The sequence below is a fragment of the Coptis chinensis genome, chromosome 8 (assembly GCF_015680905.1).
Source record: "Coptis chinensis isolate HL-2020 chromosome 8, ASM1568090v1, whole genome shotgun sequence".
NCBI classification, from domain to species: domain Eukaryota; kingdom Viridiplantae; phylum Streptophyta; class Magnoliopsida; order Ranunculales; family Ranunculaceae; genus Coptis; species Coptis chinensis.
In genome coordinates this window covers 74,807,604-74,873,909 of record NC_141463.1, presented here as the reverse complement: position 1 = coordinate 74,873,909, position 66,306 = coordinate 74,807,604, and the positions used below count along the sequence as shown (strand labels likewise).

At 36.7% G+C, this 66,306-nt stretch overlaps 5 protein-coding genes, 1 long non-coding RNA gene and 1 pseudogene across 6 annotated transcripts; 2 read left to right on the top strand and 5 right to left on the bottom strand.

Moving 5' to 3' along the window:
• Nucleotides 1–7,049: 7,049 nt before the first annotated feature.
• LOC147483020 (capsanthin/capsorubin synthase, chromoplastic-like) lies at nt 7,050–8,808 on the bottom strand. Its single transcript, XM_086581232.1, has one exon. It carries the CDS (start codon nt 8,686–8,688, stop codon nt 7,210–7,212), a length of 1,479 nt encoding a protein of 492 aa, XP_086437358.1. The 5' UTR covers nt 8,689–8,808; the 3' UTR covers nt 7,050–7,209.
• A 789-nt stretch (nt 8,809–9,597) lies between these two features.
• On the bottom strand, nt 9,598–14,584 carry VAMP714 (vesicle-associated membrane protein 714). Its single transcript, XM_086581233.1, has 4 exons — nt 14,060–14,584; nt 13,148–13,338; nt 11,264–11,427; nt 9,598–10,098 (listed from the first exon to the last, which is right to left on the bottom strand). The coding sequence occupies exons 1-4, from the start codon at nt 14,274–14,276 to the stop codon at nt 10,008–10,010; spliced, it is 663 nt and encodes a 220-aa protein (XP_086437359.1). The 5' UTR covers nt 14,277–14,584; the 3' UTR covers nt 9,598–10,007.
• Nucleotides 14,585–14,605: 21 nt separating this feature from the next.
• LOC147483018 (Glutamyl/glutaminyl-tRNA synthetase, class Ic) lies at nt 14,606–18,029 on the bottom strand. Its single transcript, XM_086581231.1, has 6 exons — nt 17,762–18,029; nt 17,593–17,689; nt 17,351–17,507; nt 15,813–16,933; nt 15,095–15,562; nt 14,606–15,013 (listed from the first exon to the last, which is right to left on the bottom strand). The coding sequence occupies exons 1-6, from the start codon at nt 17,902–17,904 to the stop codon at nt 14,792–14,794; spliced, it is 2,208 nt and encodes a 735-aa protein (XP_086437357.1). The 5' UTR covers nt 17,905–18,029; the 3' UTR covers nt 14,606–14,791.
• Nucleotides 18,030–26,638: 8,609 nt separating this feature from the next.
• On the top strand, nt 26,639–27,247 carry LOC147483017 (uncharacterized). The gene is made up of 2 exons (XR_015207032.1): nt 26,639–26,840; nt 26,916–27,247. It is a non-coding gene; the product is annotated as an uncharacterized LOC147483017 (long non-coding RNA).
• Nucleotides 27,248–31,725: 4,478 nt separating this feature from the next.
• Nucleotides 31,726–38,335, top strand: LOC147483016 (Cyclophilin-like peptidyl-prolyl cis-trans isomerase family protein). Its single transcript, XM_086577984.1, has 6 exons — nt 31,726–31,951; nt 32,045–32,140; nt 32,212–32,273; nt 32,344–32,477; nt 37,433–37,517; nt 38,062–38,335. The coding sequence occupies exons 1-6, from the start codon at nt 31,880–31,882 to the stop codon at nt 38,105–38,107; spliced, it is 495 nt and encodes a 164-aa protein (XP_086434110.1). The 5' UTR covers nt 31,726–31,879; the 3' UTR covers nt 38,108–38,335.
• A 1,001-nt stretch (nt 38,336–39,336) lies between these two features.
• LOC147483015 (GHMP kinase family protein) lies at nt 39,337–47,327 on the bottom strand. Its single transcript, XM_086577326.1, has 10 exons — nt 47,149–47,327; nt 46,913–47,069; nt 46,741–46,838; nt 46,536–46,648; nt 46,406–46,458; nt 45,419–45,802; nt 42,989–43,093; nt 42,614–42,841; nt 41,652–41,774; nt 39,337–39,805 (listed from the first exon to the last, which is right to left on the bottom strand). Exons 1-10 carry the CDS (start codon nt 47,154–47,156, stop codon nt 39,539–39,541), a joined length of 1,536 nt encoding a protein of 511 aa, XP_086433452.1. The 5' UTR covers nt 47,157–47,327; the 3' UTR covers nt 39,337–39,538.
• Nucleotides 47,328–47,565: 238 nt separating this feature from the next.
• LOC147483014 (protein NUCLEAR FUSION DEFECTIVE 4 pseudogene) lies at nt 47,566–55,169 on the bottom strand (annotated as a pseudogene).
• Between the last annotated feature and the right edge of the window lie 11,137 nt (nt 55,170–66,306).

Genomic DNA, 66,306 nt, shown 5'->3' with positions numbered 1-66,306 from the left:
ATTTTTCCGAATTCCGATCTAATATTTTTCCGAATTTGGCAATGATATTTGTGTTCCGATATCTGAAATTCCGATATCCGATTTTTCTGAAAAATAATTGGATCGGAATTGGATATGCTTTCAAAATCCGATCCAATCCGATGTCCAATTAATTTCCAAATTTTTAACATATAGCGATCTATTCATATAGTTACTAAATTAAAACTACATATAATTTACAAACCAAATAAAAATCCTAGAGAAGTAGAACATTGTCTCTCTCACGTACAACTTCAAGAAATCAATATTGTCATTATAGTACATGTCTCAATTTATCTCATATTCCTATTTATTGAATTAATGCATTAACATGAAGAAAAAATTTACTGAATGAACGTATTAAAAGGTCGTCTAAATTGTTTATTGAATTAATACATTTCAAAATAATTGCTAAATGAATGTATTAACTGGATAAAAAATGGTTATTCTAAAAGAGGATCCGATTATATAATTTAAATTTTCGATTTACTTCCATATTTTGTGGATTCTGAAATTTCCAAAAAAAATTCCGATTTTCTGAACTTTCTGAATTCGGAAAAAAAATTGTCATCCGAAAAATAATTGGATCGGATTATGAAAGGATATTGCCATTCGAAAAAAATTGAATTTTTTTTCCGAAAGCCCTTTATCCAATCCGATCCGAAGTCACCCCTATGATAAGTAAATAAATCAAAGATGGATTAGGAGAGTTATTTGTGTGCAAACCCAGTTGGATCACCGATCACTTAGAGCGTGTCATACGCATAATCAAACACCTAGTGTGCAATTCTCCGCTTTCCACAAGATGGAGTCAATATTGTGACTGGTCGTATAGAAAAGCAAGGAGCAGGACCAAAACTAGAAAAGCAATATTCAAGCAATGTTAAAGCATGGAAGATGAGGTGCCACAAAAGCTACTCGATTGTAGAAGGGAGAAAGAAGCCAGAAAGGCTATGCTAGACAAAGTGTTTCCTTTAGAGAAGGGGGGATCTAGTGGTGCTCGATTAAGAGAGAATGCCACTTCCGAACTCTCAAAGAGCATGTGTAGGGTGTGGTGGTGGTGCCAGCCCTCCGTTGAAAAAGAATCTCAAAAAAGCTGGAGCTGTTGGTCGAGAGCCGAGAGAAAAGCCTTTAGTCTATTCATTTCTCACTCTCTGTCTCTCTTGGAATAGTTCTTCCCTCAAAGGGAATTGAGACAAGGTGACCCGTTATCTCCTTATCTCTTTATTCTTATCTCTGAAGCTCTCTCTCGCATGATTAATAAAGCTGAAAATAATCATGCTATACATGGTATTAAAATTAGAAAGTATGCTCCTCCCATTGCTCATTTATTGTACATGCTGATGATTTACTATTTTTCACAAAAGCTTCCTTAAGTGAAGCAGGTGTTCTTAAAGATATTCTGCATAAATACTGTTTGGCCTCTGGCCAAAAGATCAATTTTGATAAATCTAGTATCTATTTTAGTAGGAATGTATGTTCATGCTAAACATAGGAAACTTTTAAGGAAATACTGGAATATGAGAGAATTTTCAAATAAATATAAGTACCTAGGAGTTCCTATTTTACTTACTGACAGTAAGAAAGCTGATTTTGATTACTTTGTGGATATTGTACATAATAAAATAAAAAGTTGGAGAGCCAAGCTGTTATCTCAAGCTAGAAGAACAGTTTTGATTCAAGTTATAGCACAAGTTACACCCCTTTATGCCATGACATCCTATTCCCTCCCTATATATGTATGTGACAATATGGATAAAGTGTGTAGGGAGTTCTGGTGGCATGGACATGATAAATCCAAGAGTATCCATACTATTGAGTGGGATATACTCTGCAAGTCCAAGTCCCTTGGCAGACTAGGATTTAGGAAATTTTATGATATTAACAAAGCTCTGCTGGACAAACAGAGCTGGAGAGCTTTAAAAGATAAGAATTCCATATGGTTTAAAACTTTTCATGCTACTTATGGAAAAAAGGGTATGGGGACATAACAAAAACTACCATCTAATGCCTCTTACTTATGGAGAGGGATTAATAAAAGCTTTGATCTTGTGTATAAAGGGTCTATCTGGGCCATTGGGGATGGTGCTCATACCTCTGTTTTCAATGATCATTGGCTTATGTTCCATGATCATCATATACTGATAAAGGATTTACACCCACCAGTGTAGATCCAGAAATATTGGAAAGTTAAAAACTCATGAACCAGGAAGGATCAACATGGAATGATTAGCTTATTGATGAAGTTTTTGATCCTATAGTAGCAGGGCTTATCAAAGGAACACACATCAAACCACAGGATGGAAGGGAGGATAAGTTAACCTGGTGGCCTGATACTAAAGGAAAATTCTTAGTCAAATTAGCTTTTCATATGCTCAAAGCGAAGGATTGGGAGGACAGTGACTCGACTTTTCAAACAAAAACTATCAGAAGAATTTGGAGAGCTAGGGTGGCAGCTATAGAACAAATGTTCATGTGGAAATTATATATGGACATATTGCCAACTGGAGAAAAGATAAAGAAAAGGATAAAGAACAATGATACAATGTGTTGCTTTTGCTTCAGGAATAAGGAAATTGTGGAACACATCTTTTTTTAATGTGATTGGGCAAAAGCTTTGTGGTTTGCTTCACCTCTTGGTTTAAGAACAGAGGTCAATAGAGGATAGTCCATTAGAAGATGAATGGATGAGATAATGGAATGGTGTGAAAGCAAGGTCCCTGACATAGCAAACTTAGGTGTGTATGCATGCACCTGGCCTAATGCAAACTATGTGGGATAATAGGAATCTGGAAAAGTTTGACGAAGGAGTAACTGATAGGGGGTCTATACTAACAGCTACAATGATTCAATGGGAAAGAAGACTCAAAGCTTTTGACAAGGAGAATCTAAACCCTACTTCTTCTATTCAATTGAACACTACACTTAGGAATGTAAACACTAACCAAAGCACACATGCTTCTACATCAACAAGTAATACGAGTAATATATCCACTATTAACCTCTCTCACATGCCTGATTCTGTAAATGTTAGGTTTGATGGTGCTTTTAAAAAGAGACCTCTTTCAGGAGCCGCTGCTGTTATGGCTTGGAATGAAGAAGGAGTTTTAATTGCTGCTGCAGTGAGGAGATTCACAGCAAGGTCAGTATAGGAGAGTGAATTTCTTGCAGCTGAGGTAGTAGTGCAGCTGGCAAAACACTTAAGAGGAGGAAAATTTCTTTTTGAGGGGGACAACATCAATGTCATCAACAGTTTGAGTTCCCAGGAATCTAGTATTGTTTGGTCTTTACAAAGCATTACTAAAGCAATTATTAGTACTGCTAGTAAATTTAACTTTTCATGTTTCAGATGGTTAAGAAGATATTTTAATGGGGAGGCTCATGATCTAGCTAAATGGGCTTATAGCTCATCTGACATTAGTACTCTACCAAAATGTTGCACAAACTTTCAGTGTATCCCTTTAATTCTATAATATATATATATATATATATATATATATATATATATATATATATATATGTGTGTGTGTGTGTGTGTGTGTGTGTGTGTGTGTGTGTGTGTGTGTGTGTGTGTGTGTGTGTGTGTGTTGTAGCGGAAAAAAAAAATAGTAGACATATACGTGAGACAATTCCTCCTATCTTGACTTTGGAGGTGATCCACTATGTTTTCTAGGCGAAACCACGCTCACTAAATAGGTAAAATAAGCAACCTACTATCAAAAAAAATCACTTCATATACTTTACTATTTTCCTTTTTTTTTTTTTGATAAACTACTTTACTATTTTCCTTTCACCTACTATTAGGTTTTTTTTCACTTTGATATTTTGTCCTAATTTCAGGCAGTTCTGTGCTGACCTATCCATCGAAATTATAACACGTGTTAGTCAGTTGAGTACATAGCAATTCCAACGTTGGAAAATAAACACATAAGCGTTAAAAAAATAACAAACATAAGCATTAAAAAAATAACAAGGGAGAGGAGAAACAAATTATCCCTATTCTTTTTCAGCTTCCTATCAAAGTCTCAACAATAAGAGCGCTTCTACTTAGACTCCCTCTATAACTCTATAACTCCCTTGGGACTCCATTTCCTACGTGAAATCCAAATCCCACTTTCTTTTTCCAAAAATCAAAAACCAAATATAGAAACAAAATAATAACAAATAACATACCTAATTAAATACTAAAACTAAAAATAGTAATAAATAAATCAACAAACTTACTAATATTTCCACAAACAAAAAAAGAAATAAAAAATAAAAAAGTTTAATTGGGTGTGGCAAATAAATTATCCTATTTTACCATCTTCATCTTCAGTTACACCATTTTGATATTAAGACCATTCATTATCTTCCATGTCTAGTTCATATACACATTTGTTTAAGTGAATAGAACCGTATGATTTTTTGCTCTCCATTCAAGAGGGGTACGGTGTGTTTGATTTTTTTATTTGGGGGCGTTGGTTTTTTAGGGGCGTTGGTTTTGACAAAAAAAGCGAGAGGGAGTGAAACTTTTTTTGGCGTTGTTTTTTATTTTCTTTCTTTTTTTTGTTTGATTTCTGCATGCAATACAGGTAAGTTTTTGTTATTTATTTCTTACTATTTTGGGCTTAGTTATTTAATTGGGTAAGTTATTACATATTTATTTGTTTTTATTTTTGTTTTTTTATTTTTGAAAATAGAAATATAATTTAGGTGGCACGTAAAATAGGGAGTCGCTAGGGAGTTATGAAAGGCAAAAGGGAGTCTAAATAGAATTTTTGCAACAATAAGCACTTATTTTAAAAATTGGGAATCTATCTGGAATCCCTAATTCCTCTTTCTCACAAATATTTCCATACAAAATGAAATTTCTAATCAATCATAGCTAATAGCTAATTGATTGAGTAAATCATTCGTTTGCATTATTGCACGTTCTTCAACATTGGGCTCTGCAAATTGATTCGAGTAAAATTTTAAAAAGTCCTAGGTTCCCTCGAGTCTTTCAAATCACTAATGAAGATGGATCTCCAAAGTAGCTAGTAGGGGAAGAGTTGACAGAGTTGTCATATGTTTCTTGTGTGTGTTTTGTCTAGCTTATATGTTTATTTTCCCCCCCAAATGTTACACAAACCTACTAATTTGACCTACTAATGGTAAACATTGATTTATATCGAGATATGTAACACCCGCCCCATCCTACCACATCGATATTATCCCCACTTAGCGAAGTGGGATCACACCATGGCACAACTGTCACCTATACCCAGGCTAGGCCCCTTTCCATCGTACCCCCTCCTCGGGCCTCGCCCAGGGGTATCGCATTCCCACCACCTTAAGATCGAGCCATCCTTGGCTCTGATACCATTTTGTAACACCCGCCCCATCCAACCACGACGATATTATCACCGCTTAGCCACTGCGAACCTCCGACAGTGTGGGGTTTTGTCTAGACGGGACTTCCCAGGAGGTCACCCATCCTGAAAACTACTCCCACCCGAGCATGCTTAATTGTGGAGTTCTTAAGAACCCCACAACCAATTGTATATGAAAAGGCCTCGACGTTAGGATTTGGTGGATCAATTACTCATAGCCAAGATCTTTTGACAGCTACTTAAACGAAGTGGGATCACACCATGGCGTAACTGTCACCCATACCCAGGCTAGGCGCCTTTCCATCATACCCCCTCATCGGGCCTCGCCTAGGGGTATCACAAGATATGTGTCAATGTGTGTATTTCAATGCAAACCAACATTATCCAAATAATGAGTCACAATAATAGGTCTAAAACGTAGGTCCGTATAGCACTACTCCTAAGTTTGTAGTATAGATGCCAAACAATATAATGAGAGTTACAGAATCAGAGCACATTGTAAGGAAAATGGTTCATTCCTACTAAAATTAACATAAAATTAGGCTTTCTCCCCCCCCCCATCCCCAAATAACCTAAAATGGTTTTTCCCCAAATTGACGGTCAACTAATTTTTCTGTCTTTTGACCAGTCAAAACACATGGGAAAAAAAAACAAAAAAACACACACACATGAAATGACATTAATACTCTTTTACTCACCCATATTTTTTTATTTTCTTTTTATTATTCTATGAGCCCCACAAAACAAAAAAAAACCTTCATACTTAGATAATACTTACATCTCACAAATAAAATTAAAAAATTCTAAAAAAAATATGGATCCTACAAACACTAATTCTCCACTTTATTTTTTATTCACTTATTAAAATAAATTTAGGACATTTTTTTATTTGTTTTTTTAGTTTTGTGGAGCCCACAGAATAATAAAAAAAAATATGTCCTCAATTTATTTTAATAAGTGAATAAAAAATATAGTATGGAATTAGTGTTTGTGGGACCCACATTTTTTTAGTTTTTTTTTATTTGTAAGATGTAAGTATTTTCTAAGCATGGTTTTTTTTTTTTGTAGAGCCCACAGAATAATAAAAGAAAAATAAATATGGGAGAGTAAAAAAGTATTAATGTCATTTTATGTGCCTAACTGGTCTCCACTTTATTTTTTATTCACTTATTAAAATAAATTGATGACATATTTTTTGTTTGTTTTTTTTATTTTGTGGGGCCCATAAAATAATAAAAAGAAAAAAAATAAATATTAGAGAGTAAAAGAGTATTAATGTCATTTATTGTGTCTATGTGATGGCAAATTGCTTATTCTGCCTATTTAGGGAAATGCACTAAGAAAAAAGAAAACAGTTTACGGAAAATTCTAAGGTGAACTGTCATGTGGCGGCGTGCTTGTACAAGTAGTTATAGCCTTATAGGAAGTTAGGAACACCACAACCGACTAGATTCATAAGACTAATTAGCAATGTCCTATAAGTAACAGGCAGTTTTAAAGAAATGAGGATGTATATATGCTCCATTTCGTGTTGGATTAAGTGAGATTGATGTGCTTCACAAAAAAAAACATGTTCAACATATTGTCATTTGAGCGTGTTTGGTGTCACATGGGAATAATTCCAATGGCAAAACTTTTTTATTTCGAAACTTCGTTAAATCTGAATATGCATCGGAATTCTTTTGTGTCAAGAACAAATTTGAATGACAACCATTACATAAAGAGTGGGATTTCTACGGAGCATTTTCCCATGTGAAATCCCGTGTGAAATTTATTGCACAGTACATACAAATCCTTGTATTATTTGGGAGAATTAGGAATAGTACGACTTCACGTACTACACAGTTTCTAGTGCAAGTTTGCCTACCATTTTAGCTAAAGGCAAGGGACATTTGGTAAGAATGTCAAGCCTAGAAGGATTAGAAGCACGCCCAAACAAAGAGAGGCTTAGTACAGCAAGCTCTCTAAGAGACAATTTGGAAGAGAGGAACCCTTGCCAGTAGTAAGGATCCAAATCAAAGAAAGCATCAAAGAACCTTCGTGTCCCTTTTAAGTCTAGCTTCAGTAGAGTCTCCATACCAAAAGAATAGTACTCCCTTGTACATTTCCTGTCCAAAGTCCACAACCCATTCCACACTCTATGATGAAGCTGATTACCTCTAATCATTCTAGTAGACCCAAGGCACTCAGCGATCACACTTGCCAGTATGGGAGCTAGGGCCATTGTCCGAGCCACCATGTACCCTGTAGAAGGATGGACCAACCCTGCTGTTCCGCCAATACCCATTACACTCTGAGGGATGCGAGGCAGAGGCCCGCCCATGGGTATCAAACATTTCTCGTCCTCAATGACTCTCTTCACTCTGATTCCCAAGTTCCTCAGCCTGGCTACCATCCTTTGCTTAATTTCTTTGTATGATAATGCTGGCCTGCTCACTAGGGACGTCTCCTCGAGGAAAACCAAGTTTGAATTAAATGGCATGGCATATAAAAACGTTGGGAGCTTCTTGTTACCTTCACGTAGGTATGGCTCATTTCCCAGGTGTGAGTCCCTCCAATCCATAAGAACCATTTTATCCAGATCAAACGGATGCTCCTCAACCTCTGCCAAGATCCCATGTGCAATTTGATATCCATACTTTCTTGGCTTATCGTATTCTATGAAAGTACTGGCAAAACCACTCGCATCCACAATCAAACTTCCCTTAATCTCTGACCCATCGTCACACGAAACCATAGCTTCAAACTCTTTGTGAACTATCTCCCACGCCTTGGCCTTGTGAAACTTGGCTCCATGTGACACACACCCCTCCATCAACTTCTTTTTCAATCTTTCCCTGCTAACACGACCATATGGGCGATCTAGATACCTTGTCTTGTTGTCGTCTATATAGACAGCAGCCATAGGCCAGCTCTTGTCTATACAACTTTCAAGACCCAAGCTCTGAAATTCATCCACCCAGACACCATAGTTATTAGGCCACATTGAGAGAGGTGAAGGGTCAATGCAACAAACACGAATACCATAAATAGAGATACTCTCTGCAAGACGAAGGCCAGCAGGACCAGAACCAATTATAATTACATCATATTTTGAACGATCAGCGGTGTCGTGCAAAGGGAGATCAACATCCAAGAACTCTGACTTCGATTCAGGTTTCAGGTCCAAGAAACTTTCCAACCTGCAATGAATTCTATGCTGGAACTTTCTTCTGGAAGCAGGGGTGCGAGTTTTCCCAAGATAGCTCACTGAAGAAGAGGGTGTTGCAGAGCTTGTTGAAGGTGAAAATACAAGAGGACTGAGAAGAGTCCCCATGAGAGATTTAGACAGAAAGGCTGTTTCAGATGGTTGCAGTTTCTTATTTGAGTTTGAGTTTGGAAGATACAGACAAATAGGAATCAGCAATCAGCACAAACAAAATGATGCCTCCCCAACCTTTTTTAATGCTTTTAATGTCTCTGGCAGATCAAAGTCACTATCAATACCGTTTTAAAGTAGACACCAAAAGAAACGAAGCTTACCATGAAATAGTATATTCAGTAATCTGGTCATACACCACCATAGGTCTACCGTCCAGCATTTTAGCAGTTGGGTGGTCCATAGTCCATACTATCAAATATTTGAAGTGGTATCTTGTTACACTTATAAATACGACAGGACCATCGACAAAGTTATCGCCTAACAATATTCATGTTGAGAAATGCTTCATGTGCCCTCCTGCCGCGGCCCCTACAGAAAGGTCTTCATATTACCTGTAAAATTATATTCTAGTCTAGATATAAAGCACTGATTTTATCCAAATCACATCAATTGGTAGTGGGGGCGGTGGCTGGTTAAGGGGGTTAAGCAAATTTTACTCAGCTTAGTGGCTGACATGTAGACCCACCACCTATGTAGTATTAAGCCCATGAAGGGTGGCCTGAAAATCTTCAATCCATAGCTACTAGTGGTGGACTCTTGTGGTCTTGAGGACAGCATGATCACACCTCCGATTGTCCCCTCGTAGGAAGTCGAATTTGATGAAAGAGGCTATCAATTTGTTTAATTCAAAGACATTTACACCCACTTCAAGAAAGGGTAATTCAGGAGCATATAGCTGCTTTTGCCAGTCAGTAAACAGGTATGCAGTCAGCAGAAGTAGAACAGGCAGCATGCATGCATTAAAAGAAGTAGAACAAGTTTCATCCTCTAAATATTTCCTATCAAAATTAGAACGAAGTCAAAGATCATAACATACTTTTAACATTAACATAACTTATTTTCCTTCCACGTGACACAAAGCTAGCTGAGTATATGCAGTTACAACGAGGTCATAGAGCTACAATATGGATATGGATACTGAGCTTCGAGATTAAATATGAGATATTATACATCAAACCCTGACATTTACAAAAGACTAAGATAATTTGGAACAAGCAAACAACTGCTGCAGGATTTTGGTTGTGCACTGCCTACACATTTGTAAAGCTCCCACACAAAAGATTGTCGTGCTATTTTTGAGGACTTGCAACTACACCGTGAAAAACCAAATCATGAGCCTGTTGGCCCTTCTGCTTACCTGAGAGACACACAACCACTTTAAAACCCACATGCAGCATACCTCCATGCATCTTTGATACTAATAAAGTGGGAACTCAAGATCGGCAAGAAGGCAGAGTGATGCCTCCACAGCACGCTGCAATAATAATGTACAGCAACAGAACTATTAAACATGTCAAGACGGCCCTGCAATGAACAGGAAATAAAACTCAGTTCCTGAGAATACTGACAAAGTGTCTCTTAGTTGTCCAATTCCTTCAAGACAACAGAGAAGAGATTCTAATTGACTTAAGCATGACGCTGCATAAAAAGCTTTTAAAGTAACAGTTTTATAAATAGTGCAAGGTGGCTGTCACTAGACAATAAAGCTTTTGGTGGACGAATGTTATTGGGGACCATTTGGCTTTCTTAAGCGTATACTGCCCCCAAACCATTCTCGTAGAACAGATAACAAAAAAAAAATTGGTAACATTTTTTTATTGTTCATGTCTTTGTTTGGGCATTGAAGCATTCGCTGAGCCAAATTAAGCCACTGGAAAAAATATATGGTCTGCGGTTGAAAAAAACTCCAAGGTCTTATGGTCTGCAGTTCAAAAAGACTCCAAGGTCAGGTTGTGATAAGTCTATCCAATCATTTCTAATGGCTGATAATGGACAATGCTTTTATATTCGTTCTGCTATGGGGAATACAAAATAAGATTGGTTTCCATTACTCGCTTAGGTGTCTCTGAGTTTAGATAAGTTGCTAGCAAGATGTGTGATTCATTAAATGAAGTAATAAACTAACCATTGAAGAAATGGAGATCTTTTCTCCAAATTAAACCAACGATGCAGGGTTGCAGACATAAAGTTTCAACTTAATTAGACGTAAAAGTAACCAAGAAAAGCTACTTTCATATGAGATCTTCACATTAATGCTCACTTAATAAACACTTTGGACAGACCCTAGCCTTTCCCCTTCTTCCTACCTCCCTTTTCCCCTACAGCACCACCACCAGTCCACCACAAAGACATACCTATGGGCATGCATGGTGCACGAGAAATGAAGCATAGATTTTGCATACCGGATGCATTACCGAACATAGACTGCACCAAAAGCTAAGAAAATTGCGTATAAAATATTGTGCTCACAACCACTGTCAACTCTTTAAGGCAATGAATGACAGTCCTGAAGGATAAACTTAATACCGTACATTTGTTAACATTGGAATACTCACAAGAGTTTTGCATAAGCTAAGAAAATTGCGTATTAAAAATTGTGCTCACAACCACTGTCAACTCTTAAGGCAATGAATGACAGTCCTGAAGGATAAACTTAATACCGTACATTTGTTATGGTTGGAATACTCACAAGAGTTTTGCATTTTTCATCCAAAGGGCACGGCGAAGTCGTCTCGACTGTTTCTTGAAATGAAACGCACTGTCTTGCATTGTTGCTGTTTTGTCTACAAGAAGTTCAATCCGGTCACCTCTCTCCAAAATCTTCTCAATGTTCTCGACCATGATTGTACGTATCTGAAGGAATACATGTCTTCAGTATTAAGAGATACACAAGGATTGTAGACATAAGTAAACATCTCAAGGAAAATAAAGAAATGTAATGGACAGACTATTAAGGTACAACTTGTGGGAGTTGAATCTGCTTGAGAGCTAGATCCACTGTCCCACTAAGCAGGCAGATTCAACCAAAGCTCAAGGCTAAGACATGACAGGCTTGCAGCAACCCAATTTACTTGCAGCTAGGGTTTCAAATGTATTTAAACCCAATCACTAAACCCCCCCCCACACCCACCCTCAAAAACAGGAGGGCGGGAGGGGTATCCATAGTGATATTTGTTATTTTAGCATACAATTTGCATTTCTGTATGACCCCCTGATAGGAGCAATTTTAACATATATCATGTGGCAGTCACACAACATTTTTCTAAGTGACCAACAAGTTTGGCCCACCAAGAAGTTTTCGCTCGTAAGAATCAGTTTATATTCTGATAATCAGCAATTGGTCTGTAGAATATTTTGAAAACACCAACATACACAATGTTTCTGTACATTTATTTGTCCTGTTGCATGAACACTTCAAAATGGAAGATATAACGATGAGAGGCACACCATTTCTAACTTATTGAGCTGTGTCTGAGCCCTGTCCATGTAAAATAGCTTTGCATCCCAATGAAAATGTTTCAGACAAGAGCTAATCAAATTGATTCTAAGGGTCGACTGTAGGAGGTAGGATGAAATGTTTTGGGCTCCAATGGCCCAAGAGATGTGTCACAAAGCAAAATACCATCCATGTATTTGTGACCAACGCCCCAGATTTATACTTCAACGAAAATGTAATAGACAATTCATACTTATATATATGGCTAGATCAATAGATCGTCCAATATTTACATTTATAATCGTTTAACTCGTAAGGGCCAGTCAAACAATGGTTCAAAATCTCAAATTGTGCTGTGTCTGAGCCATGTCCATGTAAAATAGCTTTCCATCCCAACGAAAATGTTAAGACCCATGGGCTAAATTCATTTCAATTCTAAGGGTTAACAGTAGGAGGTAGGATGAAAAAAAAAATTGGGTTCCAATGGCCCAAGAGATGTGTCACAAAGCAAAATACCGCGCATGTATTTGTCACCAACGCCCCAGACTTATACTTAACGAAAATGTAAAAGACAACGCATACTTATATATATGGCATTATAAATAGATCGTCCAATAATTTGCATTTATAATTGCCCAACTCATAAGGGACAGTCGAACGATGGTTCAAAATCTCGAATTGGCAGAAACTTCAAAGGGTTGGACCAATTAAGCCCAAAATATTACCGAAATTCTGGAAAACTACAGCACATACTAATAGTAATACTAGTGTCTAATTCTTTGTTGTGTCTCATGTTGGAACCCAGAAATACCAGAATATAGTGGGGATTCTTAATATTTTATTCTGAAAAGAACCAAAATCCACATACTCCTGATTGAATGCTCTAAACTATAGGTCTTTATTTCCTCATACACTTGTAGTGAAAACAGTATACAACTAAGGAAGGGGCACCATATTTATCTTATGAGCGATCAAATAGTATTTCTTTGTGGATCATACAAAAAAGTAGGATCTAATATTTATGGACACCTGAACTGGCGATAAGAAAAATCATCATGGTAATGTCTTTCTTCCAAGCAAGAGCGAAATTCAGAGATATAAAAATACAAGATAATTCAGTGAGAAATAGATACTTGCCTCGCCAACTTCGCCTCTTACACGGTTGAGAGTATCAGCACTGGGGTTACTAGAGTAGAACTCCATCTGCTGATGTAAAACCCTTGAAAATTCATCATTCATTGCATAAGCTGGTGCAGAATGAGCAACTCTTCCATAATTCTTCATGAATCTCATGTGAATATCCTCCAAGTATGAAAAAGGAACTCTCCCTGGATAAAAAAATATTAACGTAAAGATGATGCGGCATATAGTTGTGAAATCCAAGTAAGAGAACAATAAAGGTGACAGTGAATTTTTTAAGACGTAGAAGCACAAAAACAACGAATACATAACAACCTATGTTACATGGACACGCCATATTTCAAAAATAATCTGTGTCGGATACGTATCCACACACGGACACATTCTGTGTGTGATATACCTTAGTTTTTTATCTTTCGCCATGTCAAACACTCCGTATCCATGTCAGATATAGACACATGTCCGTGTCAATGTAACTTAGATAACATTGTGCAACAGTGAATTTCCAAAAAAAACAAATGCTCCAACTTTAGGTGCAGGGGCAGTAAAAAAACAACTTATAACGCAAATCATGAGAGGCCTATTATCACATCTTCTGTGACAAACAGCAATGGTCGATGCTAGTTTGAACTGAGCGAACTCAATGAATATAGAAAATCTTTGTGCGAATACATTCAACACACTATTACCCTATGGTCTCCTATCAAACCAGTGAACTCAAACTCCTACACCTAATACAGCCTTGGATCACTCGAGAAGCTACCACAACTTCAAATTTATTCAAAAATAAAATTACTCAATACTTATCCAAAATTTCCCAAAATTAAAAAAAACTCCACAACATTCAGATCCTCAAAATTAAAAATTAACACCAAATTCCCACAATTAAAATTAAAAAAAGTTACTAACTTCCAAAAGTGTCGTTGGCCATGCAAAGGAAATTGAGTCCATCAGATCGAAGTATATGAAAAATATACCGATCTTGTGAAAAACAAAGCCGCGAATCAGACTCCGTTGGTAATTTCTCCATTATTCTTCGTGCTACTGCACTCGTGTTACCTGAAACTGCACTGAATTCAGATAACACTACTGTCCCTCTCGCTACTACTGCATACACAATTGCCATTTTTTTTCTTTTTCAGGAGACTCAAATAAATAACGACTGATTTTTATATCACCAAATTTTCATTCAAAGAGTTTTGTTGTGTCTTTAGAACATCTAATCTTTTGATGTATGTTCTGTTTGGAGATGGTAGGGTAGTTTTTTAATGTATCAGTTGGGTATACTTTTTGATGTCGCAGTATCTTGTTTGAATCTTTCGATGTTCAGTTCGTAGTCAACGGCCATACATCAATGAGACGAATTTACTAAATGTTGTTCTTGAGACTGTGAAAGGGTAATGCATTTGATTATACAGATATTTCTTTTTAAAACAAGAAGAAAAATCCAAGGAATGGGCAAATACCTAGTTGCTGAAGAATAAAATTGACCATGGGTTAACAAAGTCGAAATAAAAGGACAAATGAACGGTACAATGTTTATAGTTACATGGAAAACAAGATACAATACTTCTCTATTTCTTTGTGGAAAACAAACTTGATAAACTTCTGTAATTGGGGAATCCAGATTCCAGACTCACATCAGTAGTGATGTGATGTCTGTTGTCTACCATCTGGAATTGATAGTAGAACGATAGGCTTAGAGGATCTAAAATATGGCACATCACATATGAAGTAGCCCTTCCTCTCCAGCTGAAGTATCTCCCCGCGCTGCAAATTGCGCATGTTGGAATCTCCAAGGGCATGGGTCTCCTTCTTTGTATTAGGATTCAGCACATCGAGGAAATCCTCTCCTTCTTCAAGCTGCAATATATGCCAGTAAAAGTAGAAAAGTTAGTAAGAATTTTGACAGAACTTTGAATGAAGAAGAGATAGAAACTGCACCTTTTTTTTGGTAATTAAGTAATCGAAGTCAACCAACAAGAGCTTAACCAACTCATCTGTTTCAGGTAGCCATGTGAGCTTCCATTTTGTGGTCTTCACAGAGCCCTCCAGGTTCAAAACTCCTGTCAACTGTGTGACAGTTCCATCATTGTCCTTCCCGATTTCATTGATTACAGCATTTCCCCAATCCATCAATGTAATTTCCTCGCCGACTGAGATAGCAGATGCATCAGCATAATCTAGCCAAATTCTTCTTGTGTACGTTGTTGCTTTTGACCCAGCACCTTCGAATTTCTTGTGTCTTGGAATGATGCGCACAAATGGTTTTTCAGGACCATCGACCAGAGTCAATAACACACGCTTTTGTTCAAGAACCCCAGTATGCCTGGCACAAACTGGATCAATTAGCTTCTTATTTATGGTCCACAGCTTGTCCCACTCCATCAGATTGAGATTCTTTGAAGCTCCCTAGAAAAGATAGAAAAATAAATGGAGGAAGTTAAATTCAATTCAGTAAGATAAATGATGTAAGAATATCCAAGCTAAAGAAAGCAAAAGTTCTGAGGGAACAGTTTTGAAAGGTAAAGAAATTTACATACAGGCATACAACATAGCTGTACAGTACATCATAATCGTATCCAATTGGCTTATGAGAGAGAGAGAGAGAGAGGGGAGGGGGAATTGAATAGGACAAGATTTTAGTTGAAAAGCATCTCACCTGTTCCAGAATGAACTGTACTAAAGCCTCAATCTTCAGACCTCTACGTACTATACCTTGCACAGTTGGAAAACGAGGATCATCCCATCCATCAACTTTTCCGTTCTGTACAAACCAAAGAAGCTTCCGTTTGCTAAGAAGCGTGTACACCATATTCAACCGGCTAAACTCATAAAGTTGGACTTTTCGCAGTCCCATATCCTCGAGAATTCTCTGATACTGTGCATTCCTATCATGATACTCACTCGACCGAAGGGCATGAGTTATACCTTCAATAGCATCAACGAATGGACATGCAAAGTCGTAAGTCGGATAGACTTTATACATTGACCCCGTACGATGGTGAGGATCCGCGTTGTAACGGTAATACACTGGATCTCGAAGTGTCTTATTTTGATCCTGCATGTCCAGCTTACCACGAACACAGCACTGAATACCTCTTTCAGAGCCTGCAATCATTTCTTTCCATAATTTCATATTGTCCTCCGAGCTATTATTCCTACATTTTGACTCGATGCCATCCATTCTTTCTTTCTGCATTTGCTCTTTTGGTGTATCATCAACATAAGCTTTCCCTTGTTGGATCAAATTTTCAGCCATTTCCATCAATTTCTGGAAATAATCTGAAGTATGCGTAACTGCATCCTCCTGGATACCTAACGTCTTAATATCCTTTTGCAGATTGTCCACAAACTTCTTACTTTCTTTTGTGGGATTAGTATCGTCAAAGCGAAGAATCAGCCGGCCTTTGTATCTTTGAGCAAAATATTTGTTCAGGAGAGCAGCTTTGGCATGACCAATGTGAAGATATCCACTGGGTTCTGGGGCGAACCGCAAACATACCTCTCCAACCTTCGCATTAGGGAGATCCACTTCATAGGTGGGGCGACTGCTAGCTCTTCCCTTTTCATTGCTTTCACCATTCTCAACAGAAAAATTACCATTTTGGCCTTTTTCCATTGATTTTGTCACAGTTGGCTTTCCTAACCCTCTCTTCCCAACATATGTTGCTGTGACTTCATTTAATAAGACACTATATTCTCCATCAAGTGAATTGAACCAACGAACTAGATTTGGGTATTTCTTGGACTTCCTCAAACTCTCCCACCTTTGTCCAGTACCTGTAGAGAATAGATAAAAGTAAAGAAAGCAAATGATAAGCACAGCATAGCCGATGAAATAAGTATATGGTGACTTGACAGATATTCTACAGACATCTTAATGACATCCTAACTCCTAAGGCGTAACCAATCTTGGGCATTGTTCAGACAAAGGCCATCCCAATGACAAACATCATCAAAGGCCAAATTGATGATTAATTTATATTCCTACTAAATCGTGCCATCAATTTCGGAGTTCCAGTTTATGACTTCTCTAGAAGGGGAATTAAATTGCTGAAAAGTAGGAGGTTGAAACTACGTAATCACCTTTAAACTATTCAAAATGTGTTTGCTAATACTTAGAGTGGTTTGACTATAACCAAGTAACTAGAACAACTCAGTTTTTCCTTAAACCTACACAGCTTTTAGAAAACTTACCAGCAAGACACGACCAGATTGCTATGTCTGCAACTGACAAGTAATAACCAACAAAGAAAGTCCTTATTGAAAGATATGCATCGACACGCGTGCATGCATTCTCAAACTCAGAACCTACTGAGAAGGAGGTATGCGCATATTCTAGCCACTCGTCAATCTGAAAGAAGGATATCATTATTGCAAGAAAACAAATGAGTGTTGGGAATGCTTATAGAGTCAAAGTAGAATATTCGTCACTATACCTGACCAGCCTCCAATGCGTCCTTCCCGTAGAAATTGGGAAGTTTCGCTACCCGGGCTAGGTACCGCAGAAGCACATCCGTGTTGTGCAGTTTCGAACTACAAACAAAAAATATAATTAGTAAAATAATAACAACAGACGGAAAATTTGAATTAAGCATATACATATACCCAGAAGAAAATTGCAATATAGGTAGAGCCCCAGATGGAAGTGAAGAATCTATTATTAAAGAGTGGCCAATAATTTTTGCAGTCGCAATGACGGACAGAGGGGGACTATCCGCAGCAAAGATTAACGACATATTATTCGACATCTGAAAAACAATTTTAGTATTAAAAAAGAAAAAATTTCATCAGTAAGAAAGTGGGTATCGGCGCTGGTGGTAGAACAAGGGTTTAATGTTTTCTTGTTTGGGCGTCTCACTCGTTTTTATATTTTAGTTTCCTTAAACGATGGGCCGGCGTATAAATACCGCTAACACATATTTGGGCTTGGAATCAAAGCCCAATGAACCATTTGGGTTTATTAAACGGTTTGCCCAACCGTTATATATAAATACGGCTGGAAATAGAGCGGGTTCAGGTTGGATTCTTACTCAAAACTCTTTATCATTAGGATCTTTTTGGATTCGGGTCGGATTTCGGATATTTATATCCATTAAAAAAACTAGAAATTGGGATGTAGACACTTTTTGTAGTGTCCGTTTTCTATAGAGAAACACCAATATTTTCTTTTGATTCTACTCCAATCAAATATCATTAATATTGAGTAGTTGAGAATGCTCCCAGTGACCCACGTGAGCCCCCTTTTTTCTCTCTTTCTATACTCTTTTTTCAATTCTATAAAACACTTCCAACTCTCCAAAAAAAAAAAAATCATCTCTTCAAACCCTCTCTCTTATTCTTATTTTCTTCCAAAATTAAACTACATCCATTTCCCAAATCTCACTCTCACCCTTCCATTGTCACAATGACTAGCAAAGCTTTGGAACTAATTAGAAAATTGCACCTCAAACATGAGGAGGACTCAGGTACAGTTTGCACACAAGGTTTTCACTATCAATCTTAGAGTCCCTAGGGAACGAGAAGACGATCCGGTATACAAGAAAAGTGTTTCAACTTTTTCCGAATGAGACTAGAATGAAAGGGAAATTGGATGAATTGGAAACTGGAATCGTAAGAGATGATAATTTGAATAAAATAGTTATTATTGATCATGAAAGTGCAAGAGCTGTCGAGTCTTGGAGTCAAAGATCGAAGAGAAGTAATTGAGGCAGGAAAGTTTGTGTGCTTACTCAACGAAAAGTTTGGCATGGTTTCAACTCAAGGGCAGAAACCCTCATCTTAAGGAATGCTAGAACAAAGTCCAAAAGATGAATCCGAGTACCCTTTCATCTTTAGCTAGAAAGAAACTTATGGTTCAAAATTACTAGAATGGTTTGAATGTTAATGAAATGAATACATTTTTAAAAGTGTCGATTCAGGATTTAAAGATTCATTTTAGTCCATTATAACATGAATTGGCTGGAGAGGTTATGTCCGAAGAAGCGTTGTTGTTCGCTAAAGATAAAAATAACCTGGAATGGTCATTGTGGAAGTGTTGTCAGTGTGGTGAGAAATTTTCTGATCCTGAATCGCATCTGCAACATGTTTTGACATCTCACTTGCATGAACTTCCAACATAACATATATAGCTGTTCACTCAATTGTCTTAAAGTCGATAGTTACTGGGTTTCAACCATAGTGGACAAACACATGGGAACCATTAGATACTTCTGCTGCAGTGCAGGCACTTGAGAAGCATGTGGGGTGGCTCTTGGAAGCACGTACTCGAGGATATTTTGAGGTTAAGAAAAATAATCATACGACTAATATTGATTTTCATACCAATAGAATACTAGAGTTTTCAACCAATTGGTCTGAAGCACAGTCGTCAAGAAGAATTGACTTTGGTATGAAGACAATGGCAATGAGTCTCTGTCCTGCTATGCCAACAACAAATGATTCTTATCGTTTAACGTGCCTGAAGAACATTTAGAGGTTGCTTCTCGGCTTATTAGTAAATGAATATCTCATGGCTTCAAACATGAATAAGGTTATTGTAATTTCAGGCCATGGGGAGAAATATATAGATGGTAGCATAGGAAAAAAATAGATATGAAAGAGATAATCAACTTGGGGTTGGTGCAATGAAGATGAAGAAAGTGAAGACAAGGAGGAAACTTAGAGAGCCAAGGTTTTGTTTCAAGACTCTTAAGTGATGTCGATGTCTTGGATGATGGATATAAGTGGAGAAAGTATGGCCATAAAATGGTAAAAAACACCCAACATCCAAGGTACCCGGCCCCTTCCTTCTTTATTTATCCTTTAATCATGTAACTTCGTCTTCCTTGATATATGTTTAATTTTCTTCCTCAATGGTTTCATACATGGAAATCTAGAAACAAAGTGTAGTATTGTTGTTATTGACTCACACCTCTCTCTGTCATTTTCTTTGTGTTTCTTTCCCTTTGGAAGATTGCTAGAGTAAATGCGGCCTATACCTATTCTGCATATTGTTTACATACAAGCGGGATTCTATTCAAGTAAAGAGTTTTAGTTCACAGTCAATAGGGTTTCCAGATATAACTATCTCCTTTAGTAATCTCGATCGATCTGTACCTATGAATTGGCTATAGAATTGGTTTATTAAGGTTATTATGCTAATGCTTTAGATTTGGCGTGGTGCAATTTTTACTTATTTGTTTTCGGATTTGAATAGCCATATCATTTACTAATAATGAAGAATTTTTCCTAAATCCCTCATAAGATTTAATTTTTAAACTCTATTAGCTAGATTGGAAATGAACACTTCGGTCGTGTTGACAAGGAGAAAGGCTTTTACTAATAACTGAAAAATCATAGATAACTTCAGTTTTCCTTTAATTAATCACACAATACGCAGAAGTACAAGATGATAGAAATATGGGTAGTCAAGGGTTAACGAGTATTACCCACCCAGCTCAGCCCACCCCCCACTAGATGGGCAATTAGGGTCTCCCCCCAAATACACACAAAAAAATACGGTCAACCCAATAATGTAGCTAAGATATTAGGCTATTATTCATACTAAATCGTAGGTCCACCCTTTTTTTTGGTGCTTCATTTAAATATCGACAACTCTCTTAATTAACTCTTAATTGATAATCCACCTTCTTAGCGACTCATTAAATTTAAAGATCACATTAGTCTAAGTTATGCCACATTGAGATACACTTTTAATTGGTCCACAAGGTCATGTAAGTATCTTCATTGACATTTGTATAGGGTACAGTTCTGCATGCTAGCTCGAACCAGGTAGCTGCAGTTAGGGGTGGGCAATGGGCCGGGTCGGGCTAGCCCGGCCCTAAACATTTAAAGCCCTTCAAATATTAGGGTCGGGTCGGGCCGACCCTAAAGTCAGCATAGGGTCGGGTCGGGCCGGGTCACAAGTCTAAACCTCAAGCCCTTACCCTACCCTAAGCCCTCTTTAAAGGCTTTAGGGCTGGGCTTTAGGGCCGGGCCTATATATTTTTTTTTACTACATCAGTTTTAAAACTCATTTATATTACAAAAATGTACAATAATCTACAAACTCAAAGTCCAACCAATCTAGTAATAATCCTGTATAAGTCTAAAAATTTTAAATGCACATCCACAATCTAATGAACTGAAGTACATCAAGAGTTCGGAATTTGTTCTTCCTTATACTCAAACCTCACTAAAATTATATTTTAAATTGAAATATATAGACAAATAATTATATTATCATTTTAAAGGAAGAAGTAATAGATATAAAGAAAAAACATAATAGTTTTGGTTAAGGTTCATGGAAGTTGTTAAACTATTTGTAATATCATAAATTATTTCTATAATAGATTCAAACAAATATAATATTACCTTTCTTTTAATTTAAAAGTGATTCAAGCTTTGTATATGGAAATGAAAATATTGGCTTTTGAACAAGTGATGGAGAAAGGTTTGAGATTACAAATGTCATTTTTCTGACAAAGATTGTTTTTTGGTTTCTATGTTACAAATGTCTGCTCTGTATTTTGCTTTAATGGTGTGGAAGGAAATCTTTAGTTTTAGACTTGGCTTGGATGTGAATAAAAATATAATTTATAAGAAATAAGTGAGAAAAGAAATTGAGAATAATAAGTTATGGACTTTGACTTGATGATCAAAGGAATAAAGTCTTATTTTTTATTAGGCTAGTGCTCATTGTTCTTCATGGCTGTTAAGTTGACAAGTTTTTGTTATATAAGACAAGTTATTGGAAATTTGGAAGTACCCTTGGGTGTAAGTGATAAATTACAAAGGACAATGTTATTTTAATTGAAAATATTTAACAAAGAGTTGGACAATTATGGTATGTGTATTTATAGTGAAAGTGTGAAACAGGGCCGATTAGGGCTTGGTTAGGGTCGGGCTAATGAGGGCTGAATTAGGGTCGGGCCTATGTTTTAGAATCTTAGCCCTAGCCCTGCCCTAGAAAGCTTTAGGGCCGGCCCGGCCCGGCCCTAAACTCTGTGAGGGCTTTAGTTGTGAGGGCTTTATAGGGCTTAGGATCGGGTTGGTCAGGGCCGGGTTAGGGTCGTTAGGGCCAAATTCCCACCCTAGCTGCAGTAGTGCTTTGAAAAAAAAAATTACACACTGCACATGACAATTAAATTGTTCTTCATATTTTCATCTGCAAGCTTTTGCCCTAGACCAATTATTTTCAATGTTTTCCCATTTGCATTTAATTCAAGATGCTTCATTGATTTCATCTTTTTTTTTAGGATGTGATTTTGATGAAGAAACAATTTGAATAGTTCAAAGTGTCAACTCCTTTTTTTCTCTGAGACCGACACATCATATTTTATAATAATTCGGCATAAAAAAAAGCAAATCTACGCCTTTTTTTGCCGATTTCTAAAAAACAAAACCTCTTCTTTCCATACTCTCTTTTCAATTGTACAAAACACCCTTAACTCTGCAAAAAAAAAAACATCTCTTCAAACCCTCTCTCTTACCAACATTATTGAAGTTTCAAGTCTCTCTCACAAAAAAAAAAATGCAATATTTTGTGTCATGAAACACTGTTGAAGATCTGGACGACTTTTCAAATGAGGAGATTTTAGAATTTGCAATATTAACAGGTTTGTGTTAGTATTCTTATTAATTGTTCTTTTCACACTAATTTTGAATTGACTATGGGTTTCCCTTCCCCCCATCATCGTCGATCATATGCATCAAGTAAAGAGTTGTAGCGAATCAGGTTTGTTGGTTCTCTAACCATTAATCTTTGATCATATCAAGTAATTTTTAATATTTAAGGCCTCCCGCCCGTAAGAAACTTCCTCATTTTGAAATCATGAAACCCAAAAGGAAAAATAATTGATTTATTAATTAACAGTTGAGAACTGAAAAGTAAAATGGCCAAAAGAAAATATACTATCACATTGCTATAATGAAACATGAACTCCAGTACATTAATATTTTATACTTATATATGTAAGTAAAACACCATTGTGGACAATGTCAATACACAACTTTATAAAGAACATGCAATGAGTGCGGAGTACTTATTGGGATTGATGAAGTCATATAATTGTATAACTGCACGAACTTGATCAAGGTTTGGAGGAGCTTTTGGGATTTTAAGTGGAGGAGGAGCCTTCATTCAGTTCAATCTTAGATTGTGGATTTGAATATGTGAGATATAGATAAGAGTAGAACCTTGAGGATAGAGGTGATTTTGATGTAGTAAATAGGCTGAATGGTAAAGAATAGTTGTTGGTGAGGGGTGAAGAGTTATGAATGTGTATTTATAGATCGAGAAGGGGCGTTGATTTATACCTTGAGCAGATCACTACAACAAGAGGAGTTGATTTATACTGAATCACCAAGAAGTGAATCAAAAGTTCACGCCTTGAATCCTCGACGCAATTAGGGGACTATCGCATAAGGCCCATTCCTTTAAAGGTGAATTTTCTATGCAAATAGTGTATACAGATTGTGGGCATGCAACATACTTTTATAACTAATCCCAACAATTTGGAATTTAAGGTTGGAATAGATCGAGGGCCGGAATTTTGAGCTGTGAAGATTTTGTGGACAATGTTCTTTATAGGCCACCACATTACTACTCGGGTATACAAAGTGTCTGACATGGAGAAATATTAAAAATGGAGGTATATCACATACAATATGTGTCCGACAGAGACACGTGGATACATATAAAGGTAAGGTAACATTTGAAATTTGTACTTAAGACTGATGCACATAATTTTGTTGATCTTCTTTGCATTAGGGTATTAGTATAAGATTGGACTTAAAAATGAAGTCATAGATAACACCTTACTCAACATCGTAACCACACAACTCCAAATAGAGGATACAACACTTTTCTTTAAAACTCATTTGACTTTAATCATTTCAATTGAGTACAGATTTGTAGATGTTGTTAGGGCCAATATATTTTCTATAACTTAGGTAAGTATAGGGACATGGACTTGGTTTGGAAGATTCACAAAATTGAATGTGTTGGTATGGATTCTTAGCTAGAAATATTAACGAAGGCACCTATAAAAGTTTTAATAAGTTCATGCCAACTTATTACATCTCTCTTTGTTGTTGAAACGAAGGTAGTTTTTGTCTTCTATCTGTTTGAATGAGAATATTTTAGTTTTTCATACAAATTCTATTCTAGATGATTCAAGCAGCCATGTCTATTGTTACTCACTTGCTCTTTGTGCAGGTGGGGCCTGTTGATGAAGATTCTGACATCGCAGCAGAAGCACCACCAGCTGTTTAATTAGCATTATGCCAGTGTTCCTCATAAAGCTCAAATGGGATTTTTACTATCCACATCACCAGGGGGATTACGAAAAAAGTGGAGAGAAAAATGGGATTTTACGTAGAGAAAAATGGGATTTTACGTAGACCTCATAAAGTTAAACACTTAAACCCAGACCCAAAAGAAAATCGCAAAAAAAAAAACCTTTTTCCCCGTCCAAAACCTTCGTCACTTCTATAAATCTGATATAGATTTTCATCACGATCATCAGCCTAATAAGTTGCAAACCTCGATACCCGAGTTTAGGTACGAAAAATTTCCTTACAAAACATTGAATTGTGTTTATCTTTTTTCACTATGTTTGAGGAATTATCAAGTTTTGTGGTAGAATTATATTTATTTAAATAGGGATAATAATAATTTCAATGGGTTCAGTCTCATATTCAAAAACAAATAAGCTGAACACACGGCATGAAAATTCTAAACATGCAATCTAGGTCTCTCGAAATCTGAACGGGGGTTAATGGGATTGCAACTATACGAGATAGTCTTTTCAACGCTGCCTTAACACCCAAGGTCTAAGCCATTTTTGTTACTAGAAACTGATAAAACTTCAAATTGACAGCAAAGTCATTGGAGCTCTGACTCCAAACCTCCAAGAGATTCTGAGGGATACGCAACCCAGACTGCTTCAATTCCTGGAGTAAATTTTGTAAGAGGTGCTAGCTATTATGGACTTGATGCAGGTGAAGTAAAAGGTGGACTTCCAAGTGCAAGGATAGTCGTGTGCTGGTAAGGTTACATAACTTCTTTAAGCAGTATGGATCTTTTTGCTTTTTCAAAGGTCTGTCTTTCTCATTTTTCATCGCTAAGTTAACCACATCAGTTTACTCTATATAGAACCAAAACAGACAACATTATAATAAAAGAGCAACATTCTAATCTTTTCTGCGTGGTCACACTGGAGACCTGAGAAGAGAATGTAGGCATAGGCATCAGAGCAACCAATTTATAGGCATCATGAGTCGAAAAAGGATTTGTAGTCATCATTTATAACCAGGGCAGCGTAAGGTTGGATTTGTCATCATCGTTTTGTGCATTTTATCTCTTCCTTTTTTTTAATCTAGGAAGATAGAAAATATGATAGAGTTGATGACATGTTATTATCATGATTTTTTCCCTGAAATCGTTACCTTCATATGATGCCTAAATTAACCACTCCATTTGCTCATTATAGAACCAAAACATGCAGCATTGCAGTGAAGTGTCTGCACAAAGAATTTGTCTGTGGTAATACTGGAAATCTGAGATCATTTGCTGTCTTAACCTAATTAGATAGCAAAGAGAAGGACAAACATTGAGTTTGAAGTGCACCACGTAGTCAAGGCATCTCAGATATAGATATTTAGAGACTGGTCAGTGTTAGTTGTTGTAAGCTCCTCTGCAAATTATTATTACAAAGATCACAACGAGAATTTTAAACAAATAAAAATAAATTATATTTATGTTTAATATATTCATTGCATTTCCTTTTCTTATGCTTTTGATATGTTCCATTTACTTAATTTTTTTGAATGATACATGTGCTTTATGCAATCTTTAGTTTTTTAAATTATGCCCATAAGATATGCATATCTTAGTTATAGAGTGTTCATATTTTTTGGGTGTTGACAAAGCTTATACTTAAATTATGCTGAAGTAAGAAAGTAATTGAGATAATATCATGCATAAGTACTATCATGAAAACTCAAGTCATGGTTTCGTAGTTACTGCAGAAACAAAGGTATGTTGCAACGTTTGTAACAGTCTGATGTTTGGAGTGCAATCCAACCTATGATGTCTTTCTTTGCAAATTCAGTGGGTAATGGTATTGCATGTTATGAGACCCAGTAGACTTAATTTTAGAAATTAAAGTCTTAAACTATAAGTTAATAGGTTCAACATCATTTGACTCACATGTTTCAAAACTACAAGTCTATTTGGTTTTAGTGGACCACTTCACCGCTCTTTGATTGACTGTTCCTTTTGGTATATCTGTTTCAAAATTATTAATTCTTCCTTTTAATTTCTTATGTTTTCGATTGAGTCTCAACATTTGAGAATTTTCCATGCATTCCCTCCTGAAGGGGTAGCTTCTGTTGCACTTATGGGTTTTGACAATTTTTTGAAGCATGTGGAAAGGAGACTCAGTCTAGGCAGTGGAGAAGAATTAATGATGTTTCTGCTACTCTTTACTATAGAAGCAACTGTTCTCAGATTCTCCTAAACAGAGCGCTACACTAGGACATACATCTTGTTGATGACCATGATCCATTCGACGGGTACATTGGAGCCATAGATATTGCAACTGAAAATTTTGTAGCCATTAAAGAGCCTTTTAGTACTGTAGATGATTTAGAGTTATTGAATGATGTAGCTGTGGGGATACTAGGAGGTTCTCTCATCCAGGTATATGATAGACTCGATGGCCAATTTGTCATATGCTGCAAGTGATTTCCCAACAATTATATGTTCATTCTACAGATGTGAACACTTGCAAAGAACAAAGAAAATCCACCATATGGTTTCATGTAGCCTGGTGGAATACTATGACAGTTTGGTTCCCTCTAGAAATGGTAGACTGCCTGAAGATGTTCCAGCTTAAGGTCAGTAGTGTGAAGAACTTATTTTTATGAGGGAGAAACATTGAGCATATCTAACTCCTGTATGTTCTTGATTTGAAGTTGTAATCATTGTAATATATGTCCAGCTTTTAATAAAGCATTCAAGGTAGTGGTGCAGAGACACAGGTATCTTATGGTTTGCCACTATAAATAGTTTTCTTAAATAATATAAAACAAGTTATTTCGTTATGATATTTTTTTCCACATACATCCTACTTTTATCCATCCCTTGATATACTTTCGATGTTGTATTATAAAGAATTCGGTAAAGTGAGGTATTGGTGTCTTCAAGTTTTGAAGTAGGATGCTTGCAGATATTAGACTCATGTATATTGCTCAATGTTAGATTCGACGTAAGTTGTTCAATTCGAGGAGTATATGATCAAGAAGGATTAAGAATGATTATGACAAAAAGCATGGAGCAAATCAATTATTAATGTAGCATAATACACTTATAATAAGTCGGAGCAAGTCAACTATTAATGTAGTAAGCCGGCCATAGGCAGGCATATTGGCTAGTTTTGGTAACAAGTCACTTATAGGGTATACTAACTGTTTCTAAAAACTCTTATTTCTATTTTTTACCCCTTTTGTTTCTAACTACCTAATTTCTTCCACAAATAAAAAGAAGCCCAACTACTCTTTTATCTTTGAAGTGGTGTTATTGAAATAAATCTCAAGAGCTTGGCCTAGAAGTAAAGAGGAAATAAATACAATTGCACCAACAATAATGGCTTAATGTAGGCATGTGACACTTTGATCGAAGCGTAAGTGCTTGACACAATGCAACAATGGCTAGCAACAAATCTAATTTGTAAATAAGGCTCTAACCATTATGGTTGGAGAGATCAAATTTGTTCATAATTTTGATTTGTTTTGCGTGAATATATATTGAAAAGTGTTTGAGTAGATATAAATTGTTTGAGTTAATTTTTATTATAAAATCTACAGTGCGCATGAGAGAGAGTGGTGTAGTTAATGCAGACCACTCATCATAGCAAAAGGTGCGTGTGTATTACATCACGAAGTACTGTGCAAGGGCCCAGATTCATGTGTACCGGTGCAGCAGGCGTACTCTAGAACTGCTAAATTTTTATTGGTACATATTATTTGTTTCTTGGCACTGGTGAAATCGTTCTTTTCTTCTCATCTCTCAATATCTCATACGTTTCCCATTATTCTCTGGAAATTCTCAGTAGCCATTCCCTTCATCTAAAAATTAAGCATAAATATATTAATAAAATAATCATAAGGTTGAGAACACTTTGATGTTTTCCTCATTCACTTTTAAATGGAAATTTGAAGAAATTGAATGAAGATGAACCCACTACTCTTGGCGTTTTTGGTAACTGATTAAGTTTGGGATTGGTTTGCAGGTAGTTGCTACTAATAGAAAAAGGTCAAAATTGTAAATTGCAATCCGAAAGTTGAGACAAATGTCAACTTTTAGTTTGTGGATGAAAAACAAAATTTTTCTTACTTCTTTCCTATGACCGTAAGAATTCTCTATCCGTGTATCTAAACCCAATTTTTTGATTAAAAAAAACAGATAACAGGCCATAGGACAAAATTGGGGATTAATTTAGCTTCTAGTTTGGGTCAGCAAATAATTATGGCTTAAAGACAAACCGGGTTGACCACTACTGAAAGACGATATTACCCTTATTTAAGTTTTTATCAGTTAAATCAAAATCAAAATGTCGTGGCTAGTATGGAAAACTCCCACGTGACTTTTCAAGCACACTCACATTTTATGTTAGGACTAATATGAAAATTTTAATTTATTTCATGTTGTACACATGCATAGTGGTAGTAGCGTTTGCATGTTTGTTGCACACATGCATAATGGTGTGTGCATGTGTAGTATACACATGCATAGTAGTGTTTGCATATTTGTTATGTACATATATGCACATATATAATGTTTGCATATGTGTTATACACCTACATAATAATGTTTGCATGTGTGTTATACATATATCGGGCTAGTGCATAATGGTGTTTGTGCATGTTTGCATATTTGTTATGTACATATGCATATATAATGTTTGCATATGTATTATACACCTATATAATGTTTGCATAGTGGTATTTGCATGTGTATCAGACTATTACTCCAAACTTAAAAATATTATCGATGATAACAATATCAAAATTGAGATAAATCACACAATTGATTAACCCATGATTCGAAGATTTTAAAAGAAATTCAATTGTTGTTTAATTGCTTGTCGAACCGGTGCCAAAATCAACCTAATTATTATTCAATTATCAATAATCTATAATTGAAAAATGAGAAGAGTGTTTGTCATAAGAGAGTAAGATGTTTTATTATAGCTTAAATCACTAATCACAACACACAAATCAACTAGCTCAAAGATGGAAACAACTAAATCTAAAAAAAAAATTACAAGTTTATAGTTGGAGTTTTTTTTTTTGCTAGATGGAGAAGAAGATAAATGTTTTCTCGTATCTTAAATCATTAATCACAAGTTCGCAACACACAAATCAACTAACTCAAATATAGAAACAATTAGATCTCAAAAGTATTTTATAAGTTTATAGTTTGAGATTTTTTTGCTAGATGGAGAAGAAGGTCATAATTGGTATTACTAAAAAATAACCTGCTGACGTCAGCTCAAAAATGTCCTTATAGCGAAATTATTAATGATAGATGCTGATGGTCAGCCCGTTTATGTCATAAAACAATAATTATTGGTCAACCATGCCTAAAACTGAAATTATTGGCCAATTTATGTATTTGGGCCTAAATTTGTGCTAAAAAACACCAAAAAATATACGATCGTAATGATTTATATATATATCAATATATTAATATTAAAGCTCCCACAAGGGGTATTTTTCTAGCTATATTAAAATTTCATGTCATCAACTCCTATTAAAACGAGAATTCATCTCCTATTGAAAAAATAAATTTTAGCACTTCTAATTAAAATGGAAATCCTTCTCCTATTATAATAGAATTTCTCCCCATATTAAAAAGGAAATATCTAACACTTCTAATTAAAACGGGAATCATTCTCTAAATAAAAATAGGAATTACACTTCTAAATTAAAATGGGATCCCTCACCCAATTAAAAAATGGGTTTTTAAAACTTAATTAAAATAATTTGTTAGGAAATTAAAACGGGTTAGCGACGAATCACGATTTGTTATAAAATTTCTATATGTATAGTTTTGATTGTTGAGCAAGTTTTTAAAAGAATCGGTGTGTATGCACGGATCTACTTTCTAGTTAATATTAAAACTCTCACAATAGGATACTTTTATAGATCTATTCAAATTCTACGTCATCAATTTATTAAGGGTTAATTTGTCTAAACCCCCCACATTTGTCACCAATTTCTAATAAACCCCCCATATTTCTACACATCACAATCCCCCCCCCCCCCTCGTGCCGTCTAACTTCTATCTTAATTCTGTTGGTATTTTCACCTAATACCAAAATTACCCCTGACCAAGGGTATAACGAGTATTTAACAATAGCTCTTTTTCAAGTGTACATAGGAAAAAGACAAAATGCAATAACGGCTTTTTCTTATGGGTAATTTTGGAATATTAACTGAACTAGGATGGAAGTCAGATGACACGGGGGATAAATTGTGATATTTACAAATGTGGAGGGTTTATTATAAACTAGTGACAAATGTGGGGGGTTTAGACAAATTAACCCACATTTAATAACCCAACTTAAAACACTTTTCCTTTTAGGAGGGGAAAAAAAAACTTCGCCTTATTTTAGAAACCAACTTCAAACGGGACTCTTTTTTGCTCCCACAAAGGATATTTTTCGAGATTTATTAAGATTCAACTCCTATTGGAAAAAAAAAAAAAAAAATTAGCACTTATAATTAAAACATGAATCTTTCTCTTACTATAATCGGAATTCCTCCTCTATTGAAAAAGAAAAATCTAACACTTCTAATTAAAACAGGAATCTTTCTCGTATTAAAAATGAAAATCATACTTATAAATTTAAACGGAATATCTCCCCCAATTAAAAAATGGGTTTTTAAAACTTAATTAAAACAATTTGTTGATAAATTAAAATAGATTTTAAGACTTGATTAAAACAATTTGTGACGAAAACATGAATCACGATTTGTTAGAAAATTTATATATGTATAGTTATAATTGTTGAACAAGTTTAAAAAAAAGCCAGTGCGTAAAGCTCCCACAAAAGGTATTTTTCAAGCTCTATTAAAATTCTACATCACTTCCTATTAAAACGGAAATTTCTCTCCTATTTGAAAAACGGGAATCTTTTTTTACAAGGAGAATTCATCTCTTATTAAAACAAATTCTACCACTTCTAATTAAAGCGGGAATTATTCTTTTATTAAGATGGGAATTCTTCCCTTATTGAAAAGGGAAAATCTAACACATCTAATTAAAACGAGAATTATTCTATTAAAACATGATCTTTCTCCCAATTTAAAAAAACGGGTTTTTAAAACTTAATTAAAACCATTTGTTAGTTTAAAACGGGATAGTGACTAAAACAGTAGTCCCAATTTTCTAAAAAAAATCTAAATATTTTCAAAAGAGCGGTGCGTGTGCACGGACCTACAAGCTAGTAAATATAAATGTACAATATAAATTAATTTTTAGACATCAAATATAAATCTTGTTAAAATTAAAATAGTTCGGGTTCCAATTGGATTCTGGTCACAAATATAGAAGCCATATCCGTTAAAATGGATCCGGATATGGTCGGATTCGGGTTGAAACAGTACCATTTTGAGCCCAAATATAAACCCTACTACTAAAAAAAAAAGAGAAACAGGAAGAAGAATTTGGAGATGTGGGCAAGTGCAGAAGGTGGACCACCAGAGGTGACACTAGAAACTTCCATGGGTCCCTTCACTATCGAGGTGGTTATTTATTTTTCCCTTTTTTTTTTTTTTTACTAAATTGAGTCTGCTAATATTTAATTACTGATAATTAATTGATATTTTTTACGGCAGTTGTACTACAAACATGCTCCAAGAACTTGTAGAAATTTCATTGAGCTATCTCGAAGAGGTTATTACGACAATGTCAAATTCCACCGCATTATTGAGGTACACTCTATTTAATAAGTCTTTCTAATTTTTCAAAGTTTTTTGTTTCACATTGTTGTTTTTTTATTCAGGATTTTGTTGTGCAAGGTGGAGATCCTACTGGTACAGGTCGTGGTGGCGAATCAATATATGGGTATGCTTAAATTTTATCACTTGTCATTACATGTTATCGAGCTGTAATTTTGAACATGTAATTTTTGCAGTTCGAAATTTGAAGATGAGATAAAACCCGAGTTGAAACATACTGGTGCTGGTATTCTCTCCATGGCGAATGCAGGTCCAAATACAAATGGAAGTCAGTTCTTTATCACCCTTGCACCAGCTCAGAATCTTGATGGTAATTTCATAATCTTGTTCCTTTTCTATTTCGTATCAAGTAAATATATAGTATTCAATCATTTTTGTTTAGTGGGATGTTTGACTGTTAATGATGCGAGTCATAGGGCAATGCTAAACTTTACACAGAAACTAATAAGAAAGAGAAGTATAGTTGTATCAATCAAAACGACAAAGAGAAGAGAATCAAATGAGGGACTTCGTATCTAGTACTCATTTAATAATGGATTATAAACGGTCAATTCATCCCTGCCTTTACACAAATGTATGATTGCATTCACTCACATAATATCTGTTTGAGGATGCCTTTGTTTAGAAGAATTTTTTTTTATTGTGATCCGTTGACGTAGAAATATTGGAATTGAGGCTTGTGATCTGATGCTTATGGATGTTGAGCATTTACCAATATAGTTAAAGTGACTATGCGACTATCTATTATACACCTTATTTCGAGCACTTCTAGATATGTTACATGTTAGTCTGTTCTGGATCTAATCAAGTTTCAATCAGTAGAGTGTTCAGGAAGTAACATTAGAAAAGTCCAAGAAGATGTGCAAAATATCGTTTGTGGTAATTGATATATCCTTTTATATCACCTAGAGAATAAGAAAATAGGATATTTTGGGTTTTATATACACTGGATATCCATAACCCAAGATCGCATGTCAGCCAATAAAGATAAAGTATTAAACTTGGGATTGCCTGAAGCCATTGTTGTTGGCGATCAAAGCAAGCCTTAAACGTAGCGAATATTGTGTCTTCCACCACCAAAGCCTTCTCAGCGTTCTCTTACAATAGATGGAAATATTATGAGAAAAAAAAATTAGGGTTTAGAGTGGAGACTTCAACTGGATATACAGGGGATTATTTTTATTATAAGTCTATCATGGTAATAAAACTATAACTAAACCCGTGAATAATATTTACACATTATTAAGCCTGCAGTGACAAGTGTGTAGAGAAACTAGAGACTATTCATGGGCTTAGTTATATTTCTATTAACTCAATGTTCTTATAATAGAAATAAACTCCTATATATCCTGTTAAGGTCTCCACTCCAAACCCTAATCTCTTTCTTATAATTTTCCCACCTATTGTGTGAGAATACGGGGGAGGGCTTTGGAGGTGGAAAACACAGCATCCATTGCATTTAGGACTTGTTTGGATCACCAACAACACTAGCTTCAAGTGTGTCCTATTTACCATGTTCTCTTCATTGATTAACATGTGGTCTTGGGTTATGGATTTCCAACGATATCCTATCATGGGGTGGGGTGTTAATATTTGCACTCCCAACATCTTCATACTCCCCCATCTCAGGGAAGACCCTTGATATCCCCATCTATTTACTAGCACAACCACGGCACCACCTCCTCTATAGAGCATTCAAACATAAATCTTGCTTACTTGAATCTGAATAATTAACCCCAAAGAATATTGGGAGAGCTAGTTCGTAATGGTGATGAATAGATGAGGCAATGAGTGGCATCTTTTTTTTTCAAGTTTAATGATGTCTTTTGTTGTCAATACCAGTGGATAGATGGGGAAATAAGGGGTGAACTTATTAGTCTATTTACTAAGTTTGGGGTGTCTTCAATGTTTCCCTTATTAAATGCCACTGTGTTGGAGCCAATCTCTCTTAGTCATACGTCAAATTGCATGTAAATCAATGAATAAAACGTATTAAACTAGGAGATATTTGGAGCTATTGTTGTTGCTGATCCAAGCAAGTCCTAAATGAACAGAAGTTGTGTCTTCCCCCTCCAAAACCTTCTCGAATTTCTCTCACAATAAGTGGGAAAATTATGAAAAAGATACTAGGGTTTGAAGTGGAGACCTCAACTGAATATATAAGGGTTTAATTCGATTATATTATAATCCAATCATGATAATAGAAATGCAATTAAGCTCATGAATAGTCTCTACACATAAAGCTCACACTCACTCTAAACACTTGTCACGTGTGATTTGTGATTTGACACTTGTCAAATCACATGTGTATCAAGTGAGTGTGGGCATAATCATGTGTAGAGACTATTCATGCACTTATATTTATATTCTCTTAATAGGCTTATAATGAAAATAAAATTTATAAATTCAGTTGAGATCCCCATTCCAAAACCCTAATCGCTTTGTCATAATCTTACCCATCTTTGTGAGAGAATACCAAGAAGGGCTTTGGAAGTGAAAGACATGACATCCACTGCGTTTAGGACTTTCTTGGATCCCCAACAACAATGGCTTTAGTTGTCCTAGTTTAATATGTTTTCTTCATTGGTTAACGTGTGGTCTTGAGTTATGGATTTCCAAAACAAATCCTAACATGGATCAGGTTGTTAATATTTGCACTCCCAAAATCTGCATATGCCCCTTTGATATCCCCATCTACCTACTAGCAGCACCACATCATCTTTAGAGCATTCGAGCTACTTTAAGCTGAACATTTAACCCAAAGAATATAAACAGAGATAGTTTGCAATGCTGATGAATAGACGAGGGACTTTTTTTTTTGCAAGTTTGGAGAAGTCTTTTGTTGTCAGTAGTGGTGATAGATGGGGAAACGAGGGGTGAACTTATATGTTTATTTTCTAATTGTGGGTGTCTTTAATCTATTTGACAAGTGTAAGTTTAAGTAGCCCTTAGGCTGTGTTTGTTTAGTGGCAAACCTCTAGTGGGGAGATTTGCCAGTGTTTTCCCACTAGAGATTTGCCAGGCAAATTTATAGTGGGAAAATTTCAGTTTGCTAGTGTTTGTTTGCAAAAATTTATAGTGGAAAAATATGAGATTTGCCAGTTTTGTCAGTGTTTGTTTGCATGATTTTTTCCCGTGGCAAATAATATTTCAACTTTTTGAAAATATATTTTTTGGTTTTCAAATTCAATGAAGTATAAAAAAAGCAAAAAATTATATAAAATACAAAATAAAGAAAAGTAAAGACAATACACACACAAACAAAGACTTCAAATTATCTAATAAAAGAAAATGAAAAAAGAAGTGCATAATAATGAAGTTCTTAGACAGTGTTTCTGTACCAAAAAAGAGATAACCAACAAAACCAGAAGGAAATCCAAAATACCCCAGACAAATCAACGATATCCTAATATCCGCCTTTAAGATCATTAACAACATCGTACGGGATATGTGTGACAGTCTCAAGAGTAGCACCCTCCACCATAAAACCAGGCTTAGGACCCTCTGGTTGCCTCTTTGTGCTAAATCTTCTCGTCACAAGCTTTTGCCTCAGCCTCTGCGAAACATAACCTGGAGCACCAGCAGCAGCACCTGGGGCACCAGCAGAAGCAGCAACACCTAGAACCAGTAGCAGCACGTGGACCAGCAGCAGCAGCAACAACAACTAAAACCAGCAGCAGCAGCACTACCTGCAGCACAGCCAACACCAATCCACACTACCACACCACACTACCAGCAGCAGCAGCAGCACCATACTCACACACACTCACCACACTACCACCACCAGGCAGCACACACTCACATACACACACACGCACACTACCAGCCAGCACACACCACACATCCACCACCTGCCAGCACACACCACACACCTACCACCAGCCAGCACACACCACACCACACACACACACACACACACACACACACACACACACTATCATTCACACAGTCCACGTGCAGCTTGTATCCCCTTTTCTAAAACACATCGACAAATAGTTAAATATCTCAAATGATAAGTAGAACTAAGGATCTTGGTGGGTTTGAACCACCACCACCTTGAGATACATGAAGATACGCTCCAACTCCCAAGTGCTCTACCATTTAAGCTAAAGATCCACTACGTGTTCATTAAAACAACTTAACAAGCAACATTCTAATTATAGAATGAACCTCCGTCTCCCATTGTCCACAATCTTCTCAAATAACTCGACAGCTACGACTAGTTTGCCCTGCAAAGAGAGTCCCTTAAGAAGAGTGGTGAAAGTAACAACATCTGGTTCCAACCCAAGTTTCAAAATGTTATCGAAAACTGCGAAACAAAGCTCCGGTCGACCCAAGTGGCAGTAGCAATTAATCAAGATGTTAAGCGTAACATCACTTGATTGGACTATCACAACTCCATTTGTGAATTCACTGAAAGGATACCCATAAGAATAGTGGTCAAAATAACTCAAGTAACTCGACAGCTTCTACTAGTTTGCCCTGCAAAGAGAATCCCTTAAGAAGAGTGGTCAAAATAATAGCATTTGGTTCCAACCCTCATTTCAAAATGTTACCAAAAACAGCGTAAAACCGAAATCTATTCGGCCCAAGTAGCAGTAACAGTTAACAAAGGTGCCAAGAGTAACAACACTTGATTGAACTCCTGCAGAAGTCATTATTTTGGACATTTCTAATACAGTAGAATATTGTTTCATCTTAACAAAGGATCCTAGCAGTAGAGAGAATGCGAAAATGGAAGGCAAACAGGGTCTTGTCTGAATCATACGATTGAACAGACCCAATGCCTCATCATAGCCTAGTTCACCATTTTAAAACCTTTCTTAACCATTTTAAAACCTTTCTCTCACCAAATCTAAAAAAAAAGAGCAGAGAGAGAGAGAGAGAGAGAGAGAGAGAGAGAGAGAGATGGGTGGCAAATTTCCACTGGCAAAAGAGTTTAGGGGGGGAGGTGGATTCTATTTTCCACTTCTAGTGGGAAAATTTCATTTGCCAGGCAAAATGTAAATAGTGTTTGCCACTACCCTTAAACGCAGCCAAACACTGGCAAATGGTGCATCTATTGGGAAAATATGGTTTGTCACCCCCATTTGCCAGTAAACAAACACAGCCTTAGTTCAATGTGTAAGTCCACCTTTATGGAAACTAAGAGTTTGACAAGTTAAATTGTTCAATTATCCTCTCTGTTGTTTAATAATATCTTTGGGAGTTTAGTGTATTACTGATTTGTTGATGTTGATTTCTTTTCTACTATTTTAAATTCAGGGAAACATACAATTTTTGGGAGGGTTTGTAGAGGGATGGAAATCATCAAAAGACTTGGCAAAGTCCAAACTGACAGTAATGACAGGTACTGCTTTTCTTCGAGGTTCTTTACTTGGAATAATATCATGCTAGTGCCGATTGCATAATGAAACCAAATTTACACCTTAAAGGAACTAGTTAACCTGTTTTTCCGGACAAATTAGCTTAAGCTTGTTCTTTCTAACAAACCGAAGTGGTTGCTCAACCATTATTTCTATATGCTAAATTGGCAACAACGTATATTAACATAATAAGATTTAGAGTTAAAATGCATGAATGCATCTCAAAATAAAAGGGAGGTCTATCATTTTCTTTCCTTAGAAATAATTGTGTTTCCCATGCTGTAAGGAAATGTTAAGAAAATTTGGTAAAATTTATCTGTGTAAAATATGTACAGAAAATTATAATGCTTGAACACTATCCAACATATGATCCAAAAATCAGATTTGAATATCCGTAGCCCATAGGCATTAGTGAGAATGTGAGCACACAGGAGTCTTTTGTAGATATAAAGTGTAAACAATATTTTTACCACCACTAGTATATTAACGAGCATGGAAGCAGTACTAACGTGTTCTTTGCTGATTCAGACCCATCCATGATGTGAAGATACTGAAGACGAGTGTCAAGGATTGATGCTGCAGAAAAGTTGCATGTGAAGGATTGATATTATTGCTCCAATACTGGGCAACAAAGAACCTTTCGCTGGTAGCTAGCTTTTGTAGTGCGAGATATATGTGATTTTCTTTATATGGGTTCTTCCTTTTGTGGGGAGATTCTGTGACGGCATTAACAGGAGATGTATTGGATTATTATGTATATTAGCTAGCTAATTTCTATTTACTGATGCATGTTGGCAAGCTATTTTTTTGGCTTTTTGAACTTTAGTTCTTTAAGTTGCAGTTGGGACTTCTATTTTATTTATTGCATCATGGATTTGTCGGTGTGCGCCACTGGGGACGCGTCAAATCAGTATTTTTGGATATATTATGGCCACTGTCTACGCTTGGGAGAAGAATCTAGACTTCTTCTGAACTGTTGCAAGAAATATTTTAGCAGTGGAAACTCGTTGTGGAACACGTAGAGATTCGCTTTGGAGATGCCATACTGTACTATTTGGAGTTCTTTAACCAAGTGAAAGTGTCAATAGTAACATAGTGCCGTTGTGCCATGCTTCTTTGGAGTGTGGGGACGGTAGATGCATTAGCATGTTTGTGATCTTTTGTCCTTTGCATGCAGTGTATTTAGGATTTAAGGCTATGACTGTCAAATGTTCCTCGTTAGTCTGAGCTTGAAAAGTAGCGTGGGGATGTTTCAAGGTATTCACATTTCATAGGTTTTTCTACCTCCAAATTTCTTGCAAGTAGAGATACAAAGCAAGTTTCAGTTTTCAAAATGGCAGCAAAATTTTAACTGAATTTGCATCCTACTTGATAGTGTTTAAATAGTAGAAACGCCTACTAAGTACTTTGAAGTTTGAACCCATTCGTTTTTAGTTCGAAACTGCTCTATCTAGCACGAAATTGAGTTAAATGCTGGTAAGTCTGCAATAGTGTCAAGTCAGAGAGGTCCTTTTCCATACTAGTACATACAAGGTGGAACCGAGATGTCTACAATCTCGTTTTTTCCCTTCTTATTTCTCATTTACAGCATCCCCACCTACTTGAGGTTACACTCACGCTTGAAAATTTTGATTGACGAAAAACCACCAATTGCAGAAGTGCCGTCTATAAAATTAAAACTTTTTAAAAGAAATTTGACAAGAGATGGGATTTGTTAAGGCCGCATTACTATGCCTTTGCCTGCAGCTGCACGAGATGATCAATTGCATTGTAATGGGGCAATTTTCCATGCAGAAACATCAATTTGAATTGCACATTTCTGTCATTTCATTCATGAGAAATTACGTAAGGCTTAAACATCTATTTTTTACATTCTTGGGTGATATACTTTCAGCTCACCCATTGTAACAATTGTTTACAAATCCTATCTTTCCTCCTCAAGTTAACCACTAAATTAAGACTTGGCTAAATACATCCAATACAAATAAGGATGGCAAAAATGTTCCTACTCAATGTGGACTGAAGAAATGGAAGATGTGATTTCACTGGCTCTAGGATCATCTGTCTCTATAGAAACACCTCGGGGATCCTCTGTAACCAACATGGCAAGCACGCCAAGAGAACTCCACATTTTTGTCAGACTGCTGCTGGACTCTCCTAATGTGACAGCAAAGACTGCATCAAAGCCACCTGCTCCAGGAACTCCTGCCAACAAAACTCCTTCCATATTCATAGTAGCATCCAAAAGCTGAGTTTGTGATTCGGGCTCAATCTGCAATTTCAGAAAGCAAAAGGTTGGACAGTCAATGGACATAATCACATGTACACCATCTCATAAAGCCGGCCATTATGTAAAGTACTGATGTTAGCCTTAATAGCCTCTGTAATACCATTTGACACGTCAAATTCAACATAAACTATTCAAATATTGGCACACCACTATCTATATTCTTTTCATCCAAAAAGGATGAGGATTGGCACTATTTTGTTGTTTTTCTATACATTTCAAAGATGGGAAACATGGAATATCAAATAAGTAGATACGATGGTGATGGTAGACACCATGCACATAACAGAAAAGGCAAAGCATCAACCACATGACCGCTATAAATAAAAACAAGCCTCGTTGTTTTATTAGTAAATGAAGGTCTTATTTGGGGGACAAGTTGGCCGTTTGAGCATTTAGTCAAGCTTCACTAAATGCTCAAAGGCCTCAAACTAGGAAACAGCAGTTAGTTCAGCAACAGTTACGACTTGAAAGTTGAGATAAGATCCATTCCTCGGACGGTAGGGATTACTGAGGATTTCTTATGCAAGGGGTCAGCAAACGAATAGCACAAGACTGCAAGGAGTTTATACATTTCAAATTACCAGTAACAGACTTGAACGTTATAATTTCTTTAGTAGATTACTTTTTGTAAGAATGAACATGTTTTTCCTCCCATCCATTAGTTTCCCTCTCTTGCCACTATTCTTCAATTTAATAAGGATGGGGCACAATAGTGAACAAGCCAATCAAAACTGAGAAAAGAACAACTTAGGTGCAACAATAAGCTAATGTTAGATCCCAAACCTTTGTTCACCGGTGAAAAAAAACTGCAGACTACTGCTAATAAACCCACCACCAAATAACATTAAAGGTGGAGTCTTTCAGGAATATATACAGCAAAATAGGAACGTGAGAACCCCATCAAGGACCATGCACAGATTGGAGTACAGTATAGGAATTTTGAAGAAGCACATCAAACTTCAATGTTTACTACATATCAAATGGACAGATTCCACCTCTTTGACGGGAAATAAATTCCTGAGAATATAAGATCATCTAGGCATTCTAAAACAAATTACCTTTCTTTTTTTTTTCTCTTTTGCAAAGTAAGATGAAGTTACACACCAGTTTAATTATATAGTCACAATTATGCATGGATACACCCCAACAGCTAACATCCACTTTGATGAGCCAAAAGCTTCACCTTTCTTGCTACAACAATTTAAGTTTGCCTGTTTGGGGCCTCTTCACTATTATTCAAAGAAGTGGAAGCTTTTTCTTGTTCAAACCAAAAACTGGGCGATTAACTGAAAATAAAAGCTAGCTTTTTGAAAATACAGGCTGAAAGAGCATAATAACAATATAACATATACACCATTTCAGGTGGCAAAAAGAGATTAGAAACCTCAACCCATAGTAATTGGAGAACTCAGAACACTCGCATGACGGTTAATTGGTATCCTACAACCTCTGGGGTACATATGGCACGCTTGCAGGGATATTTTAATCCATGAATAGAGACAAATACCAGCAAAACCGTAAACAATTCAATCTATTGCCTTCTTCCTACAGAGCTTTCTATACTTCTAACTCAAGGATGGCAATGGGTCGGGTAGCCAAGAGTCCAAGAATTGAAAGATGTTCCAGGAAAGGCCAACTCTACATATGTAAAGTCTCCAAGTAATTCATATATATATATATATATATATATATATATATAACTCAAGGATGGCATTCCAATTTGAAAGATGTTCCCATAAAAGAAAGAAAATTCATATATATATATATATATATATGAACCCCATGAAAGAAAGAACCCTGATAACAACTTCAAAGATAAGAAACCTACCGGAACACCTGCTTCCTTCCCCATTAGGCGCATATGGAATCTTATTTGAAAAACAGCATCTCTTGCTCCTAGCAATGCTTTAACAATTGCTTCTCGGAATAGGTCAGTGGCTTGCTCCTTCCACTGTTTAGATGCCACAATTTGTTAGAACCAATTAAGAATCTTTAAACAAAAGAGAGGAAAATATTTAAGTCACATTACAGAAAGGAACAATCACATTGACCACTAAAGATGTAAACGTCTGAGCAATTTCATTCTCGAAGCAGGCTCTTTTATATGGTTGTCACATAGCTGCTGCTCATGGCAAACACAACCCAACCCAATCTGACAACCTCACAAAAGAGCCTGCACCGAGCCAAGTGGCATTATTATCAGAGAAAGAAAACATAAGAAGCCAGGTTGCACTTGGTTTGATATTTTGACATTCACGCAATTATATTAAGAATCATACACAGTATTACAGACACTAGTGACATCACAACTATGCATACATTGAGGACCAGCTCAAGATAGCACGCTAATCCCAGGAAAGTAGTTTTTTAGCTGTCTGCGATGAGACAGTGAAGTATTCTCAAACTCCTGCAAACTAACACGTGCACTTGACATTGACAGCTGTATATTGAGCCCTGAACGTTGCTTCTGTTTACCTGTCTTCCTCGAGTACGAGAAGACTATAACCATATGGATTATTCCATTCATTTGTACGGTTATGCAAATATGTCCAACAAGATTGGGGATCCGGAGATGAGTATTTCTTTTACAGTTTAGTGCCTATGAGTCATAGAAATTCCCAAAAGCATGATCTTCTCTTCCATTTTTTTTATTTCTTTTCTCATATCATATGAGCTTTATAGATGATACTCATTAACCAGTATGAATAGAAATGGTAAAGTGAGATTTTTTATTTTTTTTCCTTAAATCAAATGGCTTTGAATACTTGGGTCTCAACACTCAAGAAGTACCTGTTCACACCTAAGCCCGCTACAGCTGCAGATGACATGTTCATAAGACTCCCACTGCTCTTCTGCAAATTTACAAAGCAGTTTAAGCTGAGTTTCAAGGGCCGAGTTTGCCTCTGACAACATTTGCCATCTTTCCATGGATTTCTGAGGTTCCGACACTTGCCACTTCTTTACAGCTCCTACCATCGATGGCGTGGACGATCCTCCAGTTCCCGGTTCTCCTAGTAGCTGCCAAAAGTATTGCATCACTATGTGTAAAGTTCCAGTGAAACAAAGAAAAGATGTTCAACATGGACACTTATTTACTCAAAGATAGAGAAACAAGAAAAATATAAAGTATAACTGTAATGAAAAAATAAATGTAAATACACTCACCAGGTTCATTAATGGCGGTAAGCAGAACTTAGTCTTCTCATGGTCCCACTTTGTTTTGAGTACATCACTGATGACCTCCTGCAATGACTGCGCTTTCATCGCAACCTATAAAGTTAAAAACACATGAAACATTTTAAAGAGCAGCTAGTGAAAGCTTTGAAAAGATATTGAAGGATATCCCTGTAGTATGGAAGAAATTGTTAATTTGTAATATTTTGGAGAATTAGAAAATTGTACCTTTAAGTTGAATATTTCAACTCATGATCTTATGACAAATAAAATGTAGGGTGGCCTGTTGTAACTTAACGAGAGGACATTATAATATGCGGGTAGGGTTATATTTTCCTTTCCATTAGGTTCAGTAATGAATTAATGATATGATCTTAGAGGTGAAGAAAGAAGTAGAAAAGAAGTGTTAGGTTGAGATAACCTCCCTCACATCATGAAAAAAGGAGATGCGCGTGAAAGAGGGAACCCCTTAATGTCAGCAATGACCTCCATTTCATGATTCCTTTTATTTTGTTTCACTCTAGCCAAATGCCCCAAAGAATCCCAGATGGGCACACCACATTGCCTAAAAAACTCAAAAGGTGCTTCTATGGTATTTTGTAAATTGTGATGATCCAGAGGATTTTGAATGTTGTGACTTAATGTGATGCATAAGGCATACCTCAGGATATACTCGCAACGCAATTAGATATTATTGCAAATGCAGGAGAAGAAACTACGCCTTACGGACTCGCCATAGAAGAGATCCTAATTGCTAGTGTCAACTGCTAGTGCCATAGGAACAACCTCTAACCTTCTGGCATTTTAAAACACAGACAAAGGCAATAAGGCAGCCATGTGGAAAGAGGTACAGGAATAAGATTAGGTAGACATTTCAATTAGGTAAATTTTGGCATGTAAGTCTGATGTGAGTATGTCCTCTTCCTGTAAAACTAACTAATATTTTTACAGGAAGAAAATGTGGATGATGCCAAAGGAGAAATTGAATATGGGGATCCGAAGTTTGGTAACAATGAATCAAGCTCTTAAAGGTCGTTGGTTATGGAGGTACTTAACAGAAGAGGGTTCCCTGTGGCGTGAAGTGATTATCGCAAAGTATGGATATGCTCAACATTGCTGGTGGCTTAATAGTGTAAACCAACCCTATGGATGTAGCCTGTGGAGAGGTATCTTTAGTGTCTTACCCACTTTCAAAAAAGGAATTCAGTTCAAAGTGGGTAGTGGTAACAAATGCCTTTTTTGGTTGGATAATTGGGTCGGCGATAAGTCCTTGGCTGAACTTTTCCTCATATTTGTCAAGCTTCTAATAACAAAAGGAGCTTGATCTATGAGCATGCACAATTTGTAAACAATCAAATGGCGTGGAACTTGTTTCTAAGGAGAGGTAGCAAAGATTGGGAGGTGCAGCAATATGCCGACTTGGCCATGCTTTTGGAAACGGTGGTGATAACTGACTAGGAAGATAGGTGTTTGTGGCGCTCAACGAAGGATGGTATCTTCTCGGTAAGCACTTTCTATGGTACACTAACTGCTGAAGGTAGAGACCAAGTTAGTTGGTGTGGCGGGTTCCCATATCTTTGAAGGTGAAAATTTTCTTTTGGGAGGCCGTTTCGAGTTGCATTCTCACTGCTGATATACTTAGACATAGGGGAACTATTGTATCTCCAGTATGTACAATGTGTGACACTTTTGATGAGGATATTGGTCATCTTTTCCTACACTACTCTTTTGCTTCAGAGGTGTGGGCAGAGTTGAAACAACCAAGGGTAATAACTTTTCCACTTCTTGCTCAAGCTGAGTCGTTACAAGATTTTCTATCACTATGGCCTAGGAAAAGATAGGGATGCTTTGGGGACAAGATATGGTGTCTTTTACCGTATGCTACTATTTGGGTGCTGTGGAAAACAATAAACAATCATATATTCAGGGGTAAAGTGCTAGCAGTTTGGAGTACTGTGCTAAAGGTTAAAGGGCTACTGTGGTATTGGATGTCCACTACATATCAAAGAAGGAATTACAGGTTCAAAAACCTTGTTTTAGATTGGTCACATGTCTTAACAGGAGAGTGATGCTGGGGTCTTTGGAGGGTAGTTAGTTTGTCTGTTTTTTATGTGTAAACAAGTGAGGTCCTCACGCACTGTTTTATGTTTTTGTTTTCTTTTGTGCTATGCACAACCCTCTTAATAAAGATCACTTATCAAAAAAAAAGAAAATTGAATATGGCAGCACTATCCTGTATTTCATTAGTAGATTTTGGAATATCAGTATTACCATCACATGTTTCTGCTGAATGCCAGTAAATTGAGAAATCAGCCTAAAAAAGAGGCAACTTAGATATCTAGACTATTGAAACATAAATAGATTTTTCCACTACGTGTTCTATAGCCCATGCACAAGCAAGTATGGAGAGAGAAAATATACCTGAGCTGAAGAAAGCAACCCTGGTGAGAACCGAACATAACGTTGACTTCCATAAACTGCAGCACTGACATCAAACCCACTGCCTATCTTCCCTTGTGCAATGCAATGAGCACTTTGAGCTACAACATGCACCAAATCAAGATTTGCATCATCTTTCTCTTGATTCAGAGTTTCAGTGCTAAATGAGAGATTGACAACTCCAAGGTATTGAAGTAAAGCTGCAACTACTGCTGTTGTCATTGCTGCTGACGATCCAAGTCCAGTTTTTGCAACTTCTGGCTTGCAATTGTTTCCAGTGGACGCCTCTGCATTGAAGGTAATTGATGAAAAGGCTGGAAGTGAAGCTAATGACTCTGCTGTCAAAGGGAGTCCCAATGCTTCAATCTAACACGCACAAGAATGACCCACTTAAGATCTTAATGTCTAAGATGCCTAGGCAACACATAAACTGCCAAACAATTATAAGAATGTTTAAAAGGAATTGAGCAGAAAATTATTACGGAAGCAGAGATTAGGAAAGATAGTTTCTTCAAAAATGCCATTGATGCTTCTTTTTTTGTCGGGAAAAAGAATATGGCTTCCCACATATTATTGTTACATATAATTCTACATGATATTAGACAACTTTTGACTGGTTAACACCCGTTACACGTGGCCTGATTTTTTCTTGCAATAATGTAATGAACCTCTGTAAACTAAGTTTTGTTCTTAGATATGAATCAGCATATATGAACTTTTTACGTTTAACCAAAACATTCAAAACAAGCAAACGGAGAGTTTATTGCATAAATGTAATGAACCCCTGTAACATAAGTTTTTTCCATATATTTCATATCACGGACGAGAGTAAACTAATATCATGTACTGGCCTAAACTATTTTGTAAACACAAGAAAGCCTAAAAACGTAAAAACCATACACAGCCTCATGTTAGTATAAAGCATTGTCAAAAGACAAAAGATACAGACGGTTTAATACGAAGAAGTACCTGGTTCCGGTACGAGTAGAAATCATTGGAACCGAGGATTGTAATATCAAGACCTGCATGACAAGCCAATTCAGGTTTTAATAACCTTGTAAGTCCATAACAACAGTAAATAAAACATAAATAGTAGCACCTTGCAAGAGTTTTTTCTGCAGTAAATCCTTTTTATCCTTGTCAATAAGTAACACGTGCGCAGCTGCTACGGCATACTGCACAGCTTGTTCCACAAAAGGGTTCCCCAAATCTCTGAAAACACATAAAACAAACAAAATAAATATAACTAGTGCATTGTTCATTGACGAACTTGAACTTGAACTTGAACTTGAACTTGCCCTTGCCTTGATGAGATACATTCAAGGGTTAAATTTTTCAACGACAATTTATACACAGTTTCTCTAGACAACTGAGGAGATGTTAATTTCACATCTGTCCATCCCTGAAATATCGCCAACAAATTTATATATACCGGAATTCGAAAAGAAAAGAAGAAGAAAAAATTTTAGTACGTACCCATGCCCAGCTATCAGGTTTGAGATGATTGTAAATTGGTTTTACAATTGCGTAAAATCTAGCGTTTGTACTTAAAACAAGACCTGCATTGCCTCTTTCTAGAATTAAATATCCACCTGTCATTAATACTTTCCCTGGAGCCGATCCAATAATAATTCTACACAAACAATAACAAATATATATATTAAATGTTAATGGAAAACGATTAAATCTCAGGGAAAGGCGAGCGAGCTTACACGGCCATTTGTTAAATCGGGAGGAGTGACCAGATGGAGGTTGTGAAAGAAGAGGCACTTAAAAACCGAGAGGAGTGATTAGTGGTATTGTCCAATTAAAAGTGAACACGAAAGCACTTTATCAAAATAAGGATTTTGTATAAAAACTGTACTAATTATCCAATAAAATTATAATAATGGACATTTATAAGTTTTTTTAAAAATTAATAACTAATTTTGACTTAACTATATCGGTTTGATAAACCCCCATTTTTAAAATCATTTATTTGCCCCATTCCACATTTTGTTAATTTTAAATTTATTGACCATTTTACCGCTTATGAAATATTGCCCCCCACATTAACACGTTAAACCTAGCTTTGTGAAAACCCCCCAAACGTTGCCATTATTTAATTCTTGCACTCTCTCTCTCGTATTTTACATAATGGGCATTTTGCCATTATGAAAAGCGTAGTGGCCAAAGAAGGAGCACGAGGAGTACAGTGTGACAAGCGTAGTGGCCTTTGGACTATTCCCGAGTGACTGAGCAATTTGTCCAAGATTGTTACTGTAAACCAATCCAATTGTTCCCCCGCAGAAATATGCAACATAGTAGAGCCAGAAATCACATCTCCTGATAAGCAAATGAGCCGGATGTTCTTCACCAAGCACTGTTAGTTGATCCTTCACAATTGCCTTCTCACAACACCCTTCCTTCTCTGCCATGTTATACCCAACATCTCCATTGCCATTGTCATTGTAGTTCTCTCGTCCAAGTAGCTCTTTGTGAAGCTCAAGGTCATCAACCTCAACAAGATTAAAACCAGAACCTTCGAGGGCGAAAAGTATGGATGGTGCGGCGAGCCCATTCTCTTGCAAAGACAATTCCTTACCCAAGGGAAGACCAGTAAGAGAATGGCACCACTGAACAGTAGACGTGCAATATATTGAAGATGAGATTGAATTGAAGAAGAGGAGGTAGAGGCCAGTGAAGACAGCAAGGATGTTGAGGAGTAGGAAAATGAGGGAATCACGGCGAGCGGCTTTCAAGGGGAGGTTGGCGTAATTGGAATAAGCGCCGCAAAGGAAGTAACTAGAGGGACAAGGGAATTGAGGACAAGGTAGAGTGATGAGCTATCTGTTGAAGAGATTGCATTGGCAATAAGAGTGTATAAAGCTGGGCTTACACCATTAAAGCTAATGGTAAGGGACAATGCAAGAGCTCTATTTGTCGGAAATTTTTTAATGCAGAGGACAAAGCATACAGTATTGAACCAACAGATGCTACAGCCTGCTAGCAAGCACAGAAGAAACACCTACAAACCGAATCATAGACAAGGATAATTAATCATCACAGATATTTCAGGACACCTACAGCAGAAGAGTTTCATAAGAGTAGTTATGCGCAAGTGAAAACTCAGAAAAGCTACATCTTCATTTTTCAAACCAAAGGTGATATATGCTTATGAGTTGATCTGGTGTTACGTATATACTACAGACACTTAGTATTTTAGACACGTTAGAGTTACCTACAATGAGTTCGGATTCCCCTGTACTGGGTGGTGTGTTAACTTTCGCCAACCATAGAGAAAAGTGAAACACAACTTGATCTTCCAGTTTTTAGATCAATCGTGTCGATACCATTGCTAATGATTCAAATTGGTAAGAGCATCTTCAGTGCGGTTATAGGATGTTTATAGTTGAGAAGGCAAACAGTAACTTCAATGAAGAAGATGCCCCATATAAGGGGGTAAAGTACGGTGTTAAGCTTTATGGCAACTCCTTATAGTAAAAACAAGAGAAGAGTCCTTGGATAAAACAGTCTATACAACTATATTCGGCGCCTTCGCTGGATAAAACAGTCTATACAGTCTATACAACTATAAAACAGTCGCTGGATAAAACAGTCTATACTCTCCGACGCCTTAATATTCGGCAAGGGTCCATACAACTATACAAGTCATTCCAATTTCAAAAGGAGTTGAGTAGTTGACATACGCACTAATTGATTAATAGAGTTTTCAGCAGTCAAGAGAGAGAGAGAGAATAGAGAGAGAGAGAGAGTTAGATTAGGGCAATATTTGGGTGGTTTTCCCAAATGGGTATTACGTTTTAATGTGGCGGGAAACCCAACATAAGGGCAAAATGGTCATTATATAAAAAACGAGAGAGAGAGCGCAAGAATTAAATAATGGCAACGTTTGGGGGGTTTTCGCAAAGCTAGGTTTAACGTGTTAATGTGGGGGGCAATATTTCATAAAATAGCTAAAATACCAACGTCTGTTTACGCACAAAATTCAAATGATTTTAAAAATAGGGGGTTTAGTCAAACCGCTACTCATCTGTGGGGGGTTAAGTCAAAATTACCCAATTAATAACTACAACTATATCGATTAATTAATATACATTGTTAATTTAGCGATTAATTAATAATAATATTAATGGATTTTGTCCGGTCCTAAGGGTATTATCATATCAAGGGTATATTGTAATCCATAATCATATGTTGCATAATATTAATCACTATACTTGTTATCATAATCATAATCGTAATCCTTGTAACACATTTTTCACTAGTTTGTAGATGCGCACCGGCTCTTTTGAAAACTTACTCAATAATAAATACAAATTTCGTTACAAAATCGTTTTAATTGTTCTTTAAAATTTAAAAGTCTGTTTTTAATTGGGGAGAGATCATGTTGTAATAGTTGTCCTAATTTAGAATTGTGGGTCTCATTTTAGTAGGAGAAGGATTTCCGCTTTAGTTTAGAATGGTTAGAATTTCATTTTTCAAAAGGAAATGAATTATTGTTTTAATAGGCGATGACATAAAATTTTAAAAAATTGTATGTCTTAGTTGAATTTTATAACAAATCGTTTTAATTGTCCTTTAAAAAATATGTTTTTAAATGGGGGAGAGATCCCATGATTCTCGTTTTAATTGGAGAAGGATTTCCATTTTAATTAAAAGTTATTGAATTTTCATTTCAAATAGAAATAATAAATTCTCATTTTAATAGAAGTTTAGATTCCCGTTTTAGGTTGGTGACGTGGAATTTTAAAGGAGCTTGAAAAATATTTTTGTAAGAGCTTTAATATTAAGATATAGATTGTTGAGCACATACAAACTTGAGGTAATTATTGAAAGTTGGAAACACGCACAAAACAACACATTTAGTATGCATAAGACATGGCATAAATATGTGTAGCTAAGAATAGAAACATAGGGGAAAAAAACCACAAGCATCTAGTGCCGCTTTAGGTGACAAGAAAAAAGAAGCCGCCAAAAGCTAAAAAGAGAATCATAAAACCGGTCCGCTTTGCTTTAGTTCACAAAAGGAATCAAAAGTTTGCAAAAATATTTGAAAACTATTCGAACTACATTTTCAAGGTATTAAAATGGGTAATGCCAGATATTAGAATTTCTAAGAAGGCAATGACCGTTATAACACCTCCATATATTTTATATATTTATTTCCTAGTACTATAAAAAGAATAATAAGAAAAAAGAAAATAAAACAAATAGGATAAAGATTAGTGGAAAGAGAAAACGTGGGTAAAGAGGATAAACCCTCTTCCCTGTTTTCAGGGGTTTTGGAAAAAAAAAATAAACACAGAGAGGAGTTTACACGGAGAGTTTTACATAAAGAGGAAAGAAAAGATAAAGGGGCGGATTTGTGCACCTCTTAGCTAGCCTTGGATCGGATTTTTGATTCTATTATATATATATATATATATTCTTTTTGCGGGATACGAGAGGTGAGTAGATTTTTAATCTTTCACATAACTTTTATTGAATGTTTTATCTCGAAGCAAAAGGTTTACTTATTCCATAAAATTGATTCCATAAAATTGTGCTTATACAAAACTGATTACATATAACTGTATAATTGTGTTACTAAAGTTTTATTCACTCTATGTTGTTCTGAATTATTCTGTACTAGTGAATGCCTATGCCAGTCGGCACTCTAGACACGATGGCTGCGCATGTTCTTTTTTATTAAATAACTTCCCAAAATACCATCCATCTCCATTGGTAGCATGGGATCAGTGTCATTAATTATTTATTTCACTCCACACTCAAGTGGGTTTATAGAAATCTTATATACGCAAGCTTACTATGCTTATGAACAATGTGACGGATGACATAAAACACTCACCCCCTTCTCTCTCACCCACTCCCCAAATAGCTATGATTTGTTTTGCAAGCTCGAGAAAAAGTCCCTATAAAGAATAGGGAAAAAATAGGCCAACTCGTTCATACTTATTGGCGAGTAGATATGAAAAGAAGATGATGCTCAATAACCATCAAGAAATAGAAGAATCATTAACACACATCTCCAGCAGCTTTATTTAGAAGCTTAAAAAAAGCAAAATACGCATGAATCCAACATCGCCTCAGATGTTATCAGATCATCTTTGAGCATGTGTTCAAGGTCTAGCTACTTCCCCAGCATGTAGGCCTATTGACATATCTTTGCAGGCATAGGAAGATCTAAATTTTGTGAAGAAAAGAAAATATAGTCAACTGATAAATCAACCAATTAAGCTCAAACCCCAATTCATTAATTTTTTTGGCTCCCGGGGTGTTCTATAGCTTAATAAATAAATACATATCATCTTTCAATGTTCACTTTAATAACCCAAATTTAAGAAATAAGTTCAAATGATAAAAAGGGAATACATAGGTAAAGACTGACTCAGAAATACGTTCTTAAACTATGATGAAAAATGTATTGATCTTATGCTTCCCAACCCCTAAAAGGTAGGTGGGAGAACCAACTGACTCTGAATGTGAAGGCACCCATTCAAAGGCTGCAACCCTGAGATTGACACATTGCCTTGATATTACTGAACAAAAGTACAAAAGCGCATCTCATGTACCTCTACAACTCATTGTTAACTTTCTCATCTCCCCCCATAAAACCTTAAATGTTTTGGAAAAAAAATGTAATGAACATGTATTTTCCTCAGTATAAAGATAGAAGTATATGAAGTTCTAAGATAAGAATAAAGGAGAGAGGCCAAGTTCACAAATATTTAGTACTATACCGTACCTAAACCCATTCAAAATAGTTTACTGTCACCCCGCCAGCTGAAAATAACATATGGATTTGTATCTTTGCATAGGATTTGACCAAGCTGAAAATCAGAAAATCTTTATCTGTGGGTGTGCAATTTGGAACTGCCCCACTCTTTCTTCTTTCTCAAAGTAAAAATATCAATCAACAAATAAAATATTTAACAAATGGGTGACAAACAACCTTCAATGGAATCAATAACTGTCACTCCAATCTTAATAGCTAAGGTGTAAAAGATGTGTGATCAGAATTGTAATGTCTAAAAACCCGCCTAAGAACATAAATAACTCGCCCAAAAATGTAGTAAACTAAGAAGAGCATTAAAAACTTAAGATGCATTTAAGAAAGCACCACAGTAAGACCATTATGTCAAAAAGAGCTAGAAAAGAAGAACTTTACCATTGTTGTATTTGCCAAGAACAAACAACCAATATAATCCTAGATATGTAGCAGGAAAAACAACCTAGCAAAAGCAAAGATTACAGTGCCTCCTATATAGACGATAAGAGGTCATAGATAATCATAATTTAGACCTAAAAAGTAGTGTAAAGTGTAAATTAACAGGTTAAATGTGTACTATATATATGTAGGAGCAACAGATTCATACTACTGGAAACAAAGCAGTTTCCACCACTTTCTTCATGATAAAGTTATCCAAAAGACATTGTTAAAAAAAAAAAAAAAATGTTAAGGAACTCCCAGTCTAGGATGATTGGGTCACTTCGAAAGAATGAAGTCCAGAGATAAGTTGGAAGAGTTTTTCTTTGAAACATATAAAGCATAAACCAAACAGGACTGCAAATATGTCTAAGCCTCTAACATATAACTATAGATATAACTTTTTCATCAGTTTCCACTTTTTTCTATTTTTGATGACGAACCATTTCTTCTGACATGTTTTTGGCTTTTTCAATGGCTAAGTAGAAAGATTTTTATTCACTTACTTTGGGTATTTGTATGCAAATATTTTTGATTGCATGCCTTATCAAGACTGGTTTTGAGGCTCAGAATAACTCAAGAGGAACTAAACACATTAGCAGACTGTATATTGAGAGAAAAATGACAACCAAACCTACTCTAAAAAAACATCTAGTTCACAACTTCAACAATAATACCCATTTGATCAAAGGAAATTGTTCAGAAAAAATAAACTTAGTAGAGGTCACCTTCCTTATGTGTGTGAATCCCACAGTCAAAGGTGGGGTATGAGACACATGTCAACAAATACCCTTTTTTCCATTTGATTATCATCAAGGAGAGAATCATCGGATTGATCAACGACACCTTTAACCATCTGCCCAACACAGGTAGAGCATGCCTTTGTCCTGCAAGAGTAAGGGAGCTCCAATCCCGTATTTTCAGCTGAGTTTAGGATATAATAGTCATCCCGGGTGTAGGGGATTTTTCGAGTTTTCCCTGATCTTCCTCTATGCCGTGTGATCTTGGAACCTTTAAATGAATGGAGAAGGGATGAGATGATTGTGAGTTCAGGGTTGAACTATCTGACGGCTGCCTACGTATCTCCTTGTTTATTATGGAGAATCAAACCCTATTTTGCGTAGTTCCTAAGAGCAAATTCTTTTGGTTTATATAGGAAGAGCTACGAGAGTTTTACGATTTAGGGCTGTCTTCACCGCTTGTGAATTCCTTTCCATCTTTGGACTCTGTCTTCCTATTAGGATTTCTCTTCTTATGGAAGTCTGAATCTAGACCATATCTTACAAGAGGTAATTAAGTTTCCTTGTTGATAATAATGTCCCATCATGTATGGGAAAATTATATCTCAGAAGGAAACTCCTAAGATATGTCATCACAATTCCTTCCTTATCATCAAAGATTGCCATCTTCAGTTTCCTTCTATTCAGGAACTGTCTATATTAGTTCCTAACGATTGGGTAACTGTTATGCTTGAAGGCGGGCAGTCATGTGCTTGGCACATGTCTACTAAACACTCGTGCTGAACACGAGATCACTTATTCACAGAACTGATCTGATGGTCCTCATCTCATTCTGGACATCTATAGTCTTAGGTTATTTCCCATACACGTGTCATCTGTTAAGTGATGTGAAATCCCCCTACAGATTCCCCCGCTTGTGCTAGCTAGCACGTGAGTGTTTGAAGCGACGCTGCTTTTGGGGCGAGAATCCTTTTCCAAAATTGTTTGTTGGAACTGCTGATGTACCAAACTAAGGCTCTGAAAAGACGGCTCGAACAGACACGTCATTTCCCAAAAAAGGTAATGATGGCAGTTCCATCCCGAAAAGACACACCCCTTGGGCTCATCATAACCGTTCATCTTATCTGTATATAAAAGATCTGGTGAGAGAATCTTCATTATCTCTTTTGCTACCTTTTTCTGCATACTGAACCTTTTGATCTCCTGTTAGGGTTTAACCAAAAGCTTAAAACTTTTTCTCTTTCTTGATCATGAATCCCAACTAGTCACTTGTAAACTTCAAGATCTTTCCTCCTTGGAATTGATCCACGCAAAATTTCACATCCCTGAAGATGTTGGCCTGGAGTGGGGGAGGTTATCTGATGAGTTGGCCTACAAAGAGGTGGCGCTCATCACCATTGGTCAACTTAGGGACGGACTCACTCTTCCCCTCCACCCATTGCTACGAAAGTGTCTGATTCACTTTAATCTTGCTCTTGGTCAGGCAGCACCCCTGTTTTACAGAATTGTTATGTAGTCTGCCCTTCTCGCCAAGAGACATGGATTTGCTCTCAACCACTGGGTGTTCGGTTATTTTTATGAGGTCCGACGCATTCGAGACCAATCGTACTATTACCTCATGACTAGAGACAAGAATTCTCTTATTGTCTTTTTTGAGGGGAAGTAGAGTGACAAAGGTTAGGCTGATCACCACCTTCATGTATTGGGTGATGCTTGGGACATTCGCCCCACTGATGACGATGGTGAGCCCATGGTAATTCCTGTGCCCAGAAAACACACCCATGCTCCAACCAGTAAGTCTTCCTATTTAGGTACTTTATAACTTGATATAGGAGTCTTTCACCTGAATATCTTTTGCTATTATTTCTTAGGTGACTCTTCCCCTGGAATCAACTAACTTCAACTGATGCTGCTACAATGGACATTATCAAGAAGATCCCCAAGGAATAGAGGATGCTTTGGGTGATAGTTCCTGATCCCACCCATCTTTTTGAATATCTCAACATATCTACTGAAGAATTGCTACAACTTGTTCCTGGCTATTCCCCCTTTGGAATAAATATTGTGAATTTTGGACGCACAACCCTTCCTCCTCCTGTGGATCAGGATGCTGGACTTCTTCCTCCTCCAGTTCAGGACGAATCCTCTTTAATTACTAGAAGAAGAGGAAACCGCAAGGAGAAGAGTTTGGAGGCCGTTGATAACAGTGATTTTACGTATTCTAACTATCTATGTGTAAACACAAATAATCATTTTACGTAAATACGTGTTTATATCAATATTCCTACTCTCAATAATGAAGTAATATAAGAGAGTCAGGATTCGTTCCACTCTTAAACCCTCAAGACGTAAATTAGAATTCAACTACTTCACACAAAAGAACAATGTGAGAGTAATGTGTGATGTGAATTTTCTAATATCATTATACTATCATTTCCCAAGCAAATCAAACAAGACATGGTATAAAGGGTTGAACTTTGCTTGTTCGAATTTAAAAGGAAACTACTCATGTAAGAATTGATTTAAACTAATAGTGACAAATATTAAATCAATGAATTGCAATAGATGTTTAATGAAAAATGAAGCTAGATTATAAAAAACAACTAACTTTATTAATCTAATGAAAAGTAACAATGATTCAATAATCTATATTAAAACAAGGTATGAAAACTAATTAATTAATGAGATAAAACTCAAAACTAGATCTAGATCTATCTTTTTCTAACCCTAAACTCTATTAACATTAGCTTCCTAACCTAACTTATTTTCTAACCTAACTATCTACCATTAACAAAGAGCTAAGCTTTTATTTTTATATGTTCAGATCCAAAAATCGTGCATGGGCTTGGAGCCACATTTTGGGCCAGAGAATCAGGCCCAAAACCTAATACTTTCAGTCCAAAAAGGCCTCTTCAGCTGCAGTTGACTTCGACAGACTTTTTGTCCACTTCTACTCCTCTGTTTGGGCCAAGGCTTAAACCATTGGAAAGCTCTTTCCGAGACGGTCGTTTTGACGTAAGGTAGGCCCAATTCCGAGGTCTGAGTCCAAAGATATGGTCTTCGGAAGTTCTGTTGACTTTGTGTACTATTTCTGCCCGCGTGGACTTTGACTTTTCATCTTTTGACCGGGCTTTACAGAGGCTTTGTCTTCTTGGAAATTGGCTTTTAATCACAGAACTCCTTAGCAACCGACCTTTGCTCTTTTATCTCACTAAAGTGGCACATTTCTGCACATAATGAACTTTGAAGCCCGAAATGCATAAAAACACGTAATCGTATTAACTCTTACTTATTATTCACATACTTGGTCTAAAAGTACGATTGTTAAGGGGTTAAAAACTACAGTTTTGGCTCTTATCAAACCACCCCAAACAGCATTTTGCTTGTCCTCAAGCAAATATGAGAAATTAGAATAAGTGACCAAAAATAGAGTTCTAACTACTCTGCGTTTCATCGTCGCGATTGCATTAACCATACGCAACAGGCTTTTAAACCACTAGGAATTCCCTAGTGGACGAAGTTATAACCTCGCGTGAGAGTTTTCCAAAAGGTACTCACAAACTTCATCTATACTACAACAACTAAGAAATAAAACTATTGTTTCTTCATTCATGTCTCAACTATCTATACATCTCACTAGCAATTGAATAAGAATAACCAAGTCAAAACCTAAACTAATATATGCATAATAATCAATCATCTATGATACAAATATATATACTATGAGTAATACTATGAAATGCCTAGCGGGTTCATTTCTCAAAACTTCGAATAACGCCCTTAAGTAGGTCCTCACATAAATGTCAAGACAAAACCACTCTCGATTTTTTCAGCTCGAGTTTCACTCTCCATTAATGCGATGGGCACACTTTACCTTACAATCTCAATGACAAACAAGGAAGCCGGAGTGGATCAAACATATCTGCCACTTACTATCACACTAACCTATTCCTAATTAAGCTAGAGGTCTTTATTAGGTGTTGTGGGGATTAGGAGATGGTTTAAGAAGGAAGGAAATGGATATTCAAAAGGACAAGTCTGAGATAATAGAGTCTTCATATTATATAACTTAGAGAAAACCTTGTTATTTTCTTTTGCTTCTATACTTTGTTTCCATCCTTAGCCATATTTTTTTCTTTTTCTTTTCTTTGGCTTTTGACTCCCTTTTATTCTATTTTTGGAGTTTTTATTTATTTCTATTTTTTTTTTTTTTTTGGATGGAAACTTCTTTTCTTTTTCTGAAGCAACTAACTAATTTTTGTTTACACAGGTTTTTCTCTTCTTCTTTCTTCACTCATTCTATTCTCAGACTTATTCTAGATTGGGTAAGTTGAATTTTTTATTTTGTTTTATTTTTGTAACAGGGTAAAGGAATTGTGGTTTATGGAAGGCTAAAGAAAGGCTCGAGGGGCTTAACTAAGCGCGGAAAATAATTCATAGGTTTGAATTTACGGCTATATCGATCCAAAGAGGCCTAGCCTAAATTCTCGCTTAGGATATGACATAGTGGTCAAGCAAGTGGACGTGTGATTTCTCTATCCGATTTTTACTTCTCTTTTGTGTCATTTCTCAAATGTTTCGCTTCATATAAAGGCTTTAGGCTATATTCTCACAGGATTTGTAAAATAAGTACTCTAGCCTAGATTTCAGAAACTTACTGCTAACAATCATAGATACTCATGTAATATATTTATAGATAGATGCAAAGATTATTACCTACATATTAACCTAAGTTTCTAACAATTATTCTGATGCAAAAGCTACGTGAGACTTCTAGATTGTTAAGAGCATAGAGAAAGAAAACAATACCAATATTCCTAAGTGTATAGCATAAACTTATTTATTTATATTTTTGAAAATTTTAACTTGAAAACAAATGCATATTATACATATCTATATCCTAACAGATGCCTTAATTACACGTGTTTCTATGCCCCCCCCCCCCCAAACAAGAAGCATGCTTTGTCCTCAAAGCATTTAAATAAAGAGGGTAGAAAAATACCATGGAAACGCGTGAAATTCTGGAACATCTGCAAAACAAGGTTAGAACATACTAATATAGGAAATAAAAAGCGACGCGAACTCTATATAAGAGTTCCACCCATTATGGGTTAACATAATTAAATTGCTTGGGACATAAGCAGACACTAACTGAAACTAAAAACTTACCTCCACTCCAACGTTTACTCGTCATCCTCCTCTTCTATAAAGAAGTGAGGTTCCTTCGCATCCTGCCATGCCATTATAATTTGCCAAGCTTGCCGCTATTTATCATCTACGGATGCTAACCTGTTAAGCGCCACTTGGTCGGATGGGGTGTAAGGTGCAACCTGATGAGGTTGTATCCTTCACCCCTTGCCAAGTCATTGCACGGAAAGATCGGATAATACAATTGGTGGGTCTCACAATTTCAATTCCCAACCCAATCCATAAACGGGCACAAAAATAGGGAAGAAACATTGCATAATACGGCAAACTAAAATAGGCATAAGAAGATACTTATGCCTCATGCTATGGGCTCATGCTAAACTAGACATCAAGGTTCTAGGAAGGTCATGGCACATACGTCCCGTGGCTAAAGCAAGGAAGACGCTACAAGTGGCATCATTCACAGAAGAAAAACGCCATTCCCCTAAAATGTTTAGCATGATCCAAAACATAACAGTTCCTATGTTCATGGACAGGCTACCAAGGGCGACGTTATATTCGCCTTGGTCCTCGATACGGAAAATGCCTGCCCCATAAGCCTCATGCAAAAAGTCATAAGTGTAGACATGCATATTATCTACCCAATAGCATCATGGGTCTTGTATTTCAGCGGGCATGGCAAGTCCAAGAACAAATGCTAGCAAGAACCATAAGCGGTTCCCAGCCTACGTGTGTGATCACCTCACGAAACCAAGCACCATAAGTAGTGCTTTGAAACAAATCTTGGAAAGACTGTTCGGTATTATTGTAGGAGATGTCATCTCAAAACTACGGCCTGAACACCAAAATCACCCTGAACAACCCGCGTAAAACCGGAATTTTCCGTGTTCACGAAGGCAGGTATGCTGGTGCACTCCACTGAAGCGGTCGTGGCTCTCGAGGTTTTTGGAGTTACAGTGTTTGGGCGTGAGTCGCGCTCAAGTTGGGGGTGGGTCGAGCTCTGAGTAAACTTTCTGAATTTGTCTAGGGCGCAGGTGCGCTCGTAAGTGCTGAAGCAGAAGTTTAAGAGGAAAAAGAAGGGAAAGCTTGGAGTGAAAGGTGAGAGATGATGGTAGGGTATAGTGTGGGTTGTGAGTGTAGAATGAAGGAAGTTTAAATAGGTTCTGAGCTTCCAAAATGAATCGGCAAGTTTCCAAATTGTTTAAGGCAATTTTCGGAAATAGAAAATTTCCAAACCCAAAAACGGAAACAAACCATATTTTTGTTTTTATAACAACCCTGGTATCTTTTATACTGGATTTAGAATAGTAACTTCTAAACTCTCTTAGATTTCATCCTACCACCACATCTAATAATAGGTATGCCAATTACGACAATATTCTCAACCTTTACTCCAAAACAAACTCTAAAATGGAGGATCTTCTACAAATCATGATAGAATAAATAATACCACCCCCAAACAATTCGGGAAGGTGGGATTAACAATAAAATCCATGCACAATTTGAAAAGAACAACATTATATTAAAATTGAAATTCAAACAACATTTAACTACCAAATTCAAAGTTAACTACTGAATTTAACAACGTAACATCCTATCTACTAAAAATAATAAAAACAACATCAAAACAACAAACAAGGAGAAATCTAGCTACTCTTAAAGGGAGCGGTGGGGATAAGAATAGAAAGTTTAGTGATCAAGCATGGAAAAACCAAACACCCACACCCAAACAAATTTTTGAAAAACAGGGTTTGTAAAAATTTGTTTTAAAACGTCAGGTCTTTTAAAGTCGATTCCTAGACTTAAAGTGATATATATGTATTTACATGCAGTTTCCCATATATCAATAATCTAAACAATTGTGGATCTTTCCATAAATAGTTAACATGGAATGCACCACCAAAACAGAATCAAGCTCCAAAACTTTCTACTGACGCTGACTTAGTTGAATAAGAAGGTGTCCAAGTGAATGATCGTGGAGTAAATGAATGGTTTTGGAAAATACTTGGAATGTGGATAAGTGTTAAAAGAAAAGGGTGGGAAGAATGATTGGATTTTATGAGGGATTAACTTCAGGTGGATGGTGGTAGGGTGGTGGTGCTCTAGGTAGTGCTTGAGAAGGTGGATCATCACAGCTCTTAGAAACTTCGTCAATTCCTCATCTAGGTTGTTCGCATCCATATAATTATGGTATTCATCTCCATCTTTGAGGAATTCATCTATCTCGTCTATTGTGAGGTTTAGTCCATCTCTTCTATGGTCAGAAGGCAGGGTTGAAAATTCTTTCCTTAGTTTAGTTATGTCCAAAGAGTCAAAATTGTGATCTTTGTCTTCTTCCATAAGAGGGATATGTACTAGTGTAGGGACGACATCGTCGGAAGCATTAATGTGATATACAAAACTCTCAATAGACTTAACTTCACCTTCTACAGGAAAATCTAGTTGTTCATGCAGTGTTTTATCCCTATACCTAATATGAGGGGGAACATATTTGTTAACCGTTGCTTTATCTTTTATCACTTTCCAACTAGGTTTCCATATTGGAACTTCTACAGTGTAGGGTCTTCAATTTCTATGACATTATTTGGTATGGTATCATTTATAGTTTTGGCGGGTGATCTTTAGGCATAGTCACTTGGTTATCAACTACTCTCCCTGAACGAAGGGTAGTATTTTGTAGAGTCCCCTTGGTTTATATTACTATTACACTCAATACTTTTATTTCGGGCGGTTTTTGTTAACTTAGGATTAGGCAATTGCTGACTTGGAAACACACCGTTTGGTTATTATTTTGGTTAGAAGACATGTCAATAACCTTTTTGGCACAAAGACTGCATTATTTGCATCGTTTGTTTCATCATATTAGAGTTTTGATCATGCCGATCTTTCATCAAGTTGGAGTTTTGTTGCATAATTTGATTTTGTTTCTCCAACAAGGTCACTACTACTTTGTCCGTAGATGGTTGTATTGGAATTGAAGCTTGTTGGCGTTCATGTCTTGATGTTGATAGTTAAGGTTATGGGTACTAAACCTCTATTCTGGTCACCTAAGTTCCCTTGTCCTTGATGTTGAGTTAACCGGGTTGAAGTGTGATGGTTGTGGTGGTGTTTGTGCATAGAAAGAGGACAATAGAAGTCGGAATGCTCAAGACTACAAATGCATTACAACGAAAGTAGAGTTAATGTTCATGACCTGAGTGGGTTGTTGTTGAATAGAGATGGCATCTACCTTTTAGTGAGGGCATCGATAAGAGTTTTAAGCTTCGGGATCATGTTTAACCTCAAGAGAAGAAGGAGAGGAGCGGGAGGAATCGTTTCCTCCCCAATTGTTGTTCTTCTTAGATTGATCTTGTAAGAATTTATAAGCCTCCAAGGCTCCTTTACTAAGAAAACTACCCCTAGTCATGATATCTAGAACCTCCTTATGATAATGTGAAAGCCCCTTGAAGAAAAGCACGAACAAGCGTGTCTTTCGCAAGATTATGATCTTGGGCATTCAATGAGAAGATCGATGAAAAAGATTCCGAGCCTCCGAAAAGGATTCATGAGGATTAAGGCTGAAGAAATGAATCTTGTGAAGCATTTCATCTGTCTTTAGTGGTGGGTAAAATTGTTCCATGAACAATTGAACAAGTTGAGCCCATGAGTCCACGAGTTTGGCGTTTGGGCGCTTAACCAAGATGCCGCCTTGTCGGCTAGGGTGAAAGGAAACACCGTAAGTTTAACTTGATCCGACTTACGCTAGGATGATGGAATGTAGTGAGAACTTGGTCTATCCTACGCGATAAAGGTAAGGCTTCTCGTGGTCTAAACCATGAAAACCCGGTAACAAGTTAAATATATTAGGGGGATTCGAAAATCCCCCACTAAGTCTACAAAGAATGATGCACCTACTTAGGGCCATCGCTTTAGGGCTTTATAAAAAATCGAGAGAGGAGTCTCTTGTTCTTTAGCCATTGATGCAAGTGTAGTGTGTGAAATTCTAGATAGGCGTGTTGTATTTATTTCTACGAAAAACAAGCCTGATTATACTAGAATTAAAACTCCTCTGACAGAAGAGGCGAGGAGTGGAAGAAGGAGTACCTGAATGCCTCCTTGCTACGCGTTTGAATAGCGTCTTGTATATGCAATCTCAGTGTATTTAACAAGTTAGAAACACTGAATAACTTGAAGAAATAGAAATTTGAACTAACCTATGAAAATTGGGCTGTTCACGCTGAATTTTCCTTCGAGGGCGAGGGTGCCCTCTGTTTTTTCGAATGTCCAGTGTTTTGGGCGTGGGTCGCGCTTCAGGGTTTTCAATTTTTAGGCCTTTTATCGTACTCCAAAAAATTTGAAATTTTTACAGTAATTTGATAAGACATCTATAAAGTAGCCTGTAAAATTTCAGATCAATCGGAGCTATGAAAGTCCCTCTACTGCCCTGCAAAGTTTGCAAAACAGTTTTCGGACACAATACAAACAACTGAATGGTTAACCCATCAAAACAAAGCCAAAAATTTCCAAATGTTTACTGGAGACTCCTGACAGATCCCACTTGTTCCTGTAAAAATTTTAAAGCAATTGGAGTTCTACAACCTCTCCTTATCGGCTGGTGTTCCAGATATTAAGTGTTTGCAACATTGCAGAAACACACTGGAAACACTCTACTATTTAGGTGGTCAAAACAAATCAAAAACTCGTCAAATTTTTACTACAAACTCCTGACTTAGGATAGATACTCCTGTAAAAGTTATAGAATTTTTAGAACTCCCTAAGTAACCTTACTCGTCTGTTTTTTAAGAAGATACGGTGTGAAAACTGAAATGCAGCACTGTAAAGATCGTATTTTTTTCACAAGGTAAACCAACTTTGAAAAATCTGAAAATATTCCAGTAAATCAACAGCACATTATATATTATGTATGAAAATTTTCAGAATTTTCGAAAATTTAGAAATACCTTCACCGCAGTGTTTTTCTCTGTGAATCCGCAGCCCCTATGCCTGAAACAGTGAATAGTTCCGAAAATTCAAGAAATAAGAATGAAAAATTAAAAGGGTGGGTGGGTAGAGAATGGGGGATTGCCCCTTGGATTCAAGCAATTGAATTCTTGTCTAGAACGAGATTAAGATGGCAGCGGCGCCATTTGATAACAGTGATTTTACGTATTCTAACTATCTATGCGTAAAGACAAATAATCATTTTATGTAAATACGTGTTTATATCAATATTTCTACTCTCAATAATGAAGTAATATAAGAGAGTCAGGATTCATTCCACTCTTAAACCCTCAAGACGTAAATTAGAATTCAACTACTCGACACAAAGAACAATGTGAGAGTAATGTGTGATGTGAATTTTCTAATATCATTATACTATCATTTCCCAAGCAAATCAAACAAGACATGGCATAAAGGGTTGAACTTTGCTTGTTCGAATTTAAAAGGAAACTACTCATGTAAGAATTGATTTAAACTAATAGTGACAAATACTAAATCAATGAATTACAATAGATGTTTAATGGAAAATGAAGCTAGATTATAAAAAACAACTAACTTTATTAATCTAATGAAAAGTAATAATGATTCAATAATCTATATTAAAACAAGGTATGAAAACTAATTAATTAATGGGATAAAACTCAAAACTAGATCTAGATCTATCTTTTTCTAACCCTAAACTCCATTAACATTAGCTTCCTAACCTAACTTATTTTATAACCTAACTATCTACCATTAACAAAGAGCTAAGCTTTTATTTTTATATGTTCAGATCCAAAAATCGTGCATGGGCTTGGAGCTACGTTTTGGGCCAGAGAATCAGGCCCAAAACCCAATACTTTCAGTCCAAAAAGGCCTCTTCAACTGCAGTTGACTTCGACAGACTTTTTGTCCACTTCTACTCCTCTGATTGGGCCAAGGCTTAAACCATTGGAAAGCTCTTTCTGAGCCGATCGTTTTGGACGTAAGGTAGGCCAATTCAGGTGGTCCGAGTCCAAAGATATGGTCTTGAAGTTCTTTGACTTTGACTTTGTGTTTATGCCCGCGTGGACTTTGACTTTTCATCTTTTGACCGGGCTTTACTGAGAGGCTTTGTCTTCTTGGAAATTGGCCTTTAATCACGTAACTCCTTAGCAACCGACCTTTGTACCTTTATCTCGCTAAAGTGGCACATTTACGCACATAATGGACTTTGAAGCCCGAAAATGCATAAAACACGTGTCGGTATTAACTCTTACTTATTATTCACATAATTGGTCTAAAAGTACGATTGTTAAGGGGTTAAAACTACAGTTTTGGGCTCTTATCAGCCGTCTCCAGTTCAGGAGCCTAATGTCAGTGATGATTGTGTGATCATTGGCGAAAGGGACCCTGAACTGCCTCAGAAGTTGCTGATGGCCAGCAATTTTAAAAAGGGAGTTCGTGCGTCCAACCATTCTAAATTGAAGAGATTTGATACCGCTTCTGATGTTGCCCCCTATGGTAAGAAAATGAAGTTTCGCCTTTTATCTATTAGTGAAGACCCACTTTTTAAAGTTCCTGCTAGTATTCCCCCACCTGTTCAGTCTTGTGAGAATGTAGCTGTACCCCCACCAGTTCCAGATCCTTCAATAGGTTCTGAACAAACTAGTGATAGTGTCCATTTGATCGTTAACCCTCCCCTCCTTGATAATCGCAAGGGGAAGGGTATTGTTGAAACCTATGTTGTAACTGTCGCTCTCTTTCCTCCTCAATCCAGTGATAGGAGGGGGTGAGTGACGACATTCCCTATTTGCCAAGATCTCCAGATTCCCTTGAGAGGGAGATGATTGTGGAGATGAGGCGTTGGGGACGAACTGATGAACTGCCTGTTATAAACAAGCACTCTGTTAAAGATGTTGATATCGCGCTGGGAGTTTTGGAGGCTGCGCGACTTCTTGTTGACAAAGCTGAAGCCAATATAGCTGGGACCTTGGACTCGCCTTCACCGACCGCTATTCACCTTGCCAAGGTAAGACTTTCTTCTCTGTTCCATTGTTCGGTTTCTCTTATTGTGTTACTTACACATCCTATATTCTTTTCCGTTAGTGAATAACTTTTTGGCCATGAAAGATCCCATCTTTGCGGCCACCGCCGATACATCCACTGATGCCATGGCTCTTGGTGAGCCGACCGGCAAAAGAAGCTGAGAAGAAGAGTCGCCTGAGCTGCCGGATCCAGTTGACCAGCTCTTGGTGAAAGAGAAGAAATCTGATACTAGCTTTAAGAATATGAGAGATACTATCTCTAACCTTCGGAGCTCTCTAGAGAAATCCCAAAAAGAGCTGCTGATGCTGGCACTTGGAAAGTGAAGTTCTTGGAACTGCATGCCCACTTCACTACCTTGCAAGCAAAACATGACCAGGTCCAAGGGGAGCTTCACCGTAGGAACACCGAGATGAAGACCCTTAGCCAAGCCATTGCCTATGCAAACAAGGTCATGTCAGGCTATGAGAAAGCTCTGAAGGATAAACGCCTTCATTCTGGTAAGAAGGCTGACAACCTCCTAGATGAGACCTCCAAGTTTTATTCTGAGGTGGTGCAAGAGGTGAAGAAGAGATCAGCTGAGAATGCCATTCGTTTTGCTTTGAGGTTATTGGATGTTTCTTAGGAGTCCTTCAATGCGGCCAAACAAGTTAAGTTCGAGGAGGCAATTGAGGCTACTGGGTATGTTTCTCAGATGGATGATCAAGGGCGAGTAACCAACCCTTTTGTCTTGTTCCCTGGTTTGAACACCAGCATCTCTGCTATCCAAGCTGAACTTATGCCTGATG

What these genes read in the sequence shown, in the direction of transcription:
- LOC147483020 (XM_086581232.1), bottom strand. Translation starts at nt 8,688, where the DNA reads ATGGGGACTCTTCTCAGTCCTCTTGTATTTTCACCTTCAACAAGCTCT.
- VAMP714 (XM_086581233.1), bottom strand. Translation starts at nt 14,276, where the DNA reads ATGGCAATTGTGTATGCAGTAGTAGCGAGAGGGACAGTAGTGTTATCT. An exon ending in GGCCAACGACACTTTTGGAA is followed by an intron (nt 13,339 to 14,059) that starts GTTAGTAACTTT and finishes TTTTTTATCCAG; the next exon opens with GGAGAGTTCCTTTTTCATAC. An exon ending in TAAGAGGCGAAGTTGGCGAG is followed by an intron (nt 11,428 to 13,147) that starts GCAAGTATCTAT and finishes GTATTCCTTCAG; the next exon opens with ATACGTACAATCATGGTCGA.
- LOC147483018 (XM_086581231.1), bottom strand. Translation starts at nt 17,904, where the DNA reads ATGTCGAATAATATGTCGTTAATCTTTGCTGCGGATAGTCCCCCTCTG. An exon ending in ACGCATTGGAGGCTGGTCAG is followed by an intron (nt 17,508 to 17,592) that starts GTATAGTGACGA and finishes TCCTTCTTTCAG; the next exon opens with ATTGACGAGTGGCTAGAATA. An exon ending in AATCTGGTCGTGTCTTGCTG is followed by an intron (nt 16,934 to 17,350) that starts GTAAGTTTTCTA and finishes TATTCTCTACAG; the next exon opens with GTACTGGACAAAGGTGGGAG.
- LOC147483016 (XM_086577984.1), top strand. Translation starts at nt 31,880, where the DNA reads ATGTGGGCAAGTGCAGAAGGTGGACCACCAGAGGTGACACTAGAAACT. An exon ending in TGGGTCCCTTCACTATCGAG is followed by an intron (nt 31,952 to 32,044) that starts GTGGTTATTTAT and finishes TTTTTACGGCAG; the next exon opens with TTGTACTACAAACATGCTCC. An exon ending in GGTGGCGAATCAATATATGG is followed by an intron (nt 32,274 to 32,343) that starts GTATGCTTAAAT and finishes TAATTTTTGCAG; the next exon opens with TTCGAAATTTGAAGATGAGA.
- LOC147483015 (XM_086577326.1), bottom strand. An exon ending in GGTTGCTTTCTTCAGCTCAG is followed by an intron (nt 43,094 to 45,418) that starts GTATATTTTCTC and finishes TTAACTTTATAG; the next exon opens with GTTGCGATGAAAGCGCAGTC. An exon ending in GGAAGGAAGCAGGTGTTCCG is followed by an intron (nt 39,806 to 41,651) that starts GTAGGTTTCTTA and finishes CTGAAATTGCAG; the next exon opens with ATTGAGCCCGAATCACAAAC.